Raw genomic sequence first — 72,089 nt, 5'->3', positions numbered from 1 at the left:
CATTCCAATAAATACGGTTTAATCAGTTAAAAAAATACTACCTCAATAATTAGTATAAATCATGTGCAAATATATAATGTCAACTGTACTGTGCAATCACGCTAATAAAGTGTAATATTACCCGGCTCGAAGCCGTCATTCCATAGTGACGAAGTTATCCTCGTCACAGGTCACTTAAAAAAAAAAAGAATATCGCAAATGGAATCGCAATATTTGTCAGAAAAATGGCAATTAGATTTGTTCCCAAAATCGTGCAGCCCTACTTAGCGCACACATTATGTGAGATATGCGTGCCTGGCAAACAATTTGCTTATATCCTGCAACCGTTTCCCACCAATCAGGACACGGTATTAATAAAAAAAAGTTGATTCCTTTCCCTGCCAATCAGGACTGCTTTCAGTTTTATTACCCCGGATACAGGCTTATAAACAGAAGATTATTTTTTCAATAAAGTGAACATATTAATCAATTATTTATATATATATATAAAAATCTCTGGCCTCGAAAGTGTCTCTTGGATTAATTGTGGCCCTTGGACCAATGTAGTTGGTGACCCCTGCCCCACGCTAAAAGGTGTCCTCTATGTCAGGGTCAGGTAAATAAAGCCTAATTAGGCACTAAGGTTATTGGCTGCATTTCTGCACACATTGTTGAGCATTCTGAGTTTATGTTGGGGAAAATACTGAATGCACTTCTAATATCAGAGTAGCACGTGATAACAAAGGCCTACGTAGCTGTGTACCTAACCAGATGTATGATAACCTAGACGAGCATCAGGACTGTTTTAGGCATACGATAGCTCTGTGGTTAACATGATGATTCTTGACATTTTACTTCATGACATATACATGTAACCGTACTGAGTGAAACAGCAGAGTCCTTACCATGGTGCTGGTGTTTGTCACGTCCCTGGCTAAGAAACTCCACATCGCATTTGGATCCGTCGCCACCCACCAAATCCTGCTGCTGCCGTACTATCTCCTCCAACAGGCGAGAGTTGTTCTTCTGAAAGATGCCTGAGTGAAGAAACCCATGTGGCTGATAAGTACATCATTCAGACCAGGGTGAACAAAACAAGAAATGTTCTTATTACACTTAGAGTGGAGAAAGAGACATTTGAGCGTTGACTAGCTGCCGTTTTATTTATTTCATAATGCAACACATCTTAGTAACAGCTCCGATACAATCATTTAAGTGCTTAACTTAATGTTGGTTTCCTGTGCATCTGAAATCAGAAAAAAAGGGCTGAAAATGTGCAAAACTGACCCCAAGTCTCCAGGACTTGTACCGTGTTCAGACTTGGTTCCTGAGAGAGATGCATCAGTGTGAAAAGGGCGACAGAACAGGGCTATGTTTCAGGAGAATATAGATATCCAAAAGGACAAATAATAAAGCGGGAGTTTACATGATCAATGCGAGTCATTTGCTCTCAGAATATAAATCAGTGTAATAAGTGTGTGGTTATTAGTGTGTTTTCAGTGTTAGCCCAGCTGATCGAGTAACACTGTTTAAATTCAAACTGGGATAATGTCCTGACAGCTAGAAGGGCTGCAATAACACCGGGTTCCAGATTTAACCAAGATAAAATATGACCGGAAAAAACGAGTATCACATTTCAAGCAGAATTGGCCTAATAATACACAGTGTCATCCATGTTTTCTCAGAGACTAAATAATGAATGCGAAAAGTCTCTCTGCCTAACTTTAGAACTGAAAGGCGCATAATGTGGAACATTCCAATATAACCACAGTCACATGACAGGGGTGAAATAAGACGAATAATGGAAGTGAGGACCTATGCTATGGTGAGAACCTTTAATCCACTTGAATAAAATATGCTCAGATGAAATATGATTTACGTATTCAATCCAAATTTAAGTTAAGGGAATGGAAAGTGAGTGTGACATCTCCTGCATCAGTCAAAATACACATATTGAATGGTAAATTAAATAGCGGTGAGCCTTTATTAGGCCAGCTGGCGGTATGGGGTGAAGCGTTCAGGGTTTTTACCGTGGTTATCAAAGACGCTGACATAAGATATCCCGACAGCCATGCACCACACTGCCAGGTTTGCTATGTCCGTGTAGCTGGGCTCTTCTTCCGCCACCAACAGGCCGATGTGGACCGGCAGCTTCTCCAGAGACCTGCCGTCAGACAGCCAGCGGGACCGACGCCCAGCATTGCGGTTTCCAGTTACCGGGTTAGCGTTAGCATCAGGGTCCTGGTTTACCTTCCTCTGGGGGTCGGGGACCCCGGCCAGGGCTACCGGCAGCAGCAAAGCGGCCATCGCCCGCTCCCAAAGCCGACCCTTCCAGCTCCGAAGCCGGACACGGAGCCAGGAGACCAGCGCCCTGTTGATGTGGACCAGAAAGAGCAAGAGCCTCCATAACAAGCCATACAGCAGCGCCATTAGTGTGCGTGTTCCCTGAAATTGACGTCTTAAAGGGGCTCTACTCTTCGGTATTATCTGCCTGCTAAACCTGTTCCGTCGCTGCCTGCGGCCGCCATCTTTCTTCTTCTTCTTCAGTGGTTGGCAAACCAACTTGTAGGCGCATTACCGCCACCAACTGGATTGGAGTGTGGACAAGAGACTATGCAGAAAACAATAAACAAAACAAAGAACCAAAACTCTAGATTATTTTAAATTTATCAATTTCTCTTAGAAACGTAATACATATTGCCTGATGTTTTCCCTAACAGCCCTGATAGCGACAAGTCATGGAATGTTGCTTTCTTCAGTGAAAAGCACACTTCTCTGAGTACTATATTTCCTGCAAAGCAGTAAAACATGCTCAACAGTTTCTGGCAGGCTACAGTGGATACACTTTCCGGTTGGATGCTTTCCTATTATACTTAATGTATGATTGAGACCTGTATGACCTATTCTCATCCGAGAAAGGACATTTTCCTCCCTTCTTTCAAACCCCACCTTCCTTCCATCCCCCACATACCTTTGCATTTTATAAAGATGTCTTCCTGTATCACTAAGGTCCCAATGTCCGTGCCATGTTGTTTGTGCATATTTCTGTATGAATGTTTGAACCTCCGCTTTGCTGAGTGGAACTTCTATGTCTATGTTCATAATTCTGAGTGTTTGTTTGGCCAGAATATCCACCTGTTCAGCCTCCACACCAACATGAGCAGGAACCAGATGAAACGAGTTGCTATGCCTTTGATTTGCATTTTATATCAAATTAGAAATATTTCATTTCTTATGTCCATTCTAGATGAAGATCTGCCTGATCGTATACTCGATAATGCTGAAAAGCTGTCTGGTGCAATTATGTATTTCTTTCTCCTCTATCCATTGCAATGACAGCACCAATGCCAACAACTCTGTGGTGTATACTGACACATGGTCTGTTACCCTTTTCTCTATATGTGTATTACTCACTGTGATATACACTGCTGCCCCTGCACGCCCTGCCTCTGGATCTTTGGAGCCATCTGTAAATATGATTGTTGAGTCCGAGTGATATCTTGCAAAGTGATTCTGGACTATGCGCCATACTGGTAGTTCTTTCTTTTCCTTGAACTCCTCTCGTACATTGAGGTCTGCACTTGGCAATGGGAACAACCAGGGTGGATGGACCAGATTGGAGCTGTGGGGCAATACTGCATTTGATTCAAAGCTATACTTGCTGCTTTAACATCGCCAATCCATCCAACACTTGTTAAATGTGACTCATTGGGCTCCCAGCAGTCTTTCAAGATACTTTTCGCAGGATGACCATCACTGTGCCCCTGAAGGTTTACCCAGAATGCAACATTAACTTCACTCTTGTTATCCTTAAAGGCATTGCTCCCATTTCCACCTGCATTGCTGACACTGGAGATGTTTTAAAAGCTCCACTACATAGCCTCAGGGCCTGAGCTTTTTAAGGTTAGATTCTGCTGCTGCCATGAGCGCTACACACCCATGCTCGAATACAGGTCTCACGAGTGCCCAATATATATTCAGAAGTGATGACCTACTCGCTCCCCACTCCTGCCCCGCCAAACACCGAAGTACACTGTTGACCTTTTTACATTTATTTTGAACCTTTCCTATATGACTGCTCCATGTTAGCTTTCCGTCAAACAAAACACCAAGAAGTCTTATTGTATTAACCTGTTCAAGAGGCTGCTCTTACAATTTTACCGATATAGGAGCAATGTTATGCCGTTTTGTAAAACAAATGACCTGCGTCTTAGCTACTGACAGTTTGAATCCCCGTTTGTTTGTCCATTTCTCCACTTCAACTATTGCAGCTTGTATTGTCTTTCCAACATGTGCTACATTGCGCCCTTTTGCCCACAAAGCCCCATCATCTGCATACAAAGATGTCCCACGCTTGGATGAACTTGATTAAAGATGTCATGCATCATTATATTGAACAGCAACGGACTGCACACACTGCCTTGCGGAGTACCACGTGGCACTTTCCACAGCATAAACACTTGAATATTCTGCACCTACTCTTACTTGTATTTTCCTGTCCAGTAAAACATTCATAACCCAGTTATATGCTTCACCACCAATTCCCAATGAGTGGAACTTGATTAGTAGTCCTTCCTTCCAGAGCATGTCATACGCCTTTTCAACATCAAAGAAGACTGCACTCACTACTTCCTTGTTGGTCTGTGCTTTCCTGATGTCTGATTCTAAGCACAATATAGAATCCATTGTATTCCGACCCCTCTGAAACCCACTTTGATATGGGGACAACAGAGCTTTACTTTCTAAGATATACGTTAACCTTTCTGGAACCATTCTCTCCATGACTTTGCACACATGAGATGTCAGGGCAACAGGCCTGTAGCTCGATGGATCTGAAGGGTCTTTGTGCAGCCTACGGATGCTCCAATCGCCGCTGTCTCCAAACAAGAACCCGTGGGATCACCACATATGTTTATGTTTGCTCAGTCTAATAAACCCATAACATGGTTGTGAAAGAATACCAAAGCTGAGGCTGGACGATGATTGATTGTTGGTGTGCCATGTGTCACCGTGTGTCTTATTGGTTTTGTGTTATACTGTATTTTATTGTGTGCAGCTGGTCCTTATCTCCAAGACACATTTAAAACAAATAACCTTGAACCTTGAAGCCCCATCTCTCCCCACCTGCTCCTGCTTCCTACATCCCCTCCACACCACACCAAGTTGTTCTTCTTAATAATAATAATACATTTATTTTGGGGGGCCGCCTTTCATAACACCCAAGGACACATAGGATAGTTTATGTTTAAATTGTTCCCTATATTGCATAGGGGCAATATAGGGAACAATTTAAACAGTGGATTTTGTGATATATCAGCCGGGGTGAGTCAAGACAAACCACAAATGGACTACAGAAGGACATATGGTACAGTTTATATTATTCTTGGTCTTTTTTCAATAACATATTTCAAAGGTTCTGGATTTGTTTACAAATCTAGAAACTAAATACAAAACTAGGATGATATGAAGATCTCATGTCAAAAATAATTGTGATAAATTAGACAGAACTGGCCTGTCTGTGAGCACATTTTATGTTGGTTTGGTTCTTCTGATAAAGGTGTGAATATCTAAATAATATACCAACATATGCTATTGTCATTAGTTGTGTCCCTGTTCTTCAAGCTAAGGCATTGCTAAATTAACAACTCTTGGCTTACAGAGTGGTAACATGAGAGATTTTTATATATAAAATATAAATGTATTTTAATTTTATAATTTATTTTAAATATTAACAATATAATAAAATAAATGGAAATATATACACCGGCAAATATTTAATATAAATACCTTGTGTGTGTGTGTATAGCTATTGCTTTATCTGATTAATGTTATTTTCATATGGAAGTCCATGATTATAAGTATGCAGTATCATAACTACATCTTTGATGTTTATAAAAAACCAAACCGTTTGAAAATTGGTTGAAAATTGAGCAAGCTATGGTTATTTAAATAGTAAACCATAATGTTATGAATGAGAGAACTCCCTGTAGCAAGATGGCGGCCAAGTGGCAACGTCGGTCTCCATTGGCCAGCAGCGCGGGTGAGTCATCTAGTGTTTATATATATCTATGATCTGAACTATGAACTTTCCTCAATGTTTGAGCTAGAAGTTCCGCCTATACGTGTGTGAGCCCTTTTATCCTGATTCAAAGCTTCCTGAGAATGGAGTTGTTTGAGTTGCCTGAAGTCTGAAGTTGTCTGAAGTTGCCTGAATGAATGATAACCTTAACCAGCTCATCATTTCATTTATTTATATCATCATCATTTTCCTCTTGAAGTGTTTTACATCTATTCGTACTTACACCTTGGAAGGCATCCAATTCGCCTTTCCCAGTTTCCATCTAGGAATTTTCTTTTTCTTTTCAAACCTTATGTTGGTCCCAACTTGAATCATTACCGGATAATGATCGCTGCCCACTGTAGTATGCTTTACCACATTCCATGTACTTATACCTGCTAAAGCACTAGATACAAATGTCAGATCGAGTACTGTTTCTATATTCTTCGTTCCATTATATCGTGTTCCTTCTCCAGTGTTAATGCACACTAGCCCGAGGTCATCTATAAATGCCTCAACTACTGCACCATCTGCATCTGTGCTCCTGCTTCCCCATAGCGAGCTATGGGAGCTAAAACCCCCACACCATATGACTTAGTCTTGCAGTGACCCCCAGCATCCTCTAATACACTTTTATCTAATTTCCCACATGGATTATAATAACCTACTATATCTATAGGTCCTCTATCATTCCATACCCTTATACTGCTTCATGACCTGTACCTACATGCATAACTTTGTGACTTATCCCACTCTGTATGAATGTTGCAACTCCTCCCCCTCTGCCAGAGTCCCTATCTCGTCTAGCTGCAGGATATCCCTTCACAATAAAACCCAGTTGTGGTTCAGCCATGTTTCCTGAATACAAAGGACATTAGGTTTCTCTCCCAGGTTGTCAATATATTTGTTGAACTCTTGTCCATTTGCAATTACACTTCTAGCATTCCACTGCAGTACAATTACCACCATCAGGATGATCCAGTCCCTGTCTGAGGTTGTTGGACGTCATCATTCAGGATATCTCTCACGTGTCCCAGTGCATCGCTTTCACATCAAGGTACTTTTCAGATGATTTGACAATTCTTTTGATTCTTTCATTCCGGCGTGTAGTCTGTGCTGAACAGTTGATCATCTCTGCCATAAACAGTACAGACTCTCTTGTACTCACTATCAGAGTGTCCTCTTTCAACTTAACACAGTTGTGGACTTTTCCTGTTTCTTTGCTCTTATTGTTGTTTCCCATTGTAACCTGCGTTCCTCCTGAAACTGTCTTCGCTGCTAACTCCCTGCGTCACCCTGACTCGCTGCACCTCTTCTGCTTTCTTGCTAACCTCACATCCCCGGTACGCTGAACTATGCTCCCCTCCGCAATTGCAACAGTTTAGCTTTGCCCCTTCTTCACATGTTCCGTATTCATGATCCCCACCACATCTGCCACACCTTTGTGTTCCCTTGCACACTGCCGCCACATGTCCAAATCTCTGACATTAAAACATCTTAGCGGTGGTGGAACATACGGTCTCACATCATAACACATATATCCAATAAGTATCTTTTCCAGAAGCCTTTTTTCATCAAAGGTGATCAGAACCGAAAGACTATCTTCTTTAATCCCATTGCAGTTTGCTTTCATGCGTTTGACATCACTTATTTTTGCATTTGTTATATTCCCTTTCACATCATCAGCTGATATTCCTGTCACAACTCTCCTGACTAGCTTTTTACCACTGAACAGTGAACATTCCCAGTGGCGTTTCTATATGTACAAAAGTGGTGGGGCACAAAAAACGTAGATGTCTATAAGCTTCTGCAGAGAGGTTCATGGCTGGTGAGGCACTGGCTCTGACTCTTCAGGTTTACAAATATTATATTTGGACCTAAATCAAAATATAATATTATTTTCAAAAGCTTTTTTTGTCTGATGCTTCAATTAATTTTAAACAGACAGTTCAACAGAAGGATACCCAAAAAAATGGAATTGTATCATTTAAATATTGAATTGTTCTCTCTTAGTAAGATCCCATTTTCAATACAATTGCAGTCTTACCTTGACTAGAAGATGAAGTCCATTTGCCTATCCTTCTGGACAAAAATCTCTATTACTTTTTTGTAAAAGTCCTCCTTATCTTCTTGTAGTTTCAAAAGTCTATCATAAATCTAATCAATAGATTTATGATTCGAAAATTATAAAAGTAGGGTAGACATGTGGATATTATCCGGCTGAACAAAACGTACATTTATCAAACAGGTTTGTTTCCCACAGATCTTATTTGGAGCTATTTTCTAAAATCCTATGGAGAAATCTCATTGCTTTTTTGTGGAGGGAAGCCATGCGCAGATTACTTCCTGGTTGTAGGACGCGTCTCTCTCCTCCTCTTCACCTGCTCTTCACACACTGCACTTTTCGCGGCACACGTACTTACAGCCAATCAGCTCTGAATGATGTGAGATGACGTATGGTGGGGATGGCAGCTCTTTGCCCCTATGGTCATTATTTTGTTGACACCCACATTAAATAGGAAAATACTCTGAGCATGCGCAGTGTAGTTTTTACAGTCACCGTTCACTTAGACAGTGAGAGGGAGGGGCAGGATCGGGTTTTGTCCCACATGGCTCTAAACAGCTCAATAGGCACACACTGTAGACACTAATTAGAAAAACACATACTAAAACAGCAATGTACAGACGAATCAGATGATTAAACATGATCTTAACATATATTTTATATATTTTTTATTGCATTTTTTTGTAATCATTATTTTTAATACTTTCTGCTGACACTAGGTGGGGCTGTGCCACCTTCCCCTAATGACCAGTCGCCACTGAACATTCCACTTTCTTACCCTCCATGGCACTCATCTTTATTGCTCTCCCCTGTTGCTCTCTGTCCCTATTTGATCAACATTGATCCATTCCTCAATACTTTAGCACTCATTACCTCCCCGATTTCTTTACTGATGGATTTAGTTAAGCGTAGGCAGTGGCGACTGGTCACAGCCCCACCTAGTGTCAGCAGAAAGTATTACAAATAATGATTACCAAAAAAATGCAAAAAAATATATAAAATATTTAAGATCATGTTTAATCATCTGATTCGTCTGTACATTGCTGTTTTAGTATGTGTTCTTCTAATTAGTGTCTACAGTGTGTGCCTATTGAGCTGTTTAGAGCCATGTGGGACAAAACCCGATCATGCCCCTCCCTCTCCCTGTCTAAGTGAACGGTGACTGTAAAAACTACACTGCGCATGCTCAGAGTATTTTCCTATTTAATGTGTGTGGCAAAAAAATAATGACCATAGGGGCAAAGTGCTGCCATCCCCACCATACGTCATCTCACATAATTCAGAGCTGATTGGCTGTAAGTACGTGTGCCGTTAAAAGTGTGGTGTGTGTGAAGAGGAGACGAGAGAGCTGCAGTGAGGCATCCTAAAACCAGGAAGTAAGCTGCGCATGGCTTCCCTCCACAAAAAAAAAGCAATGAGATTTCTCCATAGACTTTTAGAAAATAGCTCAAAATAAGATCTGTGGGAAATGTAGGCCTACCTGTTAGATAAATGCACGTTTTGTTCAGCCGGATAATATCCACATGTCTACCCTACTTTTATCATTTTCGAATCATAAATCTATCGATTAGATTTATGATAGACTTTTGAAACTACAAGAAGATAAGGAATAGATATTTTAGTCCAGAAGGATAGGCAAATGGACTTAATCTTCAAGGACAGCAATTGTATTGAAAATGGCATCTTACTAAGAGAGAACAATTCAATATTTAAATTATACAATTAAATGTTTTGGGTATCCTTCTGTTGTACTGTCTGTTTAAAATTAATCGAAGCATCAGACAATAAAGCTTTTGAAAATAATATTATATTTTGATTTAGGTCAAAATATAATATTTGTAAACCTGAAGAGTCAGTGCTAGTGCCAGCCATGAACCTCACTGCACGTCACTGCAGAAGCATATAGACATCTAAGTTTTTTGTGCCACACCACTTTTGTACATATAAAAACGCCACTGAGCGTAGGGTTCCACACGCCGAACGAAGCTCCCTCTTGCGCAAGTTTCACAACCACCATGAACTCCTGTTGCCTATTTCCGACTACTCTTTCTCTCCTTTCACCCTCACTATTGCTCTCATCCGAATTAGTATTTCCTCCCTTTTTACGTTTCTTTCTCCTCACTATATCCCATTTTCCATTTTCACAACTCCCGCCTGCTACCTCCATCGACATCCATAGAGGCTTCTCAATACTCAAATTTCCCCTCCTCGAGTCCTCGACTCCTCCGTCCTCCGGTAGTGACCCGGAAATGAATTTCAGCGCGCCATTTTGAAGGACATCTCATTTCTCTAAATGCACTTCGAGGACCGAGTGTCGAGCATCGAGGAGGCTCTCTGGAGGAGCTCTAACCGAGGAGACACTGATGGGTCCTCCACGGCTCCTCCGCGGATGCGTTTCCGGGAACGGTGGAGGCGTGACGCACGGCCGGACTTATCTCAGCCAATGACAGCTCTACATGCATCCCCTGGATATTATTTTAGAAACTGCTCTCATCGCGACGTGATGTTTCCAGAGAGAACAGCTGTGAGGTCCGTGCAGAAAGCAGAGCAGTGTGTATAATATATATCACTCAGTAGAACAGGCCTACATTACTCTCTGTATTTGCTGTAGTTTAGTTGATATCTACAAACAAAGAGTCGATACTTTTCTAAGACCATTTAGTGCTTCACATAATAAAATAAACAACGGCTGTAGCCTGATTATGCTTTAGGAGTGTGTGGTATAGTGTGTAGGTGTGTGTGTTGTACAGTGTGTAGGTGTGTGTGTGGTACAGTGTGTAGGTGTGTGGTAGGCCTACAGTGTGTAAGTGTGTGCGTGGTAGCCTACATTGTGTAGGTGTGTGTGTTGTACAGTGCGTAGATGCGGCGGACAGACGGGCCTCAGTTGGTTTGGTGTCCTCTGCTTACTTTTAATACTTGTAAATACAACTTTTGGCCCGTAATTTCAATTCCCCATTTCAGCGACCCGAGAGACAGGGGGGAGGGGGGTATATCCAGTCTCTGATAGTGTTACGTTATTATGAGAGTGCTCTCATACTTGTTTGATTCTGAAATTGTATTTATATAAATATATGTATGTGTGTGTGTATATCTGTAGCCTGTTATCGTCTCATGACACCGCACTGTGAATGAATCAAAGTAAATATAAGTTGTCATGAACACATCTGTCCGTCAGACAGAGGCTGCTGAGCCTCCTGTCATCATTAATGGACGTCTCTTTAAAATGACCGCTCAGAGGAGAGGAGTTCTCATTTCTCTAACCGCCTGCTGCTTCCCCTCCTCTCTCCTCGGTTCCCCTCCTCAGTCCTCCGCTCGCATCTCCTGTGGGCGGGATTAAGTATCGAGGATAGGAGTCGAGGAGGGGACATTTAAGAATTGACTGACTCGCTTCCTGACTCGTCACCTCCTGTCTTAGTCCCGCCCACAGGAGATGCGAGCGGAGGACTGAGGAGGGGAACCGAGGAGAGAGGAGGGGAAGCAGCAGGCGGTTAGAGAAATGAGAACTCCTCTCCTCTGAGTGGTCATTTTAAAGAGACGTCCATTAATGATGACAGGAGGCAGGGCCGGCCCGTAGCACTGGCGTTATAGATATTCGCCTAGGGCGCCAGATCTGGGGAGGCTCTGCGCTGACAGCTCTGGGACGGAAAAAATACATTTTTGACCGTTGGTGCTCATCCTAATTTTCGGCCTTGATGTAACAACATTCATATTTAAGTAAATGTAACACCCTTTTTCACCCGGTTACACTTTTCATTTGCCCTGTACGATGGGCGCTGTAAGTGATGAAAATGGGGGATGTTGGCTTATCTGGCGCCCGCAGCTCACAGCGCGAGTGAGCGTGGGAGCGAGCGAGGGAGAAAGGGAGGGTGCACTGGAACCGGCGCTGTTGTTAGTAGCATCTGGTGCTAGCTGCTCTAACGGAAGAAGAAGATGTTTCTACAATGATGTGGAGGAGAGTCCTCTCCAGTCAGACTGAGGCTGATAACTACAGCTCAGTGAGGTAAAGGACTCTGAGTGTTTAGATAGTTCACTTAGTCTAAGTTATCTCAGTGGGTCTCAAACGGTTTGATCACAAATTATGTAAACACATATCTCCAAGGCACTCCTTTATAATGATTGGGATAAACAGGTTTGAAATCATTTCAATGTATACGATAGGACAGTAAACCAAAAAATATCGTTTTTCAACTGGAGGGATAAAAAAATATGCATGAATAAATAAATGTTAACTGTAAAACAACAACAAAAATAAAATAAGTTATATTTATTTGTTATTGGCTAGGTTATGTTCACATACTTATTTGATTATTAAAATGTAAACCGATATTTTTCATATTCCCTAGATCTAGTCTTTAGTAATGTGTGCTCAAAGTGCACAAGATTGAAGCATTTTTCTTTAACATGTTCAAACATTTCTTTCCGGGGGGGCATACCCCCGGACCCCCCTAGAGGATGTGACGTCCATCCCCCATTCTATTGTGTATTCTTTGGATACTCTATTGATCTTTATCTTTGCTATTGTACAATTCTGGGGGGGGGGGCGCCAGCTAAAATCTCGCCTAGGGCAGCAAATTATCTAGAGCCGGCCCTGACAGGAGGCACAGCAGCCCTCTGTCTGATGGACAGATGTGTTCATGACCACTTATATATTTACTTTGATTCATTCACAGTGCGGTATAATGAGACAATAACAGGCTACAGGTGCGGGGGGACACACATATGTATATTTATAAATATATACAATTTCAGAATCAAACAGAGCATTCTCATAATAACGTAACACTATCAGAGACTGGATATATCCCCCCCCCTCTCTGGTCACTACAATGAGGAAAATAAATTACGGGCCAAAAGTTTTATTTACAAGTATTAAAAGTAAGCAGAGGACACCAAACCAACTGAGACCTGTCTGTCCGCTGCACGCACACACACACACACACACACACACACACACACACACACACACACACACACACACACACACACACACACACACACACACACACACACACACACACACACACACACACACACACACACACACACACACACACACACACACACACACACACACACACACACACACACACACACACACACACACACACACAGATATCTACTAAACTAAAGCAAATACAGAGAGTAATGTAGGCCTGTTCTACTGAGTGGTATATATTATACAAACTGCTCTGCTTTCTGCACGGACCTCACAGCTGTTCTCTCTGTCATCCGTTGCATGAAAGCAGTTAATAAAATTATATCCAGGGGATGCATGCAGAGCTGTCATTGGCTGAGATAAGTCCGGCCGTGCGTCATGACTCTTTTAACGGCACTGTTGACGGAAATACAGTGTACCCTCGGTTATAGCTCCTCCAGAGAGCCTCCTCGACGCTCGATCCTCACTGCGGTCAAGCCAGCCTCCACTCGGGAAAACCTAGTCAAGCCAGCCCGCACGTGATATTGCGGTGCGCGAATATCCTATGCATTACGGTAGAGTCCTGGAAACACTGCCTTCAAAATAAAAGCACTTACTCGGTCAATAACATACACCAAAATAACATACCAAACATATTAAATTAAGAAATATGTACTATATAATGTGATCAATAATTATTTAAAACAAACTACGTATAACTACCACATTATAAATGAGTGAATGTAAAACTTAAGGAGTTTCAAAATATAAGACCTTTGAAATATCTATAGAGAGGCGAAGTCCCTCCCTTTCCGAGAGCCTCCATGGGACCCCGGAAGCGTAAAATTATACATTGAAGTCAATGGAGAGAGAAAGGTTATCTTTTGATCCCGTTTGAATTGTGCCACGAATGACACATATGATGTTTGTCAATTTAAAAGAATATTTTGCAAGTCAAAAAAATTAAAATGTGTCGTAAAACTGTGAAGTTACACATTTTTTTGTGTGAAACCGCTGAGTGAACTACAGGTCTCTTGGTCTCGCACAATACGCGTCACCATCACAAAGATGGCCGTCACGTTAGCAAATTTCACCTGTTTCTTTCAGAATGAGAATAAAAGTATCAAACGAGGTGACTACAAGTCTGGACACGTTGAGAGCTGTACATACACGAAAGGGGAGTTATTCGGTTCTGTAAGAGCAGCGGGACCGGCTTTACAAGATGTTGGTGAGTAATATGAGTGCAATGTGTAACGTTAATGTCAGCTAGCTAACATTAGCTAACAAGGTACACTAACGTGTTTTGTTTCAGTAACTAGTGTTCTCCTTTAGAACTTCGTGGTCTGTGTGTATGCTGTGGATAACATTAGTGTTCACAAGAACAAGGTAAACTCCCGTGTTTTGTTTTAGTTGCTCTTCAGATTGAAGCGGCCAGTTTTATATCGACTATACTGTATGTGTGATCTCCTTTTACATCTCGTTGTGTCATTTGAGTTTATTTGCTGTGTGTAGATTCAAGGGTTTTGGTTATCTTGTCAATTTGTTTGGTTATCCAGGCACAGCTGTGTGTGACTCCCTCTGGTACACTGGTATGTGTTTTCCTAATGTAGAGAGCAATGATTAATTAATAAACTACACACTGAGTCTAGATCCTGACCAAATCCTTTTTTATTGTTGATCAAATGTTTTTCAAAAATGTATTCATACACATTTAGAAAAATACAATGTACAATCACAACCAGTACAACACACATTACAAAAAATACAGAAAAAACAAACAATAACAACAATCAGACAAAACTATGGAAAAATAACCCCTCCCACCCCCAGATCCGGACCATCCTTGTATTATTGCTCATTCAATCTATTATAGCATGCTAACAAACATGGTACTTACTTTATTTGTACAGATCTGCATGGGAGACGATGGCGCGATGCAGAGCGCTGTCTGTGATTGTGCACGGGGGATGTACAAATGCAGCCACGCTGCAGCATTGGCAATATGTGCCATGTGGCAGATCAGCTCCACAGATGTTGAGTGCCAGTGGAGGAAGCCTGGCACTTCCAAAGTAGTCCAGCCGGTGTCTCAACTTTACCAACAGTGAGAGGAGACATACAACCCACTGGCCAGAGACATCGCCACTCAGGATGTGGACTGGTTCAGGTCTGCACTGAGGGGCGCACAGTGTGGCATGGCATGGCTTTTGTCACCTGAGCCAGAGCCGCGGCCTCAACATCAGGCCATTGTCACCGTGCCGGAGCTGGTGAAGGGGCATGGGGGTCGGTGGCTTGAGGCCATGCTTGCCTCAATGCGCCCTGCTGGAGGTGAAGTGTCCACCATCATTATATAGGATATATATATATTTGTATACATATCTGTAAATTGTATAATTTTATTTGATTTAAAAGTATTTTTGATCTCTGTCTATAAACACAAACTGAGTAAGATTGACAATAAAGTTGACTTTGAAAAATATATATATTCTTTATGAAAATAGTTGACTGTTGGAGAAATGAATCCAAATGAAACGTTGGACTGAACTACAACTACGCCTTTAAATCTCTACGGACTGTTTTTCAGTGGGATGGCAAGTTCCTATCTTTAAACATTTATTAGTTTTTTCTCAGAACAGATTTGATTTTCTGAAGTTAATTTAACTTAACCATGTAAGGTCATTATTAAAAAGGTATAATCAATTTGTTTAGGGTTGAATAAAATAATGATAAACATTTCATTTGGATAATTTACTGACAGAATAAGACACTCAATGATGCTCTACTCACCTGTTCCTTTTTATAAAGTGAAACAGTTGAAACGATAGATTTTAGTAAACTTAAAAACAACCTTCTCCAAAAGCTATCAAGGAATATACCTAATACTTGTTTTAGAACTTTATTACATATTTTTATATAAATCGTTTGAGTGATCCATAATTGACAGAAGCTTGTGTTTACACTGACCTGTTACTCATATATTAATGTCTTTGTAACTTATTTAAACCACTACCTCACTCATTTCTTTCATTCATCACGGTTCAGTAAACTAAGTGACACATGAACCAGTTTAATAATTATAATAACGTAGGATTGAAACTCTTTGAAACTGTAGGTGGCTCTTAAAAGAGCCGTTGTATTTGGGTGTGCTGGTCTCAGGTCAGTCTAAGCCCTCTCTCGCGGATGCAGCGGGCCAGCTGGATGTCCTTGGGCATGATGGCGACCCTCTTTGCTTGGTTCATCTTACTGGGGGCAGCTACATGGATGTCGGTGCAGTCCACAGTCATTGTGCAGTTGAAGGCAGAATGAATTTATTATTGACTCCGAATGAAGCACAACTTCATGTCTTACAATACATTGACTTTATTTGTAATTGTGTAAAAAAATAAAGCATTGATTAGCAAGCAGGACCTGCAGGAACAGAGCACGGTGATGGATGGAGCTGGGAAGAGAGAAGAATAAAGAAAACAGATGAACTTCATTATCGGATATTAAAAATTCAATTTCAAAACAAGTTGCCGCTCCTACAGTTTTCTAGTGTGTAAAGATGATTTCACTTGACCTATGCACAATATCACACTCAATACATGTGTGTCTCTGGGGGGTGCATTGTGCCTTTGATGTATATAAATAATATATCATAACCAAATACTATTACGTACAGTGGAAATCAGGTTGCCAGAGCAGGTCAGTCCAGTGTGCATGTTCCTCAGGGTCTCAGCAGTTACAGGTGAGGTAAAGAAAATAAAAGAGAAAAAGGTCAGTAACAACACTTTGAATAATTATCTCTTTTAATAATGTTCTATCAGTAATCACTCAACTACTGTCTTTCCAACAAACAGATTGACTCACTATCATCACAATGAAACACGTCCAGAAGAATGGACCACAGATGGAAATTAGCTATTAGCTATAATCTGGCATATTGCATCTCTTCTCTTTGCTGAGATTAATGTTTTTGTATGCATGGTCCTTCTATAAATAAATACATGTCATGCAAAGCTGCCTGCCTGCCTTCCTTCCTTCGACTCTCCCTGAACTGCCTGATCTTTTAATGTTCAATGTTAACCATTTGAGCAGATAGCATTAAGTAGAAAAGATCGCAGATGCTAATGTGCCGTTAGCCTACCTCCCGCCCCCTTAGCACCTGGTGGAGGGGGCGATAGGCTCCTCTTCAAATGTTTCACAAAATACTTACCATCATGACTACTCTTACTATTTAAAATTTGGGTTCACTTCATGTTAAGGCTAATACAAATGACAAGGCTAAGTAATGTGATGCTAACTAACGTGCTCGCTACTAGCTATGTAGCTAGCTTGACTGTGTTCCATGCACAACATGTGTATTACCTGATATGTTTGGTCCAACGACTCCTGGTCCTTTCATCAGACGGGAAGCGATAGAACGAGCTATGATCTATAAGTATGATCACTTACGTGATTACAACCTGGTACAAAGCACACAGGCATCTTGTAAAAGTGAATTTATTTTTAGCAATCTCTTATTTATTGGAGGGAATAAATCAGTTATGAGATCTTCTTCTTCTTCTTCGCTTTAATTACGAGTCGCAACCACTTGGAGCATTATCGCCTGTGACATCACTTACGCGAGCCAGAATGGGATTTGTAGTCTTTGTAGTCGCGTATTTTTCATAGTCTTATATTTCAACAGTTTTACGACAAAATGTGACTTTTTTGACATGGAACTTATTGTTTAAGATTGACAAACATCATATGTGTAGTTCGTGGCACAATTCAAACGGGATCAAAAGATACGTTTTCTCTCTCCATTGAATTCAATGTTAATTTTTCGCTTCCGGGGTCCCATGGGCCGGAAGTAGATGGGCGTGACTTCGCCTCTCTATTGTATGAGCTATCATCCCTCTGTTTTTAGATGAGAATAAAACAAAAAACTGTCCAGTATCAAATACTCATCTCATTCCAGGGTGCTAGCAGGACACCACATCGAGTCACTCAGAAAGAATCAGGACATTCTGATGTAGAGTTTCAAAATAAAATACCTTTGAAGTCTCATATATGAGCTATCATCCCTCTGTGTTTAGATGAGAATAAAACAAAAACTGTCCAGTATCAAAGACTCATCTCACTCCAGGGTGATAGCAGGACACCCCATCCAGCGCCATATAGATAGAAGAGTTACGACAACGGAAGTCCAAAAACGGTTATCGTCACGTGGTTCATGTAGACGAGGATCGTTCCCCGGAAGTTCATGGCGGGCAATGTGAATGCATTGATAACAGGAGATAGAATTACGATTTTTGGTAATTATTAGTGAATAAAGGTTTTGATTTGCAATATTTATACAACAAATCGATATGTGTATGTATTTACATCAATATGTTTTAAAAAATAAAATCGAATTTGCTAATATTAAGTGATAATATTAGGATTAGTGTGAACAACTAGTTTACATGTTACTAACAGTGCCTTGGTTAAAGAGCCTGTTGCTGTTTATTTATAGCTTTGAATTCTTTAAAACCAATATTATCTTCTTAAACTTGTATGGTAGTCAGGAGCATCACTTTCTAATGTCTATTGATATATTTAGAGGGAGGGGATCTAAAGTAATGCTTTACAATTCAGATTAGATTAATTTCTACCATTTTCTTAAATTCATGGTAGTTTCAGTAATCCCCTGGTGATTGAGGACACAAGCTATCTAAATGACTAATGTCATCTTTATGGCTTTCAGAAAGGACAGGAGACCGACAGGTGACTATCAAAGGACTAGCAGCAGCAGCAGGACTAGCAGGACTAGCAGCATGATGATGATGATGATGATGATGATGATGATGATGATGATGATGATGATGATGTTAAATGTGTTGCTTTAGGAACATCCATTGCAAATACATGGAATTCAATAAACATTGAAGAGCATATCATGCAGTTTGTCTGTGCCTTTTCCTCCGTGTTGTCCTGGTTTGCTGTGCTGCCTCCTAGTCGCCACCATGGTTTGCTGTGCTGCCTCCTAGTCGCCACCATGGTTTGCTGTGCTGCCTGGGGATGCTCAAATCGCTCAGAGAAAGGAGTACGAATGTACGGCTTCCCCACTGACACAGAGCGGAGGAAAAAATGGCTGGCTCAAGTCAGCAGGAGCAATTTCACGACCAACAGCAACAAAATATGTGATTTATATACAAACACTGCATTTGCACTTTTTCACAAAACGAAAACCACACCATTGGGAAAGCTTAATGTTTTGTTTAATACAAAAAAACAGGGAAAGGCTTGAAAAACACTGAGAGTTGAGACTCAGGGTGCAGGGTGAGGGTCTCAGTGCAGGTATTCAGGCTCCATTGAACCCCCCTCTGGTTCTTGTGCTGAAAGAGGGAGTAACAGGCAGGAGAAAGGGTTATACACACACAGCACACCTATTGGATGGGAAATGCCTTGGGGAGATAAGGTGTTTACTTATATAAAACAGTAGTATTAAACTTACCTTGTGTTTTCACTCTCACTTAAGTCCCTTTGCCATCAATCCAAAATCAGCTGAGCTGCAACATTATACAGACAGGTAATAATCAACATAATCACAAGGACACAATATGGCTCTGCTAAAAACACTCACTCTTACACGCACCAAAGTTATATTTATCTAATATTTAACTCCCTCCACCCCCGCATACAATCCCATTCAGAAGCCCCTCTTCTCTAATTCAACATGTTGGACGAAATGACATTAAGAGAACGGAATTTACAATTAAAAGGCTGTTCAACGTGTGTTGCTAACTTGCTTCGGTATCCTAGCTTAATCTGTTATCTGTAAACGTTCCCTACATCTACTAAAGTAGGGATAATCCACTGACATTCTTTAATACACATGTTCATTAGAATCAGATGTACTGATAATATCCGCAATATAAATCTTTAAACTTCTTCTTACCTTTAAAAGTCCGTCACGAACGGTCTATTATGCTGCAACTCTACAGCTCTGCTAGCCTTGGCGCTAACTTCCGGGGAACGATTGAGAGGCTCCACGATCCGCCATTGCTGTAAAAGTGGTCCATTGGAGTGAACGGAGATGTCGTAACTCTTCTATTATATGGCTCTGACCCCATCTAGTCACTCAGAAAGAATCAGGACATTCTGATGTAGAGTTTCAAAATAAAAGACCTTTGAATTCTCATATTTGAGCTATCATCACATCAACACAAAGGGATGATAGCTCATATATGAGACTTCAAAGGTCTTTTATTTTGAAACTGTACATCAGAATGTCCTGATTTGTATGTAAGGGCTAGTGGAGCAATAACTACTGGAATGCATGGGTGTAGTGCTGCCGGAGCGGCACTTCAGAAGCGACACTGTGCGACCAAAACTCTCTGAACTAGCAGCCAGGAAAGAGCAACAAACAACTTAGTAAGATACATAAAGAAAAATTACATCTGTTCACAGGTGGTGCTAGACTTTCCGCTGGATCTGAACATTTCCGTCAAAATCCATTATTACCCGTCGGTCTGTACAACGGGGGGGGGGGGGGGAAGATTCGGACTCGTGAACTGTAGCGTCGTGTTATGCATGCCCACTGCACCTCGCGGGAGCGCGCACAGCGTAGAGCAAAAACTCACAGAAGCATATTCGGTTTACAGTACTGTTTCACATGGGTGTTGATTTTGCGCTCAAAGTGAACCAGATTGATGCATTTAACTTCAACATTTAAACATAATTCACATTCGGCATTTACATACTAATTTAGTCTAGCAATTCAAATAATAGGTTCTAACTTCTAGCCCAAATTATATTGCACTTGGAGTTGGCATGCTACTGCAGATTAACCTAACTGTAGGAGCCAATTAACTGTGGGTATAAAGGTAGGAACCTATGTGTGTTGGGGAGAGGTTCCGCCGGAAGGTCCATACAGTTTTTGACCACACACGGAGAACACACACACACACACACACACACACACACACACACACACACACACACACACACACACACACACACACACACACACACACACACACACACACACACACACACACACACACACACACACACACACACACACACACACACACACACACACACACACACACACACACACACACACACACACACACACACACACACAAGGAGCACACACACACACACACACACGGGATTAAAAACAAAGCAACAGGTATTGTGTAAACCATAAACATCGTGTGGTGAATGATGGGAAGAAACCAGTAAAAAAGGGAAATAAATGGATTATTTCGAACTGGAAACTTTGTTTCTAACTTTTATTCGGCAGCAAACAAGGTGTGCGTCAATTACACCCACCAAGCGGATCCTCAGAGACTTAAAGCGTTGGCTTAGCCTCTACACATAGTCAAAAACTAGACTTTTTTGGAGTAACACAAGAGGAAATTTTTTCGTTGCGTTTATCGAACGCTGAGTCCTGAGGTTACGTACTGTAACCCAGCTTCTATGAGTATAGGCGCAGCCCTCTAAGGCTATCGCTATTGGGTAATCCCACTGCACGTGTGCAGCACTGACAGACTTAATCCACGCCCACCTATGACGTGTGCCCCACCTCCGGGCTCACTTCCGTATAAATAGGAAGAAGGCCCGTCCAACTGCTCCCACACAAACAGCTTTTCTTCAGCTATTCGCGGAGCCAGTGGGGCCCGAACCTTAGAGGGCTGCGCTTATACTCATAGAAGCTGGGTTACAGTACGTAACCTCAGTTCTATTTCGTATGAGGCTTCGCCCTCTAAGGCTATCGCTATTGGGTTAAGGGCGAAAAAGGATGTAGTCCACGCCCCACTGGTCCGTCCGTAACCAGAAGCACAAAAACCCATCTACTCAATTAATAACCCATGCGAAAAAGAAAGGAGCATCACAGTCCCTGAAAATATAGCATTATTCCAAATGAATATTCTCTTTAAGGGAATGAAGGTGAATACCCGTCGTTTAAAAAAAGTAGAGATAAACAAATCCCACTTGTTAAACCTATAAAAGAGGGGCAAAAGGGGCAGCTCTCTGAATGCCGATAGGCAGGAGAGAGGGCACGCCGTTTAGTCCCTGACATTACTCAATCTGACAGAACACTCAGTACTGAGTGTGTCAGAGAGGAATGGGAGACATCCCTCAAATAAAAACGTCATTCCTCCATGCAACGCCATAGAGGTTGAAATTCCTCTGGTGCTGTGCGCTTTGATGTTTTCTGGGGGATCCACCCCAGAGTAGAAATACGCCTGTGACACAGCCTCACACAGCCAGTGTGACAGCCGCTGTGCAGATAGAGGCTGCCCTATTGAGTGCTCTGTAATGCACAAACAGGCGCTGAGACTTGCGCAACGTGGCTGTGCGTGCAATATAACATGACAGTGCACGTACGGGACAGAGGAGATGAGATGTGGCTTCTTCCTCTGATGTGTGAGGAGGAGGGAAGAAGCCATCCAAAGTGATCCCTCTCGATCTAAAAGAGCTTGTGATCACCTTTGGCATAAAAACCAGGTTAGGGCGCAAAACAGCTGAGCTGCCATCTCCTTGGATCTGGAGACATGACGGAGCCACAGAGAGAGCAGACACATCACTCACCCTTTAGCTGATGTCAGAGCCAGGAGCAGAGCTACTTTGGCTGACAAGAACTTCAGGAGAACCTGATCTAAAGGTTCACATGGAGCTTTACTCAGTGCGCGTAACACTAAGCCAAAACCCCTTTGAGGCGCTAAAGCGCGTGACCCAGGTCTGAGTCTCTGTGCTCCCCGTAGAAAACGTTTTGTCAGAGGGTGACTAAACACCGTGCTGACCCCAATCTACGTGGCAAGATGAAATGGCAGCAGCATATGTTTCGACCGTGCTATAAGCCAATTCCTGTCCAGCAACAGCTGGAGGAACGACAGCACGAGGCAGGGGGGCCAACGGGGTCCAGGCTTCTCCCTACACACCACACGGAGCGCTGTCCATTTGGCTGTGCAGGATGTGTGTTCAGCAGCTGATCGAACACCTCCCTGGCGATTTATGTAGGCCGCCGCTGCTTTGTTGTCTGTTTGAATCAACACGTGTTGATTGTACAGCAACGGGACGAAGTGCTGGATTACTTTCCATACGGAGAGTAATCCAGCACGTTTATATGGAGAGACATGTGACCCGGCCACTGTCCCCCCACTGCCTGCGACATGCACGTTCCTCAGCCTGCGAGAGATGCGTCTGAACACTGCGGTGTGTGACGTCACTCTGCTCAGTGGCACCCCTACTGACGTGGAGATGTTTCCAGTGGGTCAAATCCAAACCCACGGAAGGAGGAATGTACACCATGCGTCTCCTCTGACGCACGGGGTCGATGCACAGGCGAATAAACCACCTGGAGTCTGCTCACTGTGAAGGAGCCCCAGGGGGATCACCACGTGACCAGCTGATATCATGTCTAACAGCTGCATCACGGAGAGGGCCGTCACCGCCCCGCGGGGTGTGACGCGCCGGAGGAGAGCTGTCACTTTCTCCCCTCTCCGCTGTGAGAGTCACGCTCTCATGCGGGCTGAGTTCAATTCCACTCCCAGTTAAAAAGATAACCTGGAGGGACGAGGACAGCTCTTCTTCCAGTTGATAATGAAACCCAGGTTTGACAGATGAGATACGAGCTGTATCGTCTGTAAGCCGCTTCCTCCCTTCCTGGAGCGAGCCAGCCACAGCCGGTCGTCCAGGTAAAATAACACTCATCCCCATTCTGAGTAGCTGCTCCCACCGTCCCCACCCACTTTGAAAAAGTGGGTGGAGCCTGAAATGAGAAACGCAGGAAATTGCTGTGTTTCGGGATGATGGTTACATGGAGGACTGCATTCTTCAGGACTATGGATGTGAACCAGTCTCCCTGGTGAACACTCCAGCACCTGTTTGATCGTCAGCATGGGAAAAGGCCATTCCCTTGTTGGACACTGACAGATCGAGGATGGGTCTCATTCCCCCCACCCCGTCTCCTTCGGGAACAGAAAATACCGGGAGTAAAAAACCCTGATTTTCTTCCCCATGAGGAACCCTGGAAAAAAGCTTCCTTTTAACCAGAGTTCCTGCCAAGAGGCATCCGCCTGCTCATCCATCTGTCCATCAGACACACGCGCCGCCACCCTGAGTACCATACAGTACTCTGATAGTCCCGGGTGTACATTCTCTGGATGTGCTGTGGTTGGTGGCAAACCACGCCAAAGCCCTCCACACGCTGCATTTCACACAGGCTCTCATTATGTCGCCGTTTAGGAGAAGACTCGTAAACTGCGCATTCACGCTCAACATCACTAAGGGATGAGCGGAGGTGTGTGCAGTGCTGTCCACACGAGGTGTAATAATGGCCCTCCGTGGGCTTATTACGACCGTGGGTAGGAGGTACGTCTGAGACAGAGGAAAAATCCGTGCTGCCTAAACCCAAAAGGTTTAAAGGTAGACGGATTGAATAGTACGCCCTGCTGTTTTATTAACCGATAAGTTAAAAAACCCAGCCGGCTTAGGCAGCGAGCCATGCTGCCAAGTAACCAATAGGCTATTGGCAGCCGGCTTAACCGGGGAGCCTTGCTGCATATTATATTCCATCTGTCCATTGAACACACGCGCCGCCACTCAGCGCGCCAACCTGCTCTGGATGTGCTGTGGTTGTCATGGTGACGAGCCACGCCAGAGCCCTCCAGACGCTGCACCTCACACAGGCTCTCATTATGTCCACTGTAACACATTTTCCTGTCAAACAACAGTAAAGCGCCGGCAGTCTCTTCACAGACGCCTGCACTTCACTGCCATACCACAGTACTCATACTGTGAAATGATCTTACAGCCTTTCTCATTAACAGTAAAATACCGGCAGCAGAGACGCCAGCAATACACTGAAATGATACAGTATTCATACTGTTGAACAATTTCAGTTTATTACTGTAAAAAATTAAATAATTCACAGAAACATTCTGGTTAGGGGGCTGCCAGTAGATTAGTGCCGAAAATCAGCTGAAAAATAACAGTAATTGCTTACAGTGTTAAACTGGACACCGAGGTGTGTTCACGCTCAACACCCCTAAGGGATGAGCGGAGCTGTGTGCAGTGCTGTCCTCACTGTAATAATGGCACTCGTGGGCTCATTACCGTGTGTAGGAGGTAGGTTTGGGACAGAGGAGAAAAACCGAGCTGCCTAAAAACCAATAGGTTTTAAAGACAGCCGATTTATGAAGCGAGCCATGCTGCCTATAACCGACAGGTTAGGGGCAGCCGGCTTACCCGGTGGGCCTTGCTGCTTATTATTATTCATCTGTCCATCGAACACACACGTCGCCATTCTGAGTAATATTCTGAGAGCGCGCGACATGCTCTGGATGTGCTGTGGTTGTCATGGTGACGAGCCACGTCAGAGCCCTCGCTGCCGTTGCCCGTGAAGCAACCCAAGAGGGGCCCGGACCGAAAAGCTGCGAGGGGGCCTCCACATGCTGCATCTCACACCGGCTCTCATCCTGTCTCTGTTTAGGAGAAGGCTCGTAAACTGGACATTGAGGCGCGTTCACGCTCAAACCTGCTGAGGGGATGAGCGGAGGTGTGTGCAGTGCTATTCACACAGTGCGTAATAACAGCCCTGGGCTCATTACGACTGTGTGTAGTAGGCACATCTGGGACAGAGGGAAAAAACCGTGCTGCCTGCTAGCCGACAGGTTAGGAGTATCAGGTTTAAACGTCAAGCCCTGCTGTCTAATAACCGCCCGGTTAAATACAGCTGGCTTGCGCCACGAGCCCTGCTGCCGCTGACTGACAGGTTACAGCCGGCTCTTGCACCTCCACACGCTGTATTGCACAGCAGCTCTCATCATGTCGCCGTTTAGGAGAAGGCTCGTAAACCGGACATTGAGGCGCGTTCACGCTCAAACCCGCTTGAGGAATGAAAGGTGTGTGGAGGCATATCTGTGACCTAGGAAACAAGCCCGTGCTGTCTAATCAACCGCCAGGTTTTAAAGACAGCCGGTTTGTGCCGCGAGCCCTGTTGCCTAATAACCGACAGGCTTATGTCATCCGGAGGAGAGCTCTCCTGAACCGGGGAACGGGGAGATCTCATTAGGCGGCTGCCTTTCCGATGATCTCCGGGAGTTCCTGGAGAATACCGCCTATACGGCAGAGCCTAGATGGCGGATAGTGTCAGCCCGGCAGCCGAACCTATAGGCTCGGCTGCCGGGCCGACACCGGGCCCCGCCCTGTCTCCCCCGTCCGGAGGAGAGGGAGGATGGGGCCGGGGGAACCACATGGTGATCCGTGATGGGAGGGGAAGGAGTCGCCTGACTGCTGCCCGCCACTCAGATCCAATAATCAAGGGCTTGGCCAATCATCCCCGGCCGCAGCCGCGAGAGCGTTCGCTCTCCGCTGTCTGTGGGCCAGAGGAAGACGAACACAATGAGTGCGCGACACCTGGGGATTGAGAGCCGCGTTTGCGTGCTCCAATCCCCGGCAGGACTCACCTGTATCGTCTGTGTCAAGCCGCTTCCTCCCTGGAGCGAGCCAGCCACAGCCGGTCGTAATTTATATGTCGGCTAACCCCGAGCCCCGCCCTGTCTCCCACGTCCGGAGGAGAGGGAGAATGGGGCCAGGGGGAATGTTTGCTTTCTAGTAAACAGCTCTGAAAAGAGCTTGTGCCTGCACAGTGCTTCTGCAACGGAGTGCTGAAGAAAAGTGGGAGCAGTTGGACGGGCCATCTTCCTATTTATACGGAAGTGAGGCCGGAGGTGGGGCCCACGTCATAGGTGGGCGTGGATTAAGTCTGTCAGTGCTGCACACGTGCAGTGGGATTACCCAATAGCGATAGCCTTAGAGGGCGAAGCCTCATACGAAATAGAACGGCTGCTCACCTTCTACCGGACGCCGAGAGGAGGAAAACAACACACTGGCTGCTCAGCTGTTATCAGCCACCTGGCGGCGAGAGGAGGACGGCTACAACTCGTTTGCTCATCTGCTGCACAGGAAGGCGACAGGAGCAACGCGCTGAATGGTGCCGGGAAGCTTTTCGCCGCTTGGCACGGAACTACTTTCATCTAAGGAGGTATGTGTAGCGCGCAACAACCGGTTTAAATGGCCATAGGAATTAAGTTGTGTGCACACGTAAGGGGTGTAATTCCAATGCATTGGTTGGGAAAGGGATGAACAATAAGCGCTTGCATTGTACTGATTGATTTGTGACAATCCGTTTGACTTTAAGACATTCAAATATGGAGGAGCGCGCTGCGGACATACCAGCAGCTGACAGCGCGTCAGATTACGCGCTGCCAGCAGCTGGCCAGCTGGAGAGCGTGGCCGGCTGTAGTGATGCAAAGCACTAAGCGGGTAGTTACACTCTCTGCCAAAGCACTTGCGGAAAACTTGAGCGGTTGCAAAATGGCAGAAAGGCGAAGCTAAATAAAGCTAGCAAATTAAGAACAAATATAAAAGATTTGATGTCAAGTGGTGAACATGCTAAGGTTCAAACCGCTCTTGATGGTTATATTGAATTGTGTGTTGAAGCCAGGTCTATGCATGACACTTTAATGGGTTTGTTGCCACATGATGAAAGGGAAAGACATGAAACATGGTTTAAAGCCAAAATGAAGTTCAAGGATGAATTTATTGTCAAAATCAAGGTGTGGGTTTGTGAAACCAAAGGTACTGGTGATAATAATGATGATATCAGTCCTGATGACAGTGTTTCTAATGTTGGTAAATGTTCAAACAAAAGTGACAGCAGTACAAAGTCAAGTACAACTTCATCTGCACAAATGATAGCAGCAGCAGCAGCAGCAGCAGCAGCAGCAGCAGCAGCAGCAGCAGCAGCAGCAGCAGCAGCAGCAGCAACACATCCTCACTCCCAGGTCGGCCTATGTTGACGTTATGTCAAGTCCCCTGCCGGCTTTTTCCAACGCAAGGGGGGGGGCCTTAGCGTCCATTTTCAACGCAAGGGGGGGGGCCTTAGCGTCCATTTTCAGCTTTCCGGGATGTCCATGTGCTTCTATGGACGCTCATGGAAGCACGGCATTCGTTTGTGTCGACTGCCCTTAAAGGCAATGTGAGCGTCCATTCTCATTGGATAGCGGAGAATTGTACACCCGGAAGTAAATATTCCCCTTACTGACGATTGATTTTACAGTGATATCTGCACTACTCATCGACTAAAAAACACCAGATTATCCTTGTTAATTACACAACATTGATTGGTTTAAATTGTGTGCAATGCTTTTGTATTTTTCCCCTTCGATTCGGAGAAACAAATCTTTTTTCGGAGTAAAGGATGGCAGAAGACACACTACCCAGAATCCCCAGCTATCATTTCTCCCTGCAGAAAAAGAAAACATGGCCGAACTTCGTTTTATTCTGGGTGTAAAATGCCTATTTTAAAGTTAGTTTGGCCATTAAAATGCGTTTTGATGTCATTTGATGCGAGAAATATGAGTTGTTATTTCAGATTATGTGTGCAGTGGATGTACATGATCTTTAGTTTGCTAGTTATTACGAAGATTACTTCAGGAAATTGCGTCCAACGTTTTCATTGTTACCAAGGTGGTTGCTAGGGACGCTGCTATCGATATTATTTCTGTTATGTTGTGTAACTGTTTAATGGTGTTATCTTTATTGCTACCCCCTTCCCCGTCAATGTATAGTGTTGGTCCACAGCGCAAACATATTAGTTTAACAAAATCCGCATCTAAAGATACGTTATTTCCCCCTGTGCAATTCCAGTCTCACATCTCACAGCACATCGTCATTAACAAATACCGGAAACAGACCGAAAACATTTAAAAAAAATAAAATAATACCTTATTCCGAGTGTGCTTGCTTTTCTCTTTGAAAGTCATCACATAACGGCATTGTAATACACGGTTCGGCTGCATTAAATATTACATATCTGCCGTAGTTCTGTATTTATAGCCCTGATGAGAAGACAAACATGAGGAACTGAAAACGTGACGTGGATCATAAATATATCAGCCATTAAACAACATCTTACATTTCTTTTCACACAATACGTCTCTTTGCCGTATCAACACTAATTCGGCTCACTTTTATATTTGATCCAATTGGTAGATAGGCTGTATTTACACCATAAAGGTGCACAGATGATATAAAGAGACACCTGGTGGTTAAAGCATGTTATTGAATTTCATTATTTTTATTATTAGATATTAATAGGATCCCTATAAAGTATATTCATTACTCGTTATTCTCTACTAATAGTTAATTAAAGACTGTATGTAATGACTATTTTGCACATCCCGTTCAAGATTTCAAGATGTTCTAAGGTTTATTGACATATCATATAGGCCTACACAACTATGGTGTAGTTCTGCACTGAATGAAAAACTTGGGTCGCAGGTTCCTCAACAGTGCATTACAAGACATCTATCAATATTTGTGCATACCTCCAGCAATGTTAACTATGTTGAAGCACTTATTTTAACTGATATTATACATAATGTATTATACTCTTATGATGTATGCAGATATTTCATCTCCGGCCTTGTCAGGTATTGAACAATCAATAAATAAAGAACACAGAATTGTTAAATATAAAACACAGAATTTGTGTGATTATACTAAATGATTTTCAAATAAACACCACTGCATATTTAACTGTTACACATGCTGATGTAACGCAAATGTTCCAACTTGGGATCAATAAAGTATATCTTATCTTAAGCTGATCGATGGCTACTGCCATATTTGCAAAATGTGCCTATGAACCTTGACAAGTGCATGTTTCAGGCTTATCAATTAATGTAATGTAATGTTATCACAGGGGTCACACACATAAGACCAGCTGTTAAATAAAGCTCTTCTGACCTTAGCTGGCGTGTGGGTATATATATTAATACTGCCCATTATGGGCACCAGCAATTTTCACCCATTTATTAATTATATGTTTTAAATGTGAGTGTTTCCTGTCCCCTAAACCTCCAGGGATGTACACAGTTTAATACTGGCAACTTCTTATTATGGGAAATACGAAAACGTCTTTTAAAACTACAACTCCCAGTAGAGACGTGCCATAGAGAACATGTTGCGAAACAGAATAGCCAGCATGTGTAGTTCTGGGGACGGGGTGGGGGAGGGGGACGACGCGGTGGACCCGTTCAAATCCAGTTTTGGACAGTCTGCCGTGGTTCCATCCCATTTCAAGTGCTGTTCGAGGCTCGGTAACCCTCGGAGCACACTCTCCAATCACAGAGCTTGAGGACTATCACGGGGTTTGTCAAACAGAGCACATGGTGTAGTCCAAACGATAGCTGGGGATTCTGGGTAGTGTAGTGTCTTCATTGCCTTTAAGGGCAGTTGACACAAACGAATGCCGTGCTTCCATGAGCGTCCATAGAAGCATATGGACATCCCGGAAAGCTGAAAATGGACGCTAAGGGCCCCCCCCTTGCGTTGAAAATGGACGCTAAGGCCCCCCCCCTTGCGTTGAAAATGGACGCTAAGGCCCCCCCCCTTGCGTTGGAAAAAGCCGGCAGGGGACTTGACATAACGTCAACATAGGCCGACCTGGGAGTGAGGATGTGTTGGCAGCAGCAGAAAGGCTGCACGTGTTGCTGGCATGGCAGGTTTACCTGAGAGGCATGCACTGGAGGAACAGCAGCTACAATTAAAGCGGAGAAAGGAACAGCTTGATTTGGAAACTGAGCTAGCTGTATCTACTGCTAGGCTAGCAGTTTTACAGGGTTCACATTCACGACGTTCCTCTCTTGCACCAACAAATGGAATGAACTCATACCTGGAAAAGGAACAAAGGAAACTGGCATCGTTAAACACACTTAATCCCCTGGCAAAGGCGTATGATTCCACATCATGGAAAACATCCTCCAGCAAAGCAACAAAGATGGACATGGAACCAAAGCAAGCTGAAAGGCAGTTTGCATGTAAGGAAGATGCTTATGTACAAAAGCAACATTATCTGGGAACATCACATGGGTTGATAACTGGTGAATCAACTGCATGGGAAAGTCAACAGGAAAATCACCATCAGCAAATCAATCGAATTCCACCTGAAGGTTTATTCACGATAATGCAAAAGCAAAATGAAATAACAGCTGCACTGGTTCACCAGCAACGTTTACCGTCTCTACCAGCAAGAGACATTCCTGTCTTTGATGGAGACCTGTTTCAGTACAAGGCTTTCATTAAAGCATTTGAACAAGGAGTGGAAAACAAAGCCAGCAAAGCTTGTACTATTTAGAACAGTTCACCAAAGGACAGGAACTGGTCCGTAGCTGCAGCACATGGCTCCAGAACGTGGCTACATTGTGGCAAAGGGTCTTTTGCAAGAACATTAGGAATGAGTCCAAGATCGCTGCTGCTTACATCGGAAAGGCTCGAGCTTGGCCAACAATAACAAAGGCAGAAGACATTAAAGCACTACAAGCCCAGTGTGAGAACGTTTTTAGAGAGTACTTGTCCATGGACAAGTGAGTTTGGCAATTGACTTGTCCGAATACATTTTTCACTTGTCCAGAATGGACAACAATTGGGGCCACTGGAATCTTCTTCTTCGTCATCGTATTTTACATTTTCCCACGGTATTTACGACACCGCTAACGTAAGTGAGCGGTGAGAATTTACTGCATCACACATAGGGTTGGGTATCGTTTGGATTTTAACGATTCCGGTTCTGCTTTTCGATTCCGGTTATTTTCGGTTCTCGATTCCGGATCTTTGAGAGGGTAAAAATAAGTCCCATGACAAACTGGGAGAAAAATATATTTATGAAAACATTAAGTAAAATCTGTATTCCTATTTACAAATCACTTCATACTGTTTAATTTCTTACGGTTATTGAATACAATAATCTCTGCATTGTTTAGTTAGTTCAAGTGGTGCAGTTTGAGAATGTACAACTGGCCCAGTGTCCTCTGATGTTACACTGCAGCCTGCCTGTGAGACAGAGTCCAACCACACATGTCCAACACATAGGACATAACCTAATAATAATAACACATTATATTTATAGCATATAGGCCTAGCGCTTTTCTACAACTCAAAGAGGCTTGCAGGCTTACACATGTCCTGCAACACACATGCAGCAGCTGCCCAGCTGCTCACTGTTTGTAAAGTAAAGAAATAGTATTTTCATTTCAATAATGTACTTTCTTTACCCTGCTTCATAAACAATACTGACATCCCTGTGCTGCTCCGAGTCTGGGGGTCCGGGGATGTGAGGACAGCGCGAGGACACAGACAGGGAGGCTGCTTCACTTCATAAAGGAAATGGCGGTCAATATTAACAACATAGGAGCTAACACGAGAGAAAGAACATAAGAAAGTTTGACAAAGATGAGGCTGTTAAACGGGCAGCGGATCCGTTGTGTGTAGAGAGAGAGAGAGAGAGAGAGAGAGAGAGAGAGATACGGAGCATAGAGAGAGAGAGAGAGAGAGATACGGAGCATAGAGAGAGCTGCGGGGCTCGGCCTCGCCTCCTGTCCTCACAACTCTTATTAATCCCGGGACCGGACAATTGTTATTTGTTGCTACTCAGAACCTAGTTTGAACCCGGCCACTGTGCTACACTTCCCGCCCCGCCCCCAGTACAGAAAGCGGCGAGATGCATTTCCTGAATCGACAAGCAGAACTGAAACTAACATTTCTAAACGAACAATGGCGGACACGGACAATTTGCGAATGAGTTCTGCCTTTTGTAAACTGAATGTATCTATATTTTGTCAATAAATCGGGGCGAAAAACGTCACTTGTCCGCCGGACAAGTCAATTGAAAGATCTACTTGTCCGATATTGTAAATAACACGTCCCGGACGGTGGGACGTGTGCTTTTTCGCACACTGAAGCCGATGCTTTATTTCTGCGTGGATGTGCTAATGTGATGGAAGAACTCCAGTACATGCAGGAGTTGGATATGCCCTCCAACATGAACATGGCTGTCTTCAAGTTTCCATACAAACTAAGGAATAATGGAGAAACAAAGCTCATAGCATCATGGAAGCCTCAGACAACAGAGCTCAGTTCATTGACTTGGTCAAATTCATTGAGAGGCATGTACGAGTCCTTTCTGATCCGACCTTTGGAGACATCGAGGATTCAGGACATAAATCAGTTGCTATAAAATCTTTCAACATGTTTCAGCCACAAGAACAGAATGAAAGGAAGTAGTTTAGCCGCTACAGTATTCCCAATGAGTGAGGTCGGAATGAAAACGACAAATAACCCGAAACCACAGGAGACAGTGGTGTGATCACAACACTCACGTTTGGGACGGATGTAAGCAGTTCAGCAAAAGGAAGCACAGAGACAACATTCAGTTTCTAAAGGAGAGAGGAATTTGCTTTGGATGCTTGTGTGTTGGACACATAAGCCGGGACTGTAAACGACGCTTGATCTGTGAGGTTTGTGAAAAGCAACATCCTACTGCGCTCCACATAAATACATCTAATCTGGAATTGGGACACACCGCTAAATCACAAGCCCCCCCTCAGACATGTGGACGTACAGGGGCCGGAAAGGATGGCTGCATTCTTTCAATTATTCCAGTGCAGGTCAAGTCCACAAAGGGAAGTGAGATTATACAGACCTATGCATGTTTATATCCTGGAAGCACAGCCACATTCTGCTCAGAAGATCTCATGCACAGATTAAACATCACAGGAAAAAGAACTCATTTTCTTTTGAAGACTATGGGACAGAAAAAGGTCGTTCCAGCTTACTCCTTATTTGGGATGGAGGTATCTGGTCTTGAGGAAAATAACTTTGATCCTCTTCCAGAAGTCCTCACACAGAAGCAAATGCCAGTAACCAAAGAAAACATTGCTACAGCCGCAGATGTGAAGAGGTGGAATCATTTGTCAAAAGTTCATATCAGCATATTCCCAGCATAAATGCCAATGTTGACATGTTGATTGGAAGCTTGGGAAATTGTCAACAGTTGTGGAAATGGCCCATACGCTATAAGAACAGTGTTGGGATGGGCCATCAATGGTCCTTTACATGGAGGCAGCGATGTTGACATGGAGCTTTCTTCTGTTGTGGTGAATAGGATTTCTATTTCCAAATTGGAGCTCATGCTGAGCAGTCAGTATAATCATGACTTTACTGAAAAGCCCTCAGAGGAAAAAGAGAAGTCAAGGGAAGACCAACAATGTATGGAAATCATGAATACATCTGCAACACTACAGCCTGAAGTTGCCCCTTAAGACACCTGACGTCCTTCTTCCAAACAACGTTGCAGTGGCAAAGCAAAGGCTACTTGGATTGAGGAAAAGATTTGTGAGTAACCCAATGTTGCATAAGGAATATGCCAGCTTTCTGAATGGAGTGATTGAAAGGGTTATGCTGAACAGGTACCAACACAGCAGCACTGTGGCAGTGGAACATTATGGTGCATCCCACACCACAGTGTTTACCATCCACGAAAAGGCTCTCTCCGAGTGGTGTTTGATTGTGGTGCCACATTTAAAGGAACATCATTCAACGATGTACTTTATCAAGGTCCCAACCTCACCAGTTCACTGCTTGCAGTTCTCACTCGTTTCAGGCAGGAACCTGTGGCATTCATGGGCGACATACGGGCGATGTTTCACCAGGTCAAAGTCACAGAAGAAGACCGAGATGTCCTTCGTTTCCTCTGGTGGCCAGAGGGAGACTTCACCAGAGAGACCAGGAACACAGACTGACGGTGCATCTGTTTGGGGCTGTCTCTTCTCCCAGGTGAGCTAGCTATGCGCTAAGGAAAACTGCTGACGACAACAAGTCTGACTTTTCTGCTGAGACTGTTGAAGCAGTTAAGCGAAATGTCTATGTGGACGACTGTTTGATGGGTTTGGGCTCAGAGAAGGCAGCAATACAAATGGTTGAAGATCTTAATGCTCTCTGTCAAAGAGGAGGTTTTGTGCTGGAAAAATGGATCAGCAATAGTCGGGCAGTTTTGCAGACAATCTCGGAAGAGCAGAAGGCTGAAGAGCTAAAGGACCTGGATCCGGGTAGAGACAATCTTCCTCTTGAGAGAGCTTTGGGACTACTCTGGTGCGTCGAGTCAGATTCCTTTCAATTCAAGATGGAAGTGAAACAGCAGGCTCTAACCAGACGTGGCATGCTATCCACAACAAGCTCGGTGTATGATCCTTTGGGTATGTTGGCACCAGTCACTTTGCCAGCCAAGATAATGCAACACGAGCTTAGCAGGAGAAGCTGTGGATGGGATGATGCCATGCCACCAGATATCGTACACCAGTGGAGACGGTGGTTGGAGGACATTAAGTTGTTGGCATCACTCAAAGTGGACAGGTGTATGAAGCCAAAGGACTTCGGTGAACCCATACACTCTCAACTACATCACTTTGCTGATGCCAGTGAACATGGCTACGGGACTGTAACTTACATCAGGCTACTGAACTGAAAGGCGATGTTCATGTTGCTTTCCTATTGGGAAAGGCTAGAGTTACACCCATACAAATGGTGACCATTCCACGACTGGAACTAACAGCTGCTGTTCTGGCTGCCAGAGTGGATATGATGTTAGAATCAGAGCGGCAACTTCATTTGGATGAGTCTGTGTTTTGGACAGACGGTACTTCAGTTCTGAAGTACATTAACAACGAGGTCAAGCGTTTCCACACATTTGTGGCAAATAGGATCACAACCATATTGGAGGTTTTTCCTGACAAAGGAGGACTGGTGCGCTCTGTCAAGCTACAGACCAAGACCAACATTATTGTGCGACCTATTACTAAACTGTTTAGTACAGGAAGTGTAGGATGTCTATGTATTAAATATGATTTTTACATTTGGCTCCTTAATTGTTTTAATTGATACCTGTACTATCAATTAGGGGCTGGTGTGTAGGAGCCAATTAACTGTGGGTATAAAGGTAGGAACCTGTGTGTGTTGGGGAGACGTTCCGCCGGAAGGCCCATACACTTTTTGACCACACACGGAGAACACACACAAGGAGCACACACGCACGGGATTAAAAACAAAGCAACAGGTATTGTGTAAACCATAAACATTGTGTGGTGAATGATGGGAGGAAACCAGTAAAAAAGGGAAATAAATGGATTATTTCGAACTGGAAACTTTGTTTCTAACTTTTATTCGGCAGCAAACAAGGTGTGCGTCAATTACACCCACCAAGCGGATCCTGAGGCTCAAAGCGTTGGCTTAGCCTCTACACTAACCATGTCTGTTATTCACAGGTGTCCTGGGAACGAACACATTGACCTTGCTGGCAGCAGGGCAACCTCTTCTTACAGGTGGCAAGTAATCAGCATCTTTTTTTCTTTTATCAAGTTTGAAGTTTTAGCACATTGTAATCTTAAGAACTGCTTGACTTTGCTTGATTTACATCAGTAACTTACTAAAACATAGAGGTGCATATAGGCTATGTTATGGTGGTTGCCATAACATATAATAATTAGGGCTGTCAAGTTAATAACGCGGTAACGCAAAAAAAAATTAACGCCACTAATTATTTTAACGCGATTAACGCATGTGTATGTTTTTCCTGGGCCGCCCCGTAGTTTCAGAGCGCATCGAGTTTAAAATACCATCTACAAGCTGATGCTGACAGCCCCGCTCCTGCTGCCCGCTTGCAGCAGACCACACTTCCACGCTCACCGGCAGGCACCGACTGGCCATCGGGAGGACCGGGAGGGTGTGTGTAATGTGGCCCGAGCGAGCGAGAGAGAGACCTTACGTGCATTGTTGTTGTTAGCATCTGGTGCTAGCTAGCTGCGCTAACGGATATAAGGAGCTGTTTAAATGAAAACAGAGGAGCGCTCTATCCACACAACTGCGCCGAGCACTTGACTTGATGCAGGAAGCCAGACAGTGGGACATTCAAATGTCTTTAAAAGTACCTACCAGAATCTGCCCATGTACCCCAGAGGTTTCTACATGCACCTGAGGTTCCTGCATTAGGGGCAGAGAGTACACCTGTCCACTAGGGGCAGAGTGAGTCCTCCAGGATATCACTCACTCACTCACTCACTCACTCACTCACTCACTCACTCACTCACTCACTCACTGGCCGTTTCGCAATGTCGAGTAAACCTGCTGCAGAGCCACTATTTCAAATGTTCAAGTATACTACGTCATGGAGTGGCGCCGAAGGACGGTTTAAATGCATGTTAAATGCCCAGCATTCGGCGCCACTCGATGACGTAGTATACTTGAACATTTGAAATAGTGGCTCTGCAGCAGGTGTACTCGACATTGAGAAACGGCCACTCACTCTCTCTCTCTCTTACTCACTCACTCACTTTGTGCAGGTGGAGTAAGAAAGAGCTCATACAGTCTGGATGTATCTTTGTATTTGAGTATGTACTGTGATGAGCCGGACAATTGGCTTGTAGGGTAATTTGCTCTCTGTTAGGAATGTTTTTGAGTTATGTCTAATGTTTTCAGACATTTGCTATTTTAAGGAAAATGTCTGAAACCCTTTGAATGACATTTTTGATACCATTTGTGAGGTTCTGTTTTATAATGTGTATAATGTGTTTTAATCAGTCAATGTTAGAGAGACAATGTTAACTTCTCATTTTGTTCTAATAAAGGTTTTTATCAGCACAATTGTCTTTCTGTGACTTAATGGTTCTGTTAGACTACATTTAGTGTTATCAGCATATTATAATTATGTGACACAATTCCATGCAATTGGATTAAATAGAACCAACATGGTAAACACATATTCGTTAAGCTAAAGTAAAATATGTCAACCTGAAGTATTACTTTTACATTGGATGAATGAGATAAACATGTGTTGGGTTAACAACAGTGAATCATGTATTATGTACATATTTAAATTAGAGTAACATAATTTTGTCACGTAATTAAATCATGTTGGTTTAACAAATCATTTTTTTGAGTGTGGTAATCGATTGTTATTATGATGGATTTGATATTAATGAGGCGGCAGTTAGCAGCTAGCGGCTAGCTAGTCATTATGCTAATGTCCACATCAATCGTTATGTACTTATATTACGCTGTAACAGGATCTAGTGATATCCAAGCAACAGAGCTTCATTTAGCATGAAATTATTGCACTGTATGTATATATATATATATATACTTATAATAAGTAATATTAACTTTATTTAATACAACCTTTACGGTACAAGATGTAATCATACAGCCCATGTAGTATGATAATGAATTACAGCAAACATGTGCAATACATCCATGATTACAGCTCCGTGGGCAGTGAGACGATATGGGTCCGTTCTTATTGTGCATCCATGGGTAAAGAGAAACGCAACTCACATTGGTTTCTCAAACAGCATCTCTGTAAACTACGTGTATTCACTGAATTTCACTCTCTGCCTTTAACGGCTCGTTGTAGCTCCAATAGCTCCAGCCACCACCCTTCCTGTGAGCACAGTGTGCTCTGATTGGTCGGGACACGTAACATGAACGTGCCGGGCGGCACGGTCCCGTGGGTTAGATGCGCGTTCATAATGCAGAAGGAAATAACTCTCAGAATAACGTTATTAGCACATTTTTAACTTGAGGAACGAATGTTTTTAATAAGGGCTATACAAGTGTTCATACTGGGTAGTTTATTTAGTTTAAAAAAAATTATCCAACGAGTTACAGACCACTCTTTCCCCATGTAAGTCAATGGGAAAAAGTGTTTCCGGGACCAGCAACCTAACGGAAGTGTAGTACCGCCGTTTGGCCAGCACGAATATTTTCATCTGAGTCTGGCGCACTTCCTGGGGGCTTGGTTCAGCACTACATGCGTTTATCTTTACCATGGATGTATAATAAGAACTGGATACAGCGTGGGAGGCGGGGCCTCATTCATTCCTATGAGAGTTGCTCATTGGCGCATGATGATAAAATGGCCCAACTTTTGAGAGAGCGAAACGTCACAGATTACCCAGCATGCCTGAGAAGTACCCGTATGTGCGCTCATAGCGCATGCGCAACTTTAACGAAAATGCTCGTTCACATCAAGCACGTCAATTTGCGTACACGTAACAGCATGACAGCATGGTAATGATTTGTTATTATGATGGATTTGATATTAACGAGGCGGCAGTTAGCAGCTAGCGGCTAGCTAGTCATTATGCTAATGTGCACATCAGTCGTTATGTACTTAATAATAGGGCTGTCAATAGATTAAAACGAATTAATCGCACAAATTTCTGTAATTAATTGCGATTAATCTATCAATAAATTAATTGCATTTTTCTACTTAAGACTGAAGCTTATAATGAATATTTAGTTATGTAAAATCATCAAATTAATGTAGAATTAACACAGAGAAAGTATATTTAAATTCAAAGACCATTTGAATGGCTTAAGGTGCACATATGCTCAGTGCAAATACAAAAAATAATTCAGAACATTGAACATGTTTCACTCCATAGACATTGACTTAGTCCTTCTTTACGTTCAGCCAGTTCCTGAGGCAGAGCAGTTTGTTGACGTTATGAGAAGCTCGCTTCTTGTGCACGGTGTGGCCTGAGAGTGAGAACAACCTCTCACAAGGCACTGTGGGTGCAGGGGTCGACAGGTACTTGCCTGGCATGTGCTCCCTCTCTCTTTGACCACCATTGTAGTGGACACCCCTCTATGTCCATTGTTGGCTCTGCTTTGTAGCGATCAGACAATGCTCTATGGACTCTTCCTCGTCATCGGTATCTGAATCAGAAGAACACGGCCAGATGGACATCCTCCTCCTCTTCTTTGGTGACGGCTCCTCTGTTGTCTCAGCAGCTGGTTGTTGTGCACGTGTCTCTCTCATCATCAGGTGCGTACTGAAGCCCACACCGCACTCCTTTCATCTTGTGTAAGGCACTTAAGGTCTTTAACCCTAGGGTCAAGGGCAGTAGTGATCTTCAGCCATGAGAGGTTGGTGCTATCCTTCCCTTGAGCTAGGTCTGTGGTAAAGGCCTTCTACCTCAGAACATAAACTGGATCATCGGCTGAGGGCTCCATAACTCTGAACAAGTGGCGTAAGGCTGGCAAGACCACTGCACAGGAGACACACTGCTCTCCCCCAGCAGGGCAGTCACATATCTGCAATGGAAAGCACAAGGTGTTAAACATTTCAGTACACACACACACACACACACACACACACACACACACACACACACACACACACACACACACACACACACACACACACACACACACACACACACACACACACACACACACACACACACACACACACACACACACACACACACACACACACACACACACACACACACACACACACACACACACACAGGTGAAAGAGAGAGGGAGGGAGAGAAAACGGTACACATAGAAATAAATAACTTACCTGCAAGGTTCAATAGTTCCTCCAGCTTTTGCAGTTTGGCAAGCTCCGGGTCAGTCACCATGGCAACCTTGCTCTTTTGCTGCGCCAGGGTAGTGGTCAGTGGAGATTTGTTTCTCTGCATCCTCTGTACCATCTCCAGCGTAGTATTCCATCTTGTTGCAACGTCCTGAGCAAGTGATTCTTAGTTTAATTCCTGAGCGTTAGATGGACTATGTTTAAAGTGCCAGAACACTTTCAAACCCACTGTCTTTAAGTGAGACTGGCCGTTCTTTGTTTCTTTTGTGGGCCATCAAGGCAGGTGTTCAAATGGAAGTAGCCTCGCGGCAGCTACCATGTTACGAGTCAGTGCCGAGTGTGGTCCACTTGTCCTTGATTTCCCATTCGTTTGCAACATCCAGAAAATGGTTAGCACATGCCTCGGCATAATGTCGCTCCTCGGGTTTACTCGCAGTGCAGACGACTGCAGAGTCCAGTCTTAATAATAATAATAATAATAATGCATTTTATTTATGGGCGCCTTTCAAAACTCTCAAGGACACCTTACAGAGCATAATTAAAGAAGAGCACACAGTAATACAAGACTTAAAAAATTAAAAACAACAATCAGTTTAGCAGAGATTAAGAAATGGAATATGCCAGTTTAAAAAGGTGTGTTTTCAGGCTGGATTTGAAGGTTGGGAGTGAGTCCATATTGCGGACGTCTTGTGGGAGAGAGTTCCAGAGACGGGGGGCAGAGTGGCTGAAGGCTCGTGACCCCATGGTGATCAGGCGGGCAGAAGGTACAGTGAGTTGGAAGGCAGAGGAGGATCGGAGAGTACGAGAGGGAGTGTAGATGTGAAGGAGCTCAGACAGATATGGAGGTGCAAGAGTGTGAAGGGCCTTGAAGGTGAGGAGCAGCACTTTGAAGTCTATGCGCTGCTTAACGGGGAGCCAATGGAGTTGTTGGAGAACCGGAGTGATATGATTAATGAAAGGAGTTCTGGTGATGATACGGGCGGTTGAGTTTTGGACCTGTTGGAGCTTACGTAGGGATTTCTGAGGAAGACCAGAGAGGATGGAGTTGCAATAATCGATACGGGACATAACAAGGGCGTGGACGAGGATGGCGGTGCTGTTGGGTGTGAGTGACGGGCGGAGGCGGTTAATATTGCGGAGGTGGAAGTCTTGATCAATGAAATGCGCTGTGGCGCCCACATAATGATCGTTGTTGCCAGACGTCCCGTGGTCACCTGACAGCGATGTGCTTTGCTTGCTCAAGCATGTTCGTCCGCTGTGCCCTCTCACCCTCATACCACGTGTGTATTCTTGACATAATAGTTCCTCTCGAGGGTACATTATAAGAGGTATCTCCCGATGCAACACAAATTACTTCTCTCAGCCCATCATCCTAACTGGGCGGCACTTTTTACAGTAGTACGGCTTCTACAGATGCATTTTTTTTATGGATTTTTTGTCAAAGGAGCACTTGAGATATTCATTGCTATCGGGACGTTAAGAGCATTCCATGGAATATAACACAAAGTGTGCCTCGAGCCGGTTTCTGAAACGTACCTACCCCACCTTTAATATTGGTTAATTAATATTTAGATTTTGGGTATCCTTTTGCTGAAAGGAAGGATACCCAAATGAATCGAAGCATCAGACTAAAAAAGCTTTTGAAAATAACCGAATATTTCGATTATGGTCAAAATACGATATTTGTAAATCTGTATACAGTAGAAGAAGGACCCCAACAGACCCCAGTGAACAGCCTGTGGGAGCGGCCTGGGGGGGGCAGCAGAGCGCTGCTGTGCATATTACACACAGAGACAGAAGAAGAAGAAGAAGAAGAAGCAGAAGAAGCAGAAGACGGAGACGCAGACGCATAAGCATCATCCACCTCTGAGAGACCCGCAGCACCATCTCACAGCAGAACACACCGCGGGCATCATGGGAGCCGTGCTGGGACTGTGCTCCATGGCGAGCTGGGTGAGAGGGGGGTGGTGGTTCTGTGTCTGGCTGCTGATGGTGTCATGACTGCGCAATAACAAAGGCCCAGCCTGTCCGTGTACTGCTGACGGTGTGTGTGTGGGTGTGTGTGTGTGTGTGTGTGTGTGTGTGTGTGTGTGTGTGTGTGTGGGCCTGCCTTTGTTTGGAAAACAGCTCTTACGTAATGTCTGCGTTAAATAACACACACACACACACACACACATTTTTTTATCTGGCATGCATATCATGTAAACAAACACACGGATGACGTCACCAGAGCAGCTTGTGTAACGTTGAAATCAGGACACCGTGTAAACAGGTCGGTGTCACTTATTGCGAAACACACACCAGCACACACTTGTCTATCTGCCTGGCTATGAGAGTAACGGTGTGTGTGTGTGTGTGTGTGTGTGTGTGTGTGTGTGTGTGTGTGTGTGTGTGTGTGTGTGTGTGTGTGTGTGTGTGTGTGTGTGTGTGTGTGTGTGTGTGTGTGTGTGTGTGTGTGTGTGGTGTGTGTGTGTGTGTGTGTGTGTGTGTGTGTGTGTGTGTGTGTGTGTGTGTGTGTGTGTGTGTGTGTGTGTGTGTGTGTGTGTGTGTGTGTGTGTGTGTGTGTGTGTGTGTGTGTGTGTGTGTGTGTGTAGGTCCCCTGCCTGTGTGGCAGTGCCCCCTGCCTGCTGAGTCGCTGTTGTCCCAGTGGGAACAACTCCACAGTGACCCGCCTGATCTACGCCTTCTTCCTGCTGCTGGGCGTGGCCGTGGCCGGCATCATGCTGATGCCCGGCATGGAGGGCCAGCTGAAGAAGGTACAGGAGAGAGCTGTGGGCACAGTGCAGGACATATGAAGTGTCCTCACAACGTGGGGGGTAGCTGGTCCTGAAGGCTAACCTGCTGTGTGCTGCTGCAGATTCCAGGTTTCTGTGAAGGGGGGACGGGCTCCTCCATACCTGGGGTGGAGGGGCATGTGAACTGTGACGTGCTGGTTGGCTACAAGGCTGTGTACCGCGTGTGCTTCGGCATGGCCATGTTCTTCCTGCTCTTCTCCCTGCTCATGGTCAAAGTCAGGAGCAGTCAGGACCCCCGCGCCGCACTGCACAACGGGTGAGCCCCGGTCCACCCACCATTATGTAGACACATTGAGTCACCTGATGCATGTTGTGGTGGTGAGCAGTACTGATCTCAGACCTGTTGTTGCAGGTTCTGGTTCTTTAAGTTCGCTGCAGCAGCTGCCATCACCATTGGATCATTCTTCATCTCCGAAGGCCCCTTCACTACGGGTAACGGTTCTCTCACTGCCCGTCCCCTTGAAAGAAAGGCAACAAAGCGTGCACGTGTGTGCACAGTATACATACTGTAACACCGCACATCTCAGAATGTCTTGAAAAAGAGCCTTGAATGGTGAGAGTATCTGTTGACAGTGTTTGTGAAGAGTGCTCAGTCCTGTAGTGCTTGTCTTGTTAGTGTCCCAGCGGGCCTCAGAGCAGGCTGGTGTCTGCATGCGGTGTACATGAGCTCTGTGTGACGATGCAGTGACGTCTTCTCGCTCCGTCCTCCTCAGTGTGGTTCTACGTCGGCATGGCCGGAGCCTTCTGCTTCATCCTCATCCAGCTGGTGTTACTCATTGACTTCGCCCACTCCTGGAACGAGTCCTGGGTGGAGAAGATGGAGGAGGGCAACTCTCGCTGCTGGTATGCAGGTACGGTGACTGCTGTTACGCGTGGATGACCCCGCTGTGATACACTGCACCTACATGTTCCTTCACGTGTGTCACGCGTGTAATGCAGCTGTGTTGTGTCCACAGCGCTGCTCTCGGTCACCACTCTCAACTACGTGATGTCTCTGGTGTCTGTGGTCCTGTTCTACGTCTACTACACCCACTCCGACGGCTGCACGGAGAACAAAGTGTTCATCAGCATCAACATGCTGCTGTGCCTGGGCTCCTCCGTGCTCTCCATCCTGCCGCACATCCAGGTGACCTCTTGCTCATGCACTTCCCACGCCATGTTTAATTAAAGATGATTGACTTCCTATAAACATTGAAACCTTGTATTGAGGTAAGATCTGACGCTGTGGTTCCGTGTTCTGTTTTCATTACCCATGTGAGGATGAACGAAGGGTAACTGAGCCCCGTGAGAGAGGTGGCATGCAGTGTGTGTGTTCTGTCTGGTCTGTCCACGCAGCACACACACACAATACATACTACTACACAATACATACTACTACATAATACATACTACTACACAATACATACTACTACATAATACATACTACTACATAATACATACTACTACACAATACATACTACTACATAATACATACTACTACATAATAGATACTACTACATAATACATACTACTACATAATACATACTACTACATAATACATACTACTACATAATACGACATACATCACGTTAGAGTTGGGCGGAGAAGCAGCTTTCACACACTGTCCCAACAAAGCGCCAACGCCATTGTACGTGACTGGATCCTCCGGACGCTGCTGCTGCCAGTGAGTGTGTGACCTTTCTCTGCACACAGATTGTCCTCCTTGCTCCACGGCACTGAAGCACAGACACAATTTGAGAGCAAGCATCTCCTGGCTGCTTGTACGATGAAAACCTATTCCATCTCAATTTAGAGTAGGGAGGAAACTGGTCTGTACATCGGTGGAGAAACATTATCAAGATATCATCGTCATAGAGACAATACAAATAACGATGCAGCGCTGGGAGGAGGCTCTCTGGCGACACAGGCACTTCTAGTGTGTGTGTGTGTGTGTGTGTGTGTGTGTGTGTGTGTGTGTGTGTGTGTGTGTGTGTGTGTGTGTGTGTGTGTGTGTGTGTGTGTGTGTGTGTGTGTGTGTGTGTGTGTGTGTGTGTGTGTGTGTGTGTGTGTGTGTGTGTGTGTGTGTGTGTGTGTGTGTGTGTGTGTTGTGTGTGTGTGTGTGTGTGTGTGTGTGTGTGTGTGTGTGTGTGTGTGTGTGTGTGTGTGTGTGTGTGTGTGTGTGTGTGTGTGTGTGTGTGTGTGTGTGTGTGTGTGTGTGTGTGTGTGTGTGTGTTGGTGAAGCCTGCTCTCTGCTCTCTGCTGCAGGAGTCCCAGCCCCGGTCCGGCCTGCTGCAGTCCTCCCTGGTGACCCTCTACACCATGTACCTCACCTGGTCCGCCATGACTAACGAGCCTGGTAGGTGTGTGTGTGTGCACGCGCACGACACGTTCTCACTCCCATCCCATCACATATTGACGGACGGTCAGGGCCCCTCCCCGTCACTCTATTACGTACAGCGTACCCCTTACCCGTCAGGCTTCTACGGGCAGGGCGTCCCATAGACCTTCATAGACCACGTGATCAACAACGATGGCCGACCTTCGTGTTATTCTCCGTGGAAAATGCCTATTTTAAGGTTCATTTGGCCTTAAAATGCGTTTTGATGTCATTTTATGCGAGTAATGAGTTTTTATTTCTGATTATTTGTGCAGTACATGTACATGATGTTTAGTTTGCTAGTTATGACGAAGATTACTTCATGACTGCTAACGTTTTTTTGGTGGAAATGTGTTTTTTCACAGCAGAGTCACCCTCTGTACTCGGACTTATTGGGAGAATCTAACGGCAAGAACATCCCAAATATTCATGTAGGTCTCTATTGTAGACCTTTAGTGTTGCCGTCTGTGAGGAAAATACATGGGGCTCAGAGCCTCGTATTTTTAAAATCTTTTTTCCTTCTAATTTGTTATTCTTTTCAAAATAACACACTGCTATTTACTCACCAATAACACACAATTATCCGTGCTTTTATTTATTGGTTTGATTCCATAATCTCGGGCTTTTTTGGCGTCCGTCAGGAACTGAATTTCAAAATAAAAATAACCGGAAACAGACGTAGGCCTATAAGGGACATTTCGAGCATCATTGTGATTGTCAACATTTCTGAGTTTAGGATGGCCGAAGACACTACACTACCCATAATCCCCAGCTATCGTTTAGGACTACAGTTCCCGTAAGGTTACGCAGAGCGTCAAACAGCTGTGTGAAATGGAACGAAACCACGCCAGACTATCCAAAACTGGAATCGAACACCCCCCCAGAACTACACACTACACTATTGTGTTTCGCAAAATGTTCTATGGGACGTCTCTACTGAACGTTTTCGTTTTTCCCACAATTAGAAGTTGCCCGTATTAAACACATTGGTGTTATCAAATGTAAAACATATAATTAATAAATGGGTGAAAATCACTTGTGTCCATAATGCGCAGCATCAATATATACCCACATGACAGCTCATTGCTACTTTGTAATTCTACTCCACGACAATTCAGAGGTTAACCTGGTATTTTTACTCCACTGCATTTATTTGAGTTACTTCGCAGATTCTGATTAATTATGTGAAATATAAACAACCCTTAAATCAGACTTTAGTTACACCTGAGTAAAATTCAGGTAAGGTGATTGTCAAGTGCCAACAATCAGGAGAGATATTTGATAGTTGGTGATTGAGAAGACTAAACATGTATCTGCAATTGACATGAATGGAGACAAGTAATAAAGTATATTCATTACTCGTTATTCTCTACTTAGTTAATTAAAGACTGTATATTATGGCTCTTTTGCACATCCCTTTCAAGATTTTCAAAGGTTTATTGACATATCCTACACAACTACGGTGTAGTTATGCAATGAATGAAACACTTGGGTCACAGGTTCCTCAACAGTGCATTACAAGACATCTATCAATATGTGTGTACCTCCACCATTAAACTGTCATATTCTGCACATTTCTTATTCTATCTGATATTATACACATTAATTATACTCTTATGTATGTACATAAGAGTATAATTAATGTGTATAATATCAGTTAAAATAAGTGCTTCAACATAGTTAACATTGCAGGAAAGCAATATATTAGACGTTAAGTACTTTGTCAGGCTTAATATTTATCTGTAGATAGATACCCCCAAAGTTTTTTTCTTATTTAAAAGAAGATATTAATGTTTAAATAAAGGTTAATTCGTTTTTCTGTTTTGCACCTCCTCCTATTAATATCTTTGTACATCCTGCACTAAACTGTTTTATTGTAGAGATCACTTATAGTATCTTCTTGATTTTTTATATTCTATATTTCTATCACAGACCTTCTACTTTCCCCCTATGAAAGTATATGTACTCTTAATATTTTTTTAATCAAATATAACACATAAAAACAATAATTCAATAACGTGCTTTAACCACTAGGCACAAAAGGTACACACAGACACTTGTATGTACAACATCTGAACATGTGTAGTTTTATTCATGCTTTCACATAATTTTACAGCATATTGCTATACTATTTCAGACTCAGTATTTACATTCTTACATTCAAAATTCAATCCAATTCAAATCAGTAATATCTTTAAAAACTACAAGTCCTATTCTATCAGCTGTGCACCGTTATGGTGTAAATATAACCTATCTGTGAATTAGATCAAATGTAAAAGTCAGCCGAATTAGTGTTGATACTGCAAGGAGACGTATTGTGTGAAGAGAAATTGAGAAGTTTTGTAATTGTTGATATATTTATGATCCACGTCAAGTATTCAGTTTCGGCGGCATTTCTTCAGTTTTTCCAAAGGTCTTCTCATCAGGGCGCTCTAAATAAAGAACTACGACATATCTGTAATATGTAATGCAGCCGAACCGTGTATTACAATGCCATTATGTGATGACTTTCAAAGAGAAAAGCAAGAACACTCGGAATTAAGTATTATTTTAGTCTTTTCAAATGTTTTCCGGATTTCATATAATATAAACATCAAATCCCAGCATGCATTGCGGCTAAAACATCCAATCAGCGTAGCTGAGGATCTTGGGTAATCGCTCGAAATGCCTACGTCTGTTTCCGGTTATTTTTATTTTGAAATTCAGTTCCTGACGGACGCCAAAAAAGCCCGAGATTATGGAATCAAACCAATAAATAAAAGCAAGGATAATTGTGTGTTATTGGTGAGTAAATAAAAGTGTGTTATTTTGAAAAGAATAACAAATTAGAAGGAAAAAAGATTTTAAAAATACGAGGCTCTGAGCCCCATGTATTTTCCTCACAGACGGCAACACTAAAGGTCTACAATAGAGACCTACATGAATATTTGGGATGTTCTTGCCGTTAGATTCTCCCAATAAGTCCGAGTACAGAGGGTGACTCTGCTGTGAAAAAACACATTTCCACCAAAAAAACGTTAGCAGTCATGAAGTAATCTTCGTCATAACTAGCAAACTAAACATCATGTACATGTACTGCACAAATAATCAGAAATAAAAACTCATTACTCGCATACAATGACATCAAAACGCATTTTAAGGCCAAATGAACCTTAAAATAGGCATTTTCCACGGAGAATAACACGAAGGTCGGCCATTGTTGTTGATCACGTGGTCTATGAAGGTCTATGGGACGCCCTGCCCGTAGAAGCCTGACCGTCTAGGGGTCCGCTGTCCGCAATGAAGGTCTATGGGACGCCCTGCCCGTAGAAGCCTGACGGGTAAGGGGTACCCTGTACGTAATATAGCGACGGGGAGGGGCCCTGACCGTCCGTCAATATGTGACGGGATGGGAGTGAGAATGTGTGTGTGTGTGTGTGTGTGTGTGTGTGTGTCCTAGCATTACTATACTTGTGGGGACCTAAATCTGTTTACACAGTCACGTGTGGGAACTCGCCTCCCATATGGGGACAAATTGGAGGTCCCCATGAGGGGAATCATTAATTTTAGGGTGAAGACTTGGTTAAGGTTAGGATAAGTCTGCAGGAAATGCATGAAAGTCAATGTAATGTCCCCTGAAGTGATGTATACATTGTGTGTGTGTGTGTGTGTGTGTGTGTGTGTGTGTGTGTGTGTGTGTGTGTGTGTGTGTGTGTGTGTGTGTGTGTGTGTGTGTGTGTGTGTGTGTGTGTGTGTGTGTGTGTGTGTGTGTGTGTGTGTGTGTGTGTGTGTGTGGTGAAAATATTTTGTTGTTGCTCACAGATAGGAACTGTAACCCGAGCCTTCTGGGCATCATCGGACTGAACAGCACCAGCCCCGCGGGGCAGGACCATGTGGTGCAGTGGTGGGACGCCCAGGGGATTGTGGGATTGATCCTTTTCCTCATGTGTGTCCTGTACTCCAGGTGAGGAGGTCCTTTAGAGATCTTTCATAAAGTCCCACATTAGTGAACCCGTCTGTCCAGCTAACAGCTGTCTGTCCCTCAGTATCCGTAACTCGTCCAACGCCCAGGTGAACAAGCTGACCCTCACCAGTGATGAGTCGGCCCTGATCGAGGACGGGCCGCAGGCTGACAGCTTTGAGGAGGGGGGAGTGAACCGGGCTGTGGACAACGAGAAGGATGGAGTCACGTACTCCTACTCCTTCTTCCACTTCATGCTGTTCCTGGCCTCCCTCTACATCATGATGACGCTCACCAACTGGTACAGGTAGGTGTCCGCTCACTGACTGCTCATGCTTCCTTCAGTCCGTTAGATCAGGGCTTTCAAACTTATTTTAATCGCGGGCCACATTAGCATGTTAGTTGCTTTCAAAGGGCCGGTTGTAACTTTAAGACTACTATATATAAAATAATAGGTTTATAGGTCAATAATATCCAAGCATATATTTGATTTGAGTTTGACACCTGTGTTCCAAACAAACATGTTTGCAGTTATCATGGGTGAAGTCATGTTTATATTAGTTATACGAGTTGCCCTCATGCGTTTCACATTTCTGCGTCACTGAGGTTTAATCTTGTTGTATGGAGTTATGCTCTTTAAGTGAGTCATGTGATGTGTTCTCTCTGCAGTCCTGACTCCAACTACGAGGCCATGACCAGCAAGTGGCCCTCAGTGTGGGTGAAGATCTCCTCCAGCTGGATCTGCATCGCCCTCTATGTGTGGACGCTGGTGGCTCCTCTGGTCCTGGTCAACAGAGACTTTGACTGAAGCAGCCACTGCACTGCCCCCCCGAAACCCCCACCATGCCCTGCTTCAGTGTTAGTTCAGTAGGAAGTCCAGCATGCATCAGTGCAGCTGGGGGGCTCCCCATGCTGTTGCCATTGTAAATAGTTTTCCGAGCTGCATGCGTTTCTTTAAAGCTGATGTGACAGCAGCTGTCTGTGTGTAACAGTGAACTCTGACTGCAGTATTACTAATGGGAATGCCACTTCATGTAAACCAAGTTAGATGGTGGTGTGTGTGAGCAGAACTCCAGCTGTGGGTCGCTGTAGCTAATCACCATGTTGTGTGCTTGCACAATCACAACAAAGGCATTCCTGCTTCGTGTTACATTTTGACTTTAAATGGAAAATGGTTGTTTGAAAACTTCTCTAAGTTATTTGGTAGTGTTAGCATTAGCATGTCGTTTCTCATGTACCTAGCAGGCACATTGTGTGTTTGTCTCACCTGTGCTTTTATCCTAATATAATTTTTCTCTTGACATGTAAAAGTATGTTGTATGCAGTTTAATAAAACTGAGTAAAAGCAGTGTGTTTTATTTCTAAAAAGACCGGCATAACAGAAAGAAAATGTCAAACTCGCCTTACCACTGGCAGAGGCTGGGTCTCGGCTAGGGATGACTTCTTCAGCAGTTCTGTTAAACTCTTCATTGTGTCCTGTGAATGAATATTAGGAGGTAGGAATAGAAGCATACAAATCTGTGAAGAGTTGAACATTCTTCCATGAATGAAGGAATGCAGAAGTAGCAGCTGTTTCCGTCTATGGGGACCACAGGGCCCTCTGTGTGGGCCCCTGTTGTGAATCCAGCAATATCCAGGCTGGAGAAGCTCTGTGTGTGTGTGTGTGTGTGTGTGTGTGTGTATGATCAATCATCGGAAATGTGAAATGACGTTTTTCTTTTGAGCGTCACAACACGTTATGTTCGCAGGTGGAGCAAATAGCTGGCAGCGCAGAGGACACAATAAGTCTCTGCACATGGTTACAGAATAATAGAAGCAGGGACACATGTACATTGTAGCATTTGCTTTATTGTAACAGCAACAATGAGACAGCTGGCGGGTCTCAGAGACATGGCCATGCAGGGAACTATAAACAGTCTCTGCCATGGGAAGTATGGCTAGATAAGAAGGGACACTTCTATCAGTGAACAGCAGAGGAAACCACTACATGAGCGTACTGAGGGACACTATTTACAGCTCTGAGATCAGCCCCCCACTCTGTTTCTCTCACCTCAACTAAAGGAACAAGGGAGCTCGGAGGATATTTAGGAATTTCTTACTTTAAAATAAATGTTTTCATGGTTTAAGCCGCTTCCTTATTTTGACAACCGGGACAGGTGTCGTCAAACTGAGAATAACAGATGAACTAACTACACAGAACAGTTTACCCAAATATTTTATTAGCCGTGTCTTTGTAGGACGGCATTAACTGGTTTATGTTCAGTCTTTATTTCGATTAACTGTTATCCCAGTTCTGCAAAATGCTGCTGAGGTCCCGCAGCTTGAGCACGACACTATCTGAATATTTTTGGACAGAACGTAGCAAAAGATAAAAAACAATGTGAATAAATATATTTCAGAGTACAAACAAGGTCCAGCTTCTTCGCTGACCAGCTAAAGATACTGGAGCGGTCCTGTTCCCACAGGGGCCACACTTTTCAGGGCATTGCGTTGAAGAAAACACGGGTAGTGTTCATAGTAATAATAATGTATTTCACCGATGAACAAGTTGCAGCAATATTACACTGATGCTATAAGAAGCAGCCCTTGTTCATTGATATTTATTTATTCCTGTGGTTTTAGAGTTCACTGCAGTATTTTTATTAAGTAATCTGTGTTGTTCGTAAAATGTGTTCGTAATGCACAGTAACAAAAAAAAACTAAATACAGAATAAGGTCAGCTGTACTCATTTTACTTAGATTAGAATGTTTTGTGTTTTGAAACTACACTTCCCATCATGCTTTGGGTGATTAAAAGATTTGGTAAACTATAATTATAACTTTTGATGGCAATGTGGCCTACTTCTGTAACTCAAATGTTATCTTCAATGCAAAATGTAGAAATGTGCACAGGGTACAAACTGCTGCTTGTCACGGTGGCCCCCAGGTGGAAGAGGGGCCACTAAGGGTGTGGAGCCTGCTCACACTCTGTCCTGCAGAGCCTCCCCCTCCGCTGCAGCAGGACTCAGCTCACACAGGTAGAAGAGTGTCTCGGCGCTGGCCTCCGCCTCCGTCAGAGGCTCCAGACGGATCAGGGAGCTGCGGGCCGTTGGCTTGGACTCCACACTGGAGGCCAGCAGCTCTAAGGGGGGCTCCACCCCCACACCAGCTGGGGGGCTGGAGGAGAGCCGAGGGCTGTTAAAGGAGGAGCTGCTGCTGCTGCTGCTGCTGCTGCTGCTGACGTCCTGCTCTGCATGAGGGAGGCAGCCGTCCAGGAAGGCCAGTAGGGGGCATGATGTGTATTGGACCAGCTGCTTATCTGAACACAAGAACACAAGAGTCCAGTAAGACAAATCTGCCTGTGTCCATCCTGAAACATCCCCCTCCCTGTATTTACTTCCTTTGAACCATTTTTATTATTTGTTGTCCAGAGAACAGCTGCACTCCAGAGCTCCGTACACACACAGCAGGGTTTCCGTTAGCCGGTAATTACCGGTTTTTAGCTGGTAACATTTATTAAAAACTGGTAAATTCAAAACCTGCCGGTCAAAATGTCTGGTAATAATTAGGGAGGCTCCGATCGATCGGCCGCCGGTCATCATCGTCCGATATTCACTCTTAATAGTTTGATCGGTGCTCTCCAGAGGTGGGACCAAGTCATTGTTTTGCAAGTCCAAGTCTCAAGTCAGGATGGGCAGGTTCAAGTAAAGTGTGTTTTTTTCTATTTTAAGAGGGAACAATAAGGTAAGGCTACCGTGACGGTTTGATTCAGAAGGAGTTTAATGCATAGGATCCCTGATGTTAAGGTGACAGAATGTTTATCACTGTGTACAACATGTTATAAGGGACCCACGATCTATCTTTATGCTGGGGATAATGTGCAGCCAGGCGTCTCTATGGGGAAGAGAACACCGGCATCTAGATCCCTCTGCAGGTGGTACTTTAACTATATTTTGATGCTAATACTTTTGTACTTTTACTTGTAACATTTTGAATGCAGGACTTTTTATTGTAACCGAGTATTCCTACACTCTGGTACTTTTGTACTCAAGTACAAGATCTGAAATTCTCCCACCTCTGACAGTTACCAAAATAAAGGTAACCAAAAAAAGGTTATTTTCATTTTACAAATCCTGCACTCAGCTTTGCGTTCCCCAGTATCACTGAAAAGCAGCAGACGCTGCTTCTCTTTTCGGTTTTCGCTCATTTCTTGACTTTTTCCGACGCGCTTGCATTTAAATCCGTCTCCCCGTCGCTCAGTGCAGCTGGCCTGTACCACTACACCTGCTGTGCCCCCCACCCTTCTTTCACATAATGGTATGATCCTAGTGTGTCCTCGCATATGATTGGCCGCATGGTGGCCCAGCTAAATAAAGTCCCGCCCCTGCCTGCAAGGATTCTCAGCAAGAGTAGGAGCGGCTGAAGATTCTGCTCTCCCCGACGGGAGTCTGCTCTTCTAGCGGCAGCTCGCGATCGGCGTGTTGGAGACCTCTGAATTAAAGTATCAAGTCACCTCAAGTCAGAAGGCTCAAGTCCAAGTCAAGTCGCAAGTGTTTTGTGATTTTGTCAAGTCGAGTCTCAAGTCATCAAATTGGTGACTCGAGTCTGATTCGAGTCCAAGTCATGTGACTCGAGTCCACACCTCTGGTGCTCTCTATAAAGGCCGATCAGGAGAGCTGGATCTGATCGATATGGACATAAACGTGATGAAGTGTAACCGGACGCGAGAGATCAGATCAGCTGCTGAGTCTGACGGAGACACGCAGCTCTGCATAATCACCTGAAGCCCCGCCCTCTGTTTAGCGAGCTGCAGGAGAAACTGACGGGCTGTCAGGAGAGAGAGAGAGAGAGTGAGTGAGAGGGAGAGAGAGAGAGGGAGGGAGGAGAGAGAGAGAGGGAGGGAGAGAGAGAGAGGGAGGGAGAGAGTGAGGGAGGGAGAGAGTGAGGGAGTGAGGGAGGGAGGGAGGAGAGAGAGAGAGGGAGGGAGAGAGAGGGAGGGAGAGAGAGAGAGAGGGAGAGAGTGAGTGAGGGAGGGAGGGAGAGGGAGAGAGGGAGGGAGAGAGAGAGAGGGAGGGAGGAGAGAGAGGGAGGAAGGGAGAGGAGAGGGAGAGGGAGGGAGAGAGAGAGAGGGAGGGAGAGAGAGGGAGGGAGAGAGGAGAAGAGAGGATCCGTTCCTCCCGTGTTGTTATCCAAAGTTGATGTAAACTCTTGAATAATGTACTTTGTTTGAATGTAATCATTATGCTGTTTGTGGAAGCGCATCATTCACTGACAAGTCAATCTGAACTCCGACCTGTCTCCATGACAAACTGGAGCGACATAAGGAGGACTCCCATTCACTGCGTTCTAAACACCAGCATACCTGCTCATAGCCCGGTGACGACCTGCTCACGGGACTCTGCCAACTTTCACACACACACACACACACACACACACACACACACACACACACACACACACACACACACACACACACACACACACACACACACACACACACACACACACACACACACACACACACACACACACACACACACACACACACACACACACACACACACACACACACACACACACACACACACACACACACAGTGTATCAGTGCACGTGAGACGGACCTGTGTGTGCTTCCCCCGTCCTGCCTCTGCTGAGCTGCGTGCTGCTCGACAGAGTCTCCTAACACAGAGAGAGAGAGAGAGAGAGACAGGGTCACAGGACACGCCTCTTCACTGGTCACCGTGCTCTCGAGCAGTGAGACAGTCTGTGACACCGACCCTTTGACTTATCGATCACCAAGCTACTTTATATATTATATAAGAAACATGTGCAAAGGGTCGTCTTGTCCACAGCGCGTACACAGTGCCTAAAGGAAAGTATTCAGAGACGCTGTTTGAGTATCTGTGCTTTTGTTTGCAAGAGGTATCAGTTTACCTCCAGGGACTCAAAGTCCACACCAAACTGCTTTCCATACAGCACGGCCTGGAAGTCCTCCAGACTGCAGTCGATGCTGTCCAGGTAGTCCATCAGCTCCATCCTGAGGACACATCCTCATCAGACTTCCTCTCTCACACTCTGGTTGCTAGCTTATTCAGACCCACAAGAACCAAGGAGGGAGGAGGGAGGGAGAGAGGGAGGGAGGAGGGAGGAGGAGGGAGAGAGGGAGGAGGGAGGGAGGGAGGGAGGGAGAGAGGAGGGAGGGAGAGAGGGAGGGAGAGAGGGAGGGAGGAGGGAGGGAGGGAGGAGGGAGGGAGAGAGGGAGGGAGGAGGGAGGGAGGGAGGAGGGAGGGAGGGGATATTTGTCCTTATGGTAGTTGTGTTGTGAAAGAAGGCTGCAAAATCCTCACACTTGATATGGGACCATGTTCTTGGGTTACCTCTAGTGGGTTACCTCTAGTGGGTTACCTCTAGTGGGTTACCTCTAGTGGGTTACCTCTAGTGGGTTATCTCTAGTGGGTTACCTCTAGTGGGTTACCTCTAGTGGGTTACCTCTAGTGGGTTACCTCTAGTGGGTTACCTCTAGTGGGTTATCTCTAGTGGGTTACCTCTAGTGGGTTACCTCTAGTGGGTTACCTCTAGTGGGTTACCTCTAGTGGGTTACCTCTAGTGGGTTACCTCTAGTGGGTTACCTCTAGTGGGTTACCTCTAGTGGGTTACCTCTAGTGGGTTACCTCTAGTGGGTTACCTCTAGTGGGTTACCTCTAGTGGGTTATCTCTAGTGGGTTACCTCTAGTGGGTTACCTCTAGTGGGTTACCTCTAGTGGGTTACCTCTAGTGGGTTACCTCTAGTGGGTTACCTCTAGTGGGAAAGAGGACATCTGGACTGTGTATTGTTCCCTATTATACTCATTGTAATATGATGGCCTTTCTGAGTTCCAAGTCATTAACACATGTATACAGTATCGTGTTGACTGTGCCCTATGACCTTGTTGCATTTGCACAGACCATTCCTCCGCTAACATGATGAACACCTTCAAAGTACATATGAAAGCAGAGGTTGCACTTGCTTGCCCAGCAGGTTGATGTTCTGTGAGATGGCGCCGCTCTCGTTCAGTATGGAGTCCATCATCTTCATGGGGTCCTCCAGGCTCAGGCTGCTCGCTTTGTTGAGCTGCAGGGCCCCGCTGGGGGCCCCGCTGGGGGCTCCGCTGGGGGCTCCGCTGGGGGCTCCGCTGGGGGCTCCGCTGGGGCTCCGCTGGGGGCCCCGCTGGGGGCCCCGGTGCAGCCTGACGTGCTGCTCCTCTGACTGTCCTCTGCTGCCGTGGGCCTGGGGCTGTGGTGCGTGCAGCTGTCCAGCTCCACCTCCACGATCTCCACATCCCTAATAGTGTCCACAGCACTTCATTAACAAACTGGCTGCTGACATTGTAAGTTCAGCTCAGTGCAGTTAGGATGTCCTCGTGTTAGACTCCTGTTGAGTCCGTAACTCAACCAAACCTTTATGCTAAGTAGTTTTCTCAGAACCCCTTTCCCTGATGAGTTTTGTTGAAGCCAACATGCTACTGAGCGTGAGAATGTCACGGCATCAGAAAAGTTGTTTTCAATACAAAACTCAGCAGGATGCTCCTTCTGTGCTGTACGGTTAGCACGTGCTAACCGTACAGCACAGAAGGAGCCCCTCATGCACATCCAGCTGAACATGTGGCAGTGCGAAGGCCTCACCCCGTCTCGTAGGCTCTGGGCGAGCCCTCTGTGATCTCAGCCGCCAGCTCAGCATCGCTCTCAGTTAAGTCACAAATGATGACGTCGTCCGATGTGTCCGCGCTCTTGGAGCCGCTCAGAGTGTTGACGGACGACTGCACGGTACACAAAACCTTTCTTAGAGAACATCACATGTGAAACAAGCCAGACACTCACTGACTCACTGCCTTTGACTGACCTGCTCCACACACACTTGGTCATCATAGATCTGGTGAATGTACTTGGGCTTCTTTCCACTGCTGCTCATGAGAGGAGGCCTGTCAAGGACACACACGTCTTCAGACACTTCATAATAAACACAGGGGCGAATCAAGCCGTTAACACTCAAGGACACACTGGGCCTTCTGAGCAGCCTCAGAACAGAAGGGCTCCAACCAGAAGCTGTTTCCTTTAGTTTAATGAAAGGAATTTCAAAATGGTATTAATCTGAAACCAGCCTCGAAGTCGAGTAAGACACTATTGAGGTAGAGAAGCTCAGCATATTCTGCCATCACAATGTTCTTAGCCATTTTGCAATTTCACACTTTATTTGAGATAATAATTAATCGTTTTATTCTCCTTTGTACGTAGAACTCTTTGACACACTGCTTCCTTCCTCACCTTTTGCGTTTCAGGTTCAGGATGCGGTTGTTCTGTACCAAGGTGACGATGAAGTGTATCAGCTGAAAGACAACACATGATGATTAGGAAACCTGCTTGTTGTTCGGTGACCTTCTCTGAACAAATACATGTTAGCATGCTGGAGAAAACATACATTCCTAATATCCTCTCTTGCTGCTCAGACGTCCACACCGCCTTCATCAGAACACGCTGCTGAACACAGAGCTAAGGGAGCATGCTTCTCCTGTGAACCGTGCAGAGAGTGCTCACCTTTTTGATGAGCTGCTGTTGGTGGGCGTGTATCTTCCTCAGATCTGCGATCTCCCTCCACAGAGCTTCGTTCTCCCTACACAGCACACACGGTAAGTGCTTCATTCTGATGTTCAATAACCACTACTCAGAGCTGAAGCAGGACTGAGCTGCACGCTCACCTTTTGAGTGTTCCCAGCCTGAGGTCGATGCTCTCCTGCTCGCTGTGGACACTGTGAACACTCGCCAAGATCTTGGTCAGGTCTTCCTGTCGGATCTTGTTGTCTTCTGGCCGAGTGTTGGAAACCTGTGAGACAGCAGTTATATTCAGGCCCATGTTCGCCCTTCTTACTGCCGTCAGCACATCGGTAAGAAAGGAGACATTCGCTCGTGGTTACACATGTTGCTGGGCTGGGTGGGACTTAGCACTGGAGAAGAGGACTTGTCATTGTTTCAATAATGAAGGCATGATCTGCAGTCTGACTAAGATCTGCAGACTCTTTAAAGGCATTGGCGGTGCAGCTCTCCCCCCCGCTCTGCGCAGATCTGCCAGGCAGCTGCAGGTGTAGAAACTTGTTTTGTTATTGCAAATGAAATCCTGCGTTCAGAGTCTCCTGGACTGTTGATCACTTCCCTGAGAGCTGAGAGTCCTTTGTCCAAGGCACACAAACAAAAACTCATTTTGTTTCCTATTCCAATCCTAAAAAACTATTTTCCATCTTCTCCACCCTCTTGGACCCCCCCCAAAGCCCCTCCCCCCTCCTGGACCCCCCAAAGCCCCTCCTCCCTCTTGGACCCTCCCAAAGCCCCTCCCCCCTTCTGTCAAGCGACTTTGAAAAAAAGGTTGACGATATTCTTTCTTCTTTTTCTGACTCACCTTTAGTCACCGCTGGGTCACCAGACCCTCCTTCCACCCACACACTAACCTCCTTTTCCCCTCTCTCTCCAAGTGAGGTTCTTACCCTCATTACCTCTGCCCGCCCTACCACCTGTCCTCTGGACCCTATCCCCTCAAACCTCCTTCAGACTATCGCTCCTGATATTCTACCGTTTCTCACCCATTTCATCAACAGTTCTCTAACTTCTGGTCACTTTCCAAACAGTCTCAAGGAGGCAAGAGTAAACCCTCTCCTGAAGAAACCCACTCTCAAGCCGTTATGTTATAAACTACAGGCCTGTCTCTCTCCTCCCGTTCCTGTCTAAAACACTTGAACGCGCTGTCTTTAAACAACTCTCCTGTTATCTCCATCAGAACAACCTTCTGGATCCGCACCAGTCTGGTTTCAAGGCAGGTCACTCCACAGAAACTGCCCTCCTTGCTGTCTCTGAGGAACTGCACACGGCTAAAGCAGCCTCCCTCTCCTTTGTCATCATCCTTCTGGACCTGTCTGCTGCATTCGACACGGTGAACCATCAGATCCTCCTTCGCACTCTCCAAGAACTTGGAGTTTCAGGCTCTGCACTTTCCCTCCTCACCTCATACCTCAAAGACCGTACCTACAGGGTCACTTGGAGAGGGTCGGAGTCCGACCCTTGTCAATTAACTACAGGGGTCCCTCAGGGCTCTGTTCTTGGTCCCCTGCTCTTCTCCCTGTACACAAACTCGCTCGGATCTGTCATTAGCCCGCATGGTTTTTCATACCACTGCTACGCTGACGACACCCAACTAATCCTGTCCTTTCCCCGCTCAGAGACCCAGGTCGTCGCACGCATCTCTGCTTGTCTAGCGAACATCTCTCAGTGGATGTCCGCTCATCTCAAGCTCAACCTTGACGAGACTGAACTGCTTTTCCTTCCGGGAAAAGATTGTCCCACTCTCGACCTGACCATCAATATTGGTACCTCTGTTGTCTCCCCGACCCAGACTGCAAGGAATCTGGGTGTGATCCTGGATAACAACCTGTCCTTCACTGCAAACATCGCTGCTACTACCCGCTGCTGCAGATACACGCTTTACAACATCAGGAGGATACGTCCCCAGCTGACCCAGAAAGCCATGCAGGTTCTGGTCCAGGCTTCCGTCACCTCACGCCTAGACTACTGCAACTCCCTCCTGGCTGGTCTGCCTGCATGTGCCATCCGACCTCTGCAGCTCATCCAGAATGCAGCGGCTCGTCTGGTCTTCAACCTTCCTAAATTCTCCCACACCACGCCGCTCCTCCGCTCCCTCCACTGGCTTCCAGTAACTGCTAGAATCCACTTCAAGACAATGGTACTTGCGTACCATGCTGCGAATGGATCTGGCCCTTCCTACATCCAGGACATGGTTAAACCGTACACCCCAGCGCGTGCTCTACGCTCTGCATCAACCAAACGACTCGCTGCACCCTCGCTGCGAGGGGGACCCAAGTTCCCATCAGCAGAAACATGTGGGTTTGCTATCCTGGCTCCAAGATGGTGGAATGAGCTCCCATTGACATCAGGACAGCAGAAAGCTTACACACCTTCCGGCGCAGACTGAAAACTCATCTCTTTCGACTCCACTTCGAGCAATAGAACTATTAACAAAGAACTGCTAACAGAGCACTTATATACTAATAAAAGGACTGGCTTATCTAAAGCCAGTTGAGTAGCACTTGAAATACTTGGCTCTATGAAACCTGATGTACTTTATGATTCTGTTTTCTTCAAGGTTGTGTCTTCCTGGTCGAATGTACTTATTGTAAGTCGCTTTGGATAAAAGCGTAAGCTAAATGCAATGTAATGTTCATTTGGCTGTGTATACATCAAGTGACTGCAGCCACGTGACCTCCTCTGTCACTGCTGGATACACGTCTCTCACCTGTTGAGGGAAATATGTCTGTTGACATGAAAAGTGAGCAGGGCCTCTGTTCATCTGTATTTTCCATTCGTATAACTAAAAGCTTGTTCGCTATATTTTCTATTAAACAACTCATTAGAATGAATGTCAATTTAATGTTATTAAATGTGCCATACTGGTAATATGGATTATGACTATAATTATATATATATAAATAAATAGTTATAGTCTTCTCATTGAGCAGATAGGAGTTTAGCAGGCTCAAGGAATGTTTGCTCATTCAGTTAGTTTAATGATGGCTTTTTTTTTTTTTAAACAAAAAAATATGTATTTGTAAAAAAGGAAAAGAAACCAACATAAAAAGAAACAGCAAAATACCGGCTGGGTACTTTGACATGGGCGCATCCCTAGTTACAATCACACTAACAATCAAACAAGTGGGTTAGCGACCTTCCTCTTGATGTTCTCCAGCAGGCTGTCCTGGCCATGTTTGAAGTGGGGGTGCTGAAACTCCACCGGACCGTCTCTCTCCTGTTTCACAATGCCTGTGTCAATGTGCATCACTTTCCGAAATCCATCTGCGCGCACACACAAACAGAGTGGGGGTAAATACATATATACACATTGAAATGTGTTGAGGTATCTGGGTGCTCTCATGGTAATGTAGAGCCGTTTTCATGGGACTCTTTTATTGTCTTTTACTTGGTCTCCCAGATGCTTTTTGTCTACAAATAAAATAACAAAGTTTAGTATATTGCAACATTACAACCAAAACTGGTCTTACTTTCAACAATAACGGCAAGTGCTTTGAAGCGCCTGGAATGACATGGTCAAATGTATTATCTGTATGTACGTAGTCATTAGACTTCTCCTTCAGGTACTACATTCACAGGATCATCTAAAAACAGACACTTCTGTCTCGTTGCTTTGCAAATGATTACAGGCTTACACATGTTCAGCTGCCGGATGAAGCTGGCCATGTTGTTGTGCTTGAAGAACTTGGGGAGGATCTCCTTGGCAAAGTGCTGCTCGTCCAACACCAGAAAACTGTTGCCCTCCTACACACACACACACACACACACACACACACACACACACACACACACACACACACACACACACACACACACACACACACACACACACACACACACACACACACACACACACACACACACACACACACACACACACACACACACACACACACACACACACACACACACACACGTGTATTGACTCCGTATGCTAGCTGACCATCAGAACACGTTAACAGTAGATGTTAGCTTCAGCAAGAGTCCATTGTTATCAGCGTGGTGTTTGAGATGCTACATTTGCGGCTAACCTCAGTGGCTAGCTAACATTAGCTTTAACAGCTAGCTGCTAGCGGTTGGTCGTTACCTGACTCCAGCAGATAAACTCGTTGGTGTCTGCATCCTCCACCAGCGTCCACAGCTTGGTGAGGAAAGCAGGGACGTTAGAGTTGTGTTTCATCTCGTTAATCTCGCACACAACCCCAGACAAGCTGCTCAGTCTGCCTTCACAAAACAAGGACGTCGAAAGATGACAACTTCCGGTGCTGGCGAACACGAGCTGATTGGTCGAAACGTTTTTGACGTGAAACTCCGTACTGGAAGCCCAATCAGACCAAAAGAGAAAACATCATAATAATCATTATTCATATTAACCTGATATTAACACGTCCTGTTATGAATCAGGACTTTATTTACTGTTGTTCACCAACCTTAATAATATGTTCAAAATGTTGATGTTCAGTATTTATACTATTTTATTCTTATACCCCTGTACAATTCAGAGGTAAATGGTGTACTATTACTCCACTACATGTATGTATGTAATCCCTTTAGTTACTTTACAGATCTGGATGAATGCTGTGAAATCTAATCAAGTGTTAAATCAGACTTTAGTTCCACCTGGAGTAAATCAATACCCTGCAGTCTACAAAGTACTTCAGACTAGCTGCACCTTCACCAGCTTTGAGAACACTTTCATGATCAATCATTATAAAACATATCATATATATTATTCTGAAATGGACCAATCTGCACAACGACTACTTTTACCTTTGGTACTTTAAGTTGATTTTGATGCAGGACTTTTACTTGTAACCGAGTATTCCTACACTTTGGTACTTCTACTTTAACTCAAGTTCAAGAGTACCTTTTCCACCACTGCCTATAGCATTTCCTTAACAGGTATCTTAGTTTGTGATGGAAACTTCTGAAGCAATAGAGACAGCACTCGGAGAGATACAAGCAGAGCAGGAACTTTGATGGCAAACACTGTTGACTTATTTGGTGCTTCGGCCGGAGAATTCACAAGACAACAACGGATGCCAAACCAATTCTGAAGATCTCTACCCCAGACCCATGTATTTAGCTGGTTCTGAGAGAATAATCAACATGCTGCATAACAAGATAAAACAGGCAAAGCACAATAACTCCATATCAGCTGACGCCAACAGGCAGGAGACAAAACACTGAGAGCACAGCAGCAAGGCTACAGGTGCCTGAGCTCAGTGAGGTCATTACAAACTGATACACTGGGTCAAAGTTATGGGCCTAGGACAATATCATATTAATAATAAGGTTTGAAAAATATTTGACAAGGTGCTCTCGTGGAAAATTGTTTCTTACAATTTACTTACAATTCCTCACTTGGCTTATTATTTAAGGGCAGGATGCTTTAAAAAGATGAAGAAAACCAGGAGTCCAGCTGACACTCGTGTGGAGACTCACATGTGCTTTTCATTTGTAGTGATGCTTTCTCCGGTGCCTCTCTGCTTAGCCTACGTTCCGACCAACTTTACAAAGGACCTTCATTGAAAACCTATTCATAATATATAAAATAGGGAACTTTATGTATTTTTGTCTCTTTTAAAAGTGTACACAGATATCAAAGCTAATTGTCTAGTAGAAAAAGGACCTCGATGTAAACTGTTATCGGGTAAGCACTCTTTTATTTCTATTGACACCATACCATGTAAAACGCTTGAGTGGGTTTATTATGTTGGTGTTATTAAATGTAATGGCAACACAATCAAAGAACATTATGATACTGATAAAGAAATGTTTAATTGTACATGTATATTGCCTCATGGTGTGGGTTAATCCGGTCTAAAGAATGTTATTATTCTTAAAAACATTTATACATTTATGTTATCACGTGGCCACTAGATGGAGTACTAAACTCACGGCAAAACCTGTCCGTTTTCAATTTGAGTTAACTGTCTGTGTACTCTGCTGCTGTGTAGTCAGTATATACAAGCTTTAACTGCCATCAGGCCCTGCTGGGGCTGATTGTTTTGGCCCCCTATTTAAACAACAAATCAAAGTCATGTATAGCCTCGGCAGGCTATGTGATCGCACTTCTCCACCCTTCTCCACGCGCGCCTGGTCCTCTCCTCCAGATGAGTGACGTATCTGGCCTCCCTCATGTATCTGTCCGGTTGCCGTTGGCTCCCCTCCACGTAGCAAGTCCTCGTCGTCCTCTCCATCTCCTCCAACAGATAATGTCCCTCCTGTCTGTTTTTCCTCTCCCGCTACTCCATCGCTATCAGAACCAGACGGCCTACTTGGCCCCGAGGCCGGCACCGCTGCCGCTCGGTACAGAACTCACCTGTCCTTCCTCCTGATCCTGGCCTACAGGTTTAAAATAACCTGGAAGCTTCGACATGTTTTGTAATGGCTGCTTGTCTCGAAACTCCTTTTTCCCTCAACAATTTCCTTTTCCGAGCGCCACTCTCAAACTTTTTCTTCTCCGACTTTTTCTCCTAAACAACCTTCATCTGTCACTCAATCACTCGCAATTTGAATAAGTCACATGTGAAACATATTGTCATTCTGATTGGCTGTTGAGTGGTGCCCACTGACTGTTACGGAGTCATCTCTGGAATCCATCGATCTGATTGATTAGCGGAGCAAATGATCAAAATACTACGGAGGGAAGATATTTGCGTTTGGAGGTCTGGGTGAAGCTCATGAGTGTGTGTGTGTGTGTGTGTGTGTGTGTGTGTGTGTGTGTGTGTGTGTGTGTGTGTGTGTGTGTGTGTGTGTGTGTTTGTGTAATTTTGAGTTTGTGTGTATTGTGTTTGTTTCCCGGGGAAAACACTCAGGAGAAACACCGGCTGTTGTTATGTTGTTATGCCTGCTGTGACGTCAAGTTACTCCGTTCTCCGCCTGTAATTATGCCGTTACAAGCTTCAAAGCTGTATTTATCATCTGAATTTGCCGAAACAAGTTTAATATTCTCAAAGCCAATAATTTGTTTATTTGAAACCAGATGAAAACAAACTGTAACGGACCCTGCCATGTTATCTATGATTACTATACGCCTTACATTCATAATTTCAGCGGAGGGAGGGGGAGTGAGTGGCGAGTGAGAGCTTTCATCTTCCCTTTACAAGCTTCAAAAATGTATTTATCGTGTGATTTTGGAAATAAAAGTTTCATATTCTGAAAGCCAAGACTTTGTTTATTTAAAATTTTAATAAAAAAACATCTGACATTTAAAAAAAAAAATTGGCTCATGATCGGCCCCCGATCTCCGTAGGCCCCTGGGCTTCAGCCCAGTCAGCCCGTGCAATTAGGGCGGCCCTGAGTATATATAGAGAGAGATTCATCTTAGAACATTTTATATCAAATATGGCCATAAATGGTGAACAGGCTAGACATCTGAATTCTTCCCGATCACATGTATATGTGAATCTATTATAAGGACCCTCCCTGTTTCCTGGTCTTTATATTTCTGTTATCCTTTAGGACCTCACAACAGGTGCCTCCTCCTGTCTCTCTGTGCGTCTGATGGCTGGCTCATGTGGTAGGTTTATCACTAAATGCTGGGCACAAACATTCATATCCAGCCTTTTCAGAAACCTCATTGACACAAACACAATGAAGAGAGGGTAGTTCCTCACAGAGACCAGCTGCAGTGCATTTGAAAGAAGCATTATGTGGCAGGGCCTAACTTCAGCCATGACTGCTGAGTGAGGTTGACAAGTGTTGGCCTAATTGGATTGGAGGGTAACATGACATCAAAAGACGTCACGCGCTCCTTTAAAATGGCTGTAATTAGGACATTCTTTTACTCTGACACAGGGAGCTTAGGGAGGAGCAGGAACCAGAGCACATTGCAGCCACCCAGGTGACACATTCATCTCAGACTGCACAAGAGAAATATTGCTAATAATTCACTAATTTACAGTTAAACTTACATGCTGTTCGTTTGAATATAAATTGGGACACCAGTTCATTGTATAAAACATTGATGAAACAAATGGATGCAAGTGTTGTCAAGGAGTGAACTCTGAGGCACGACTCAAACTCAGACTCCGATAGCGTTTCAAAATAAGACTTTACTGGGATTTGCACATAATGAAAACAAGGAAAACAAAAACACTCTTTCGAGGAAAACTAGAACAGTGATCGATAACATAGATCCGTGAGAAGTCCGTGAGGTAAGCAGTAACGTAGGTCATAGAGAGACAACGAACTGACAATGAACAGGAGGGAGCTAACACAATACACACACAGGTAAAGGGGACACAGGTGGGGGAAACGGTCAAGGGCGCAGGAGACAGAAGGGGGCGGGGAGCGTGGAGGCCTGAAATGAGAGGGAGAATTAATTAAGGAATAAACATAAAGCACAGGACAAAGGGACATGACACAACTAACATACAGAATACACTTTCACTATAAGTTTCTTGGACATGACAAGTTTCAGGACAATTTTAAACAAAAGGTTTGAAAATACATGCTACATGGTCAGAACTATTCTTATGAGTTGTTTGCAGGTTTAGCTATTATTCTGGTTTTACTTTGTAGAGACATGAAAGCGGACAGGCTTCCGGGTCAGCGATACAGAGAGACACAGCGAAACTCATCCCGAGCACACAAACACTCACAGCCGAAGTAAAAACAATAAGTGTGGCTTGATATTGAGTAAGAAAAAGATTTATAACGCTGTGAGCATGGGTCTGCGGAGAGCATCTCTCCGCCATCCCAACTCGTCTATTGCCAACCAGGGAGCTCTATGCAAGTCAATGGGACTCCCTGTTAGTTAGCCAAGGGGTCCTGGTGTGTGAGGTGCTCCTCGGATTGGTCCATTTGGGCCAATCCGGTCATTTGTTGTTGATCTGGGTGTTCACACGTCACAGAACCCAGGAAGGAAACAATGGAAAAGAGAAATGTCCAACGAGGCGTTCTGGGGCAGCACAGACAGGTCTTCTCTGTGTTAGAGATGTACTCCCTACAGGGTGCACTTTGAGGGTTTGTGACTCTGCAGACCGTTTACATGCAGAGAAACCTTCATAGCAACAAGGGGACGGGTAATAACTGGAAAAGCATGACATGGGCCCTTTAAAGAGTTACCTGCAGGCTAAAGAAAGTTATTCTTTGTTAAAGGTGGGGTAGGGAATTTTGGAGAAACCAGCTCGAGTGCGCTAGAATTTGAAAAAATCTGCCACTTCCTTATATAGCCCCTCCTCCAACACACACGAACGCGCACATGACCAATGAGGGCACGAGATAAGTTTGTGCACAGATGGAAGGCTGACAGGCAGGTAGGACATCCAGTTACTTTAGCCGGGCCGGCTCAGATGATTGGTCGTGCTTTTCCACAGATGACATTTTTTAATGGATTTGTTGTCAAAGCACTTCAGATATTCATTGCTATCGGGATGTTAAGAGCAGTCCCTGGAATATAACAAAAAGTGTGTCTCAAGCCGGTTTCTCAAACGTACCTACCCCACCTTTAATGAAACAAGTAATTATTTGATATTTTAAGATTGTCACTCAAAATAAAACCTTAATTTCTTCCCTGTCAACCTCACATGGCTATCTTTGAATTACAACCAATCGTCCCATAATGCATCTGAATTAGGCCAGTCTGTGGACAGAAAATTGGCAAAATTAAAAAGTGGAACTTCAGGAATAACAGTAGGAAAGCAGAAACTAAGGTTGAACTAAGTAACTTCTACTTGACCAAGGTTTTTTTCCTGCCCCAACTACTGTATGAAAGTAATAACCACGTTGAGACCTTCAAGTTAAAGATTCTCTCTTTGGAATTGAGAGCATTTTCTACATTATGGGAGTGTGTTCACATGGCTCTCAAGAAGATGATGGCTCAACATGCGGCTAGCAGCTAACTATGCTAATATTGCTTACTGTATTAGGAGGGAAACTGTTAAGTCAAACATACATCACACAATTAGTCGGTTGCATTTGGTTCAATATGATTACAGTTTTACAAAATGTTGTAAATCAAATATCTTTCAGTGTTGCAAATGTCACCTCAGAAATACAACAAATGTTGTGTAGCGTAAAACCTCACAAGAATGATTTTCTTCTTTAATAAATAGTAAGATTTAACAATAACAATTAGCAATAATGAGTGACCATATAATACCCCAATAACTGACCTTTGACCCTGACCTCAACACAGTTCATCCTGCTATTACGTAAATCTGTGACATGTAATAGTTATGTCAGGAAGGTATTAGTCAGGAATAACACAAAGCTGGCCTGTGTGTGTTGTGTGCGTGTGTGCCTGAGTTTGTGCATGCGTGTGTGTGTGCGTGCGTGCATGAGTGTGTGTGTGGTTTCAGAGCAGGTACGCGGCTGTATACTAAAATGTGCTGTGGAGTTGGAACACACACTGGTTGGAAAGAACAGACATTTTCCGTTGGATGCAGAACTTGGACATTGGTTTTATAGTTGTTGTTTTCTCTCATTACTTAATTAATATTGAAGTCTAACGTGGCAAAAAGGCCCAGAAGAAGAAGAAAAAATACGGCAGCATTACTGCTGACCTTAGCAGATTTCTGTGTTTGCCTAATGAATAATATGTTTCGGAGTTGGCCAAGCGGGTATTAAGCGCCCTAGTCTGCCAAAGCTTGCATTTTACTGCACTTTCAAACACTGTTTGATTAAGTGTGGCTCAATAGGTATGCCTTTTTCTATAAAGCGGTGCTGTATTTCAATCCCCCCCGGCCCCTACCAAATAAAACACTAAATTGAAAATAAATGATCTCACCAAAAATGTGGTCATTTTTAAAACCTTTCTATTCTAGTGTAATAATAAGACACACCTCCCCAGTTTTCACAGTGTCTGTATTTCCCAAACATTATAAAACCCATTTAATCTAGTCTTTGCTTCTCTGTACTTTCAGGAAGATCCAAAGAACATATCAAATATTTCTTTAGAGGATTTCAAGGCTAGCTGCAGGACAACACTGACCATGTAGGCCACCAAAGCTATCATTTGACCTCAGCAGGGTCCGTCTCCGTCCTACACCAGACAGCTCAACATGTTACATGTCACCAGATGCACTAATGCTAATTCCTAGATTTCTCAAACTCAGGTTTGTGAAATATTAAAATACCAGGCCCCTTTTGAAATCATCTCAAAACATGAAATCTTTGGATTTCAGGCATTTAGGAATTGTTTTGGTCAAATCATGATCAAAGATACCTTACAATCTAATTGCTGCTGTTAAATGGTGTGTGCACATGAGGTCCCCCAAACTGATCTGTGGCCTTGGATTGGAGAGAAACATTCAGACAACATTAGCAGAAGCAGTAAAGAAGATTCAAGACGGCATGCCCTTTACATAAACCCAAAGAAAGTGATCAGTGACAATGAGGGCCAAAATGTGTTTTACATTTCCACAGTGGAAATGTAAAACTTCACATAAAGGTTTACTGTTCCACATTATATCCTTTAACTCAGTGGTTAAACCGCAGGGGGTGCGCCAGGCCTCAGATGATTTGAGGCAAATATCATATTTAGACTTTTTTATTTTTTTTATTCATTTAATCCAAATGAATGAATCCTGAGTCCAACAACCATCAAAGTCACTCCAATAGTGCTCCTTAATCACGCCTTCATCCTCCTTTAACAAAATACATCATTCATCCAGTTTGTGACAGTAGTTGTAGCATTTTGAGACTTTGAAACTTGAATTACCGCTGCCCCCCCCCCCTTGTGTGTGTGTGTGTGTGTGTGTGTGTGTGTGTGTGTCTTCCAACAGGAGTCATTTGGGGGGGCTCTTTAACTCATCCCACTGCCACAGGCATGCACCAGTCTAACGTATGTCTCCATTCTCCCTTTCCATTGTGAACTCAAAGTGAAACTGTGACACTCCTTACCAGCTCCAACCATCCTTGTAAACTTGTTATAGTGCTAGAACACAATACAAAAAGTCATAGCCATCACATCTTAATACGATTGCTTTAAAACCTGTGTGCCAGCTGCCTCACACTTTTTATTGTTTGCATATTCATTTTGTTTGTACTAATGCTGTGTGCAGTAACAGGGCCCTGGGAGACAGAGACAGTGGAACAAACTCATTTGGCCAGGGCTGCAGTTTTAGACAAGTAGCTCATCCTCTGGAAAGGATGTTGGTGGTATTTGTAGGACATATAGGTGTGAAGGTTATATAATGCCTTATAACTTCTTCATGTGCAGTGCATGCATGTGCCTTTTATTGTGTGTATGGACGTATGAGTGTGTGTGTCGGGTGGGAGGGTGGGATGCATGCGTGGGTGAAAGTAGCAGAGCAAAACCATATGGAAGCACCAAAATGTACCATTCTCTCATCTGCCAATTGAAAGTAAGTCAGGGGGAGAACTACAAAGACAGGATATCATTAGTGAGGGCTGAAATGAGGTCAGTCCTGTAAGCAGATGCTGGGAGAGGAGTTAACAATTAAAAACAAATAGGAACCAGAAAGAACTATCCATCAAAGAAAGCTTCTTGTAATCTGTCCAAGACACTTACTGGAGTTAGCTTTCAATCGACCATGCTTCAGATTATACTCAATGATGACATTTCAACCATCACTGCTAATGTTATTCTTTAATTATCCTAATAAACATCTGTAAACGACAACTACAGCATATTTAAAGGAAACTTTCCACATTTTGGTAAAATGGAGAAACTAATTTCCAATGTGTGAAATAAAATGATCATAGACAGGGAAATAAAACAATTCCTCCATTAAAACCATAGACTGTATATATAAATGGACGTAGGGTCCGTGATGTCACCCATAGGATTCTGCAGAGTTGCTGAGAAGCCTAAAGTAGGCGGTGTCGGCCACTAACGTCTCGACAGTGACGTCAGAGTCGAACTCCCGCCTGCTCCAAATAAGGGCAAAGAGGCGGAGCCGGGGCGGGACCTGCTGCCACCGAGCTGGAAGTTCCAGAGCTAGCTGAGGCTAACAAGCTAAGCTAACATGCTCAGCAGTGCTGCTCTGTGATGCTAGCCGGCTAACCTACGTCTGTTGCTCCCGGTCTGCATATTTTACGTTGCTTAAAGAGCCTGTGACACGGTTTTCCCCCATCATCCAAACCCATCAATTTGAGTACATACTGTCCCCTTGAAAACCGTTACTGAACTGATTTTGGATATTTGTACTTTGATAACCATTAATCTGCCTTCAATGTTGACCATTTTCTGGATCTTCTCGGGGATTCTTCAAATCCCGCCAAATGATGTGTGACGTCATTGCGGGCACAGCGCTCCAGCTGCACCGTTCAGGATCCCAGCTTCTGCATGTAAACGCACGACGGCGCACACAGCATCAAGCTCAGACAGCGATGACAGGTTAATGTTGAACGTGTCTGAGAGCTCATATGAGGCTGAGGGATCGGTTTATGTTGTATCTGTTAGAAGTTTAGGAATGAGGTGCGTCAATATGGGCGATCATACGGTCATGTAGCCAGTGGTGGAATGGGACTAAAAATCATCCCGGGACTCTCGACCGGCCCACTTCGGTACCGCTAGTAAATTGTCAACGGGGGGAGTGGGAGATGTTCTAGTGACTTATCCGACCGGCCCACTTCGGTACCGGCCCATCGGGATTCGTCCCGATGGCCAGTCCGCCACTGCACCCAGCCCACGTAAACTGTCAACGGGGGAAGCCTCGGGAAACGGTGGACCTAGTGTCCCGATCGGAGTGGGAATAATAATAATAATAATCCGTGCATTCTATCCATTAATTTCCCCAACATTGTGGTAAAAGAAACACACGTTTAATCCATGTTGGTGTACTACAACTACAAAAAGCATCGGTTTGTTTTCTCATCAGGAAATGCAGACCGGCTCAAACAAACGATTTTTAATCATCATCCTCACTCATCATTTAATGTATCATATGTTCGCCGAATTGACATGAAAGCACTAATAAATGTAGTTTCATCCACTTGAGTTTACAACTACAGAAATAATCGATTTGTTTTTATATCACATCCGATGGGAGGAAATTCAGCAGCTCTCACTACCGATTTTTAATCCTAATGTAATCATCCTCTTCACCACGATCATTTATGTTTATGTCGCCGAATTGACATGAAAGCACTGACACATATGAATATACTGTAGTCAACTTCATTAAAACGTTATTAACGTGCCTAAACTCAGTAATTCACCA

General features: G+C 44.3%; 3 protein-coding genes across 4 annotated transcripts in view; 1 reads left to right on the top strand and 2 right to left on the bottom strand.

The window, feature by feature from the left end:
* nus1 (NUS1 dehydrodolichyl diphosphate synthase subunit) overlaps positions 1-2,530 on the bottom strand; it is a 10,243-nt gene extending 7,713 nt beyond the window's left edge. Inside the window, exons 1-2 of the mRNA XM_034076531.2 lie at positions 2,010-2,530; positions 885-1,016 (exon numbers count right to left, since the gene is read on the bottom strand). Coding sequence (XP_033932422.1) covers positions 885-1,016; positions 2,010-2,409 — 532 coding nt within the window. The 5' untranslated portion in view covers positions 2,410-2,530. The remainder of the gene's footprint in view (positions 1-884; positions 1,017-2,009) is intronic.
* A 39,509-nt stretch (positions 2,531-42,039) lies between these two features.
* serinc1 (serine incorporator 1) lies at positions 42,040-50,694 on the top strand. 2 transcript variants are annotated; one of them, XM_034076099.2, is made up of 11 exons: positions 42,041-42,208; positions 42,383-42,527; positions 42,850-43,011; positions 43,113-43,306; positions 43,403-43,482; positions 43,764-43,901; positions 44,007-44,176; positions 45,295-45,385; positions 49,208-49,349; positions 49,432-49,653; positions 50,016-50,694. In XM_034076099.2, exons 3-11 carry the CDS (start codon positions 42,976-42,978, stop codon positions 50,152-50,154), a joined length of 1,212 nt encoding a protein of 403 aa, XP_033931990.1. In that variant the 5' UTR covers positions 42,041-42,208; positions 42,383-42,527; positions 42,850-42,975; the 3' UTR covers positions 50,155-50,694. The 2 variants fall into 2 exon arrangements, with proteins under 2 accessions (XP_033931989.1, XP_033931990.1); XM_034076098.2 differs by lacking the exon at positions 42,383-42,527 and having other exon boundaries at positions 42,040-42,208.
* A 480-nt stretch (positions 50,695-51,174) lies between these two features.
* On the bottom strand, positions 51,175-62,208 carry hsf2 (heat shock transcription factor 2). The gene is made up of 13 exons (XM_034076170.1): positions 62,039-62,208; positions 61,587-61,695; positions 61,088-61,215; positions 58,059-58,183; positions 57,898-57,973; positions 57,628-57,689; positions 57,206-57,284; positions 56,989-57,122; positions 56,558-56,647; positions 56,334-56,474; positions 55,261-55,363; positions 54,948-55,005; positions 51,175-52,644 (listed from the first exon to the last, which is right to left on the bottom strand). Exons 1-13 carry the CDS (start codon positions 62,129-62,131, stop codon positions 52,307-52,309), a joined length of 1,536 nt encoding a protein of 511 aa, XP_033932061.1. The 5' UTR covers positions 62,132-62,208; the 3' UTR covers positions 51,175-52,306.
* Between the last annotated feature and the right edge of the window lie 9,881 nt (positions 62,209-72,089).

The sequence above is a fragment of the Pseudochaenichthys georgianus genome, chromosome 24 (assembly GCF_902827115.2).
Source record: "Pseudochaenichthys georgianus chromosome 24, fPseGeo1.2, whole genome shotgun sequence".
NCBI lineage: Eukaryota > Metazoa > Chordata > Actinopteri > Perciformes > Channichthyidae > Pseudochaenichthys > Pseudochaenichthys georgianus.
This window is presented reverse-complemented; position numbering and strand designations above follow the sequence as displayed.

Coding starts and splice junctions, on each gene's coding strand:
- hsf2 (XM_034076170.1), bottom strand. CDS start 62,131: ATGAAACACAACTCTAACGTCCCTGCTTTCCTCACCAAGCTGTGGACG. Junction 61,696..62,038: donor AGTTTATCTGCTGGAGTCAG/GTAACGACCAAC, acceptor GTGTGTGTGTAG/GAGGGCAACAGTTTTCTGGT. Junction 56,475..56,557: donor GACAGTCAGAGGAGCAGCAC/GTCAGGCTGCAC, acceptor CGGAGCCCCCAG/CGGAGCCCCCAGCGGGGCCC.
- serinc1 (XM_034076098.2), top strand. CDS start 42,170: ATGGGAGCCGTGCTGGGACTGTGCTCCATGGCGAGCTGG. Junction 43,012..43,112: donor TGGAGGGCCAGCTGAAGAAG/GTACAGGAGAGA, acceptor GTGCTGCTGCAG/ATTCCAGGTTTCTGTGAAGG. Junction 44,177..45,294: donor CCATCCTGCCGCACATCCAG/GTGACCTCTTGC, acceptor TCTCTGCTGCAG/GAGTCCCAGCCCCGGTCCGG.